The sequence below is a fragment of the Thermobia domestica genome, unplaced genomic scaffold (assembly GCF_964235325.1).
Source record: "Thermobia domestica unplaced genomic scaffold, izTheDome1.hap1.1 HAP1_SCAFFOLD_209, whole genome shotgun sequence".
NCBI classification, from domain to species: Eukaryota; Metazoa; Arthropoda; class Insecta; order Zygentoma; family Lepismatidae; genus Thermobia; species Thermobia domestica.
In genome coordinates this window covers 1-72,089 of record NW_027655934.1, presented here as the reverse complement: position 1 = coordinate 72,089, position 72,089 = coordinate 1, and the positions used below count along the sequence as shown (strand labels likewise).

Sequence of the window (72,089 nt, the reverse complement as noted above, 5' to 3'; positions counted from 1 at the left end):
CTGCGGGCGCCACGACACCACTGCCAACCCATACATCTGACGTGTTGCCAACTACGGGTGTTTCCATTTTTCTGATCACCATCTCTAGGTAATTCGAGCTATCTGTATCTATTTTCTCTCTCTTACCAAAACAAGTGATTCTTAACTTTCTAGTTTTCTTTTGTATTAATTTTCGTATTTTTTTCTGCAACACGAAGGATTGAACCAGTTGTATATATATAAACAGTTGTTAAAAATAGAATAACACCATTGGGGAGGGGGAAATCTCACCACACAAATTCGCCACTGTTTCACATGCTTCTTGTCATGTTGATGGTCGACCGTTCTTTTCTTATAAAAAGCAGTATCGTTTGCTGCCCATGCATGCACTTGCCAGAATACATAATTCCACACTGTAGGCACTTGTATTAGCAATCTGAAAAGAAACTGAAGAATAAATACACATACATATACGTACAAAGAAAAGGGGGAGGTGTCAGCCATCTAAAAAAAAATGAATAAAAATACACATACATACAAATGAAAAAAGAGGGACAAGACTTTCGGATCGTATTGTACATTTAACAAGTATTTATAAAAGTTCTTCCCCATTCTGTTTCTCTCATAAGTAGCATTTTGGGGATAACACTATATTCTTAGCATTAAGAGTTAGTGATAGGCAAACCGATTCACCTCTGAGATCGCCGCTCAGTAGTTCGCTCACTAAAATGAATCGATTCATTTGAACGACTCAGTGACTCACTTATATTTTTACAACGGGGAGGGGAAGGTTAAAAACTGAAATTGCATTATCACATTAAATGCATTACATAAAATGAATTTAAAAGGTATAACTCCAATTTTAGATTACAAGCATACTGCTATTAACAAATTTAACTTTAAAAAATCACAGGAAGTTACACTTTTAAACTAATGCAAATGACAATTAACAGATGTAACACACAAAAATGCAATTCAGATACAAAATACACATACAAATTAGACTAAATAAAATTACTATTAATAAGTATGAAAATGCATCACAAATGCAAAACAGCTATATGCCACCAGCGTCTCCTGACGCGGATGTTAGGGCGTTGGCAAGAAAGGAAAAATATATTAACCCTCACGACCATAGACGATACTAGAAGGGAACCCCCTTTTCCCAGGAGCAAAGATGGGCCAACCCACATTTTTTTACTGATCAAAAATATTGTGATAAATTTACCTCAATTTACGCATAATTATTTTAGTGGCATTCGCATTCAGCATTCGAGTATTTAATAGTGACTATACTTTGCCCACCCATCGATTTCCTAAATATAGTCTATACCTGGAAGTTCTCGCAATTTTCGAAAGTAAGGAACCACGATCGTCACTGCATAATGTCCTATTTACGCCAATCTATAAATAGCAATTTACTTGTAACAATTTAGTCTGGAAATTATACAGAGCAATCAAGGAGGATGTTATTACCTAAGGAATACATTTAATTATAATAATTATAGTATAAGTAAATACACCCTCAAAATATGAAACTGAAAATCAAAAACAAGCAATTATTTACTTACAATTACGTGAATTTCAGCTGAAGTCGTCTTTCTTTGCGTCGAAACCTCTGGATTACTGCTTTAGAAACAGTAATAGGGGCCCGAAACCGTAAGTCTTGAGGATGACCCACTAACGACAAAATAAATGAAAATTAGGAAAATAAAAAGGCAGAATGAAAAACCGTTCTGTAGCTTAACGTCCAGGCTTTTTTTTCTTTTTTGCATCAGCTGACACTTCGAACACAACTTGGATCGAGATAAAAAATGTTTCTTTTCACCGTACTACTTACACGTATTTTAGGAAGAAGTCGATTGCACCATTAACTTTTGAATTGAATGATATGTTTAGCAATAAAAAAAGTGCGTAGATCATACCCCTCTCCCCCCAAAAAATGTTTTCCGTATCGATATAAAATATCTGTACATCCACAAATAAACCTACAGACTTGGCAACGCTTGAGAGAAGCAGAAAACTCAGACGTTGCTTTCCTAACCAACGCCTTGGATCACACAAGCACGAGGTGAGGAAGACGAAGCGCATGCACAATAGGAGTCTTCTAAAGCAGTGAAAATTCAGCCAAAGCGTTGCTAACTACTTACTCGAAGAGTTGCCTCCTCAAAACATGACGGAGGTCGCACAGCACTTCTCTGTTCTTTTGCACTTCAACAGTTGATTCTGTCTCGTTGAAAATAAAAAATCCCAAGTTATGACGATCCGTTTAATTAAATTAAAACACTCTTTTCTTCATTTTTCGTTGGGCGTTAACACACGACTTGCACACCCAGAGAAGACGCTACTGTTATATGCAAATTGCAGCCTAAACGAATCAAAATACGGAATGCAAAATATTATAACTGTAGACTCAATGCTATAGCAATACAATTTTAGAATTAATACAAGTGTATAACTTTAAATTCAATGCCAAAAATACAATTTTATTACAACAGTGAGAAACTAAATTTTTCCTAAAAATGAAAATCTTTAAGTTTTACGTCCCACGCTTATGCCGGTTAGGCTAAAGGAGACGGTGATGATGATAGATGAGTGAAATGAAGAAAGTGGGAGGAAACGGGAGAACCCCGAGAAAACCCACGAGCACGGTTTTTGTCCACCACAAAGTTCACTTGGCGTAGGCTGGGATCGAACGCGAGACCCCAAGCACCAGAGGTGAACGCTCTACCACTGAGCCACCGCGCTCCCTTTTCCTAAAAATGTTGGTGACCACATCCCCCTTAGAATACACATTTTAATCAAAGTAACGAGTTCCCCCGTGACTAAGCGGTTAGCGTACGCGCCTTTGGTGTAGTGATGAGCGCAAGAGTCTTGGTCTTGCAGTTTTTGCAAGAGTCTTGCATGCAAGACCAAGACCAAGACCAGGAATCCAGATGCAAGACCAAGACCAAGACCAAGGGGTGCAAGACCAAGACCATACCTGCAAGACCAAGACCAAGACCAAGACTCTTGCGCAAGAGTCTTGCACAAGTATGGTACTACTTGATTTTTTATAGAATGTAAAAAGGAAGGGGAAAAATCATTACATCTTTCACGTGAACTTATTGGTTCCAGTAAAAATACCGCCGGAGTGAATGTGTTCCCAGTAGTTTATGCAATCCATGTGAGTCGATCTGCTCCTGTAACATATAGCTACAGTATGTCGTTTTTTGAATCGGTTGTTCACGAGACGACCGACAGCATAATTCTATGAATTGTTACAAGCTATAATAACTTCAGTGTATGATTTACTTTGGTCATCATTTGATCATTCACGACGGCCCATGATTGGACTTTGGACATACGAAGAATAGTTGTGTCCATAAGAAGTGGATAAGCAAAAATAAACTAGAGCATGTTATGGACGCGGTAGCTCAGTGGCAGAGCGTTCACCTCTGGTACATGGGGCCCTGGTTCGATCGCAGCTTGTGCTATGTGAGCTTCTTTGGTGAACAAACACCTTGTGCATGGGTTTTTCCGTTTCCTCGTACTTTCTTCATTCCACCATTTTTTATCATCACTGTTTCCCTTAGCCTCAGTATAATAAACGTGGGACGTTAAAGTAGATATTTCATTTCAAGACATATTCTATTAATGGTGTTCTTCTTCTAAAACTAAAGAAATGTAGTATTGAACATCGGCAATTCCGTATATCATAGGTGCCGACTACATGGGTATGGCCTTGGCTCTGAGGTTCAAGCATCCGTTGGAAATTTTTAATGTGTACTTATAAAATTAATATTGAAATAACATTTTCATGACATTGACAAAAAGTTAGCGCATGTGACCGCAAGTTTAATTTCATAGGTGGATGCTTATACGTTGAATAATTGTTTATCAATATAACTTATAGGTCCCTTAGGTATAAGGCATATCTAGGATTCAACGATATAACATTATACAACAATAAATAATCTATATTCACAACTGAGAGTGATTTCGTACTTATTTCAAATAACTTTAAGTTTGATGCCGTTATTATGTATTTCTAATGTAGGTCAAAACTATTTATATAAATTGAGTTTACACAAGACATAGACAGTTGAGTCGTTTTCAGTTTTCACTCAAATTATTCTAAAATATTGGGGCCGCGGTGGCTCAGTGGTAGAGCGTTCAGCTCTGGTGTTTGGGGTCCCGCGTTCGATCCCAGCCCCCGCCAAGTGAACTTTGTGGTGTACAAACACCGTGTGCGTGGGTTTCCTCGGGGTTCTCGCGTTTCCTCCCACTTTTTTCTTTCCACCATTTTCATTCATTTTTCATCATCACCGTCTCCTTTAGCCTAGCCGGCATAATCGTGGGACGTAAAACTCACAAATTTAATTTCATTTCGTATTCTAAAATATGAAGAGGTTTAATTATTATTATTTTAATTTTTTCTCTCTTTTTTGGTCAATATTGCAAAACATATCATCATCGTCATAATAATAGCTATTCTGCCATTATTTGCAGGTCACTTGCTGCAGCTGAGAAGCTTCGATGACTGTGGTCCTCAGCTAGTCTCTTCGTCTTAACGTAGCAATTTTCTGTCTTAATATCTTTCTTCAACTACAATCTCCTTCGTCCCCTCCCTCTAGCACGTCCCTCATAATACAATTCCCCCTCAGCCAATGTCCTCCTCTTAATTATATCTAAAATTCTTCTTTTTTCCCCTACTGCTACTATTTCTAAAACCTTCGCATTCGTTTTCCGTTCAACCCAGCTGATTCTCTCCTTTTTTCTCCATGCCCACATTTCGAAAGTCTAATTGTTTAATCGTTTTTGCGTAATGTCCTTGTTTCTGCCCCATACAGTACGTATTAGAATCAGTAAAACAAAATTTCAATATTTAATTGAGAGTTTGTTCAAGACAAAGATGAGCTAATCGTGGTTGGAAAGAAAAAAATCTGACGCCTTTAGAGTGTAAAAATAATTTTGCAATTTATGGTATTTCAGTAATCTGTGCCGTCTTGATTTTCTTTCATGCGTCTCACTGTCAGGGGTAGCCTCCCCAGTTTGAGAACCAGTGGAGTATTGGATCTGTTAAAACATATAAAAAATATTACGAAATGTTGTGATTTATCTGATATATGTAGTGAAGCGTGATCACCCATTGAAAAAAAAAGTAAAGGTCATCGTCTATGTTGTACAGTATCACCACACTTACACGAAGGTAAAATATATTACATTTAGAAACATACATTGTATTTCCCTCGCTATTGACGCAATGTAGGATTTATTATCCCTTATATCCAGAGCAAAATTTACTTATGGAATTCATAGATTTCTTTAAAGCAAAACTTGCAAGACTCTTGCAAGCAAGACCAAGACTGGGTGTGCAAGACCAAGACCAAGACCAAGACTAGGTGTGCAAGACCAAGACCAAGACCAAGACCGAGGATTCCAGTGCAAGACCAAGACCAAGACCGCATGTGCAAGACCAAGACCAAGACCAAGACCACCCGGGTCTTGGTCTTGGTCTTGCATTTGCTCATCACTACTTTGGTGTGGGAGATCCGGCGTTCGATTCCCGGTGGGAGCTCATGTGGTTCGGGTTCCACGTTTTCAGTAGGTCCACGTCTCATATAGCCCCGCTGCTGAAATAAAATGAAATATTTTAGTTTAATGGCAAACGATTAAGCCCTGTAGGCTAATGAAGACGATGATTAAAGGAACTGAATGATGATGGAAGAATTGGTGGAATGAGAAAGTGGGAGGAAACGGAGTACTTGAGAAAACCCACGGACATGATGTCCACCACGAACTTACTTGGCCGGGGAGCGAACCAGGGACCCAGCGCACCAGAGGCAAGCGATTTACCACTGAGCTACAGTGCCTCGCTACTTAAAAGAACACTAGCCTCAAAACCAAATCAAATCAGGCCCGTAGCCAGCCCAAAAATGTAGGGGGCTCGGTGGATGTTAGGGAGGGCGATCCAACATTATTATAGTTCAACACCATATTGTAGGTTATTTGCAAACCTACCATGAAAATTTTAGGGGAGACAATAAAAATTTAGAAGTGGCCCGGCCCCCACGCCCCCCGTAGATACGGACCTGAATCAAATGAAAGTAACATGATAAGGACTGAATTCGAAGTAGGTATTAATAACCAACTGTTTTCTCTTGGCGTGATAAGATTCTTGTCATTTTTATATAATAGACGTATTGTGTCAATAACATAACATTGCGGTTTAAGAACTGTTTTAAGTACAGAAAATCTTAACAGGGGCATCGGTCCTACCCATCCCAATCGTGTGTGCTTCCATAAAATTCAGTTATGTTGTAGGTACAACTTACGAGAAATACTTTTTGAATTTTGTACATCACAGTCTTAAGAATTTCCATATAGGTCTATATTATAAAAGTATCTTAAAATACCCTTAAGTAGACCTTCGTTATTTAAGCTGAAATTACCTTTTGCAACGGAAATAATGAACTAAGACAATCAGGATTAATTCTCCCTTATTATAAAATATATTTTAAATTTACTGTAATTATTATGAATTTATTTGAATTACATATGTTCATTTTAACATACCATTTCCCTTAAGAATTGTATAACGCATACTTTTGTTTAAAACTAACGGTTGCACAATATTGAAGTACGAACAAACGCAGAGTGACTAATCTCTACTGCTGGTGCGCTCTCGTTTTCATTAATTTCTAAACTGAATATTCGATTGTGCGATTGCAAGAGAGGATCCAGGGAACAGGAAAGAACCGGCTCTTTCGGGCTTTTACGTACTTGACCTACTCCCCCATTCTGCAGATGCGATTTTAATTGATAGTTAAAAGTTTACGCTTTATACAGTGGTGCCCATCCCCCTCATGTCCATAACGCACCCCTCCTTAATTGTCTATCCGTAGGTGTTCTTCCATGAAAAAAAAAATCTTTTCGATTAACTTTTACACCCCCTCAAACATATTTATATAGATTTTTAACTTCCCAAATATTTCAATGACGCAGTTTGCGTCATAGCCCCCCTTTGTTTTCACCCCTGCTTTATATGAAAAATATAAATGTGAGTCCAACTGCCACATCAAAGTGCTAAACATTTACATTGTTGGTACTGTTTTTAATTTATTCATGCCAGAGGTGCAAATACACTAAGGCAACGCACATTTGCCGAACTCGACTGAAGAGGCGCTCTAGTGAGAACCAGCGAAACAGCAACTGACTGAATCAACCAACAAGAGGGCGTTTCGCGAGTGAGCGACGTGCAAGATTCACGTTCTCCAAACATTGTCACTCCTAAAGAATCGTCCCTTCCAGAGAATAGTGGTTCAAAAAGAAAGAAAGAAAAAAAAAAAGAATTCGAAGGTCAACATATTTAAGATTCAATGCAACGAATACATTGTGAAAAAAAAATTGGTTAATCATTCTTAAAAAAAAAAGCACTTTAGTAGCATTTTATTGAGTCTCTGTCCCAAGAGGAGAAATTTCGACAATTTTATGAGTCTTTGTTCTCACGTCGATAATAACTCCGTTTTCAACTCTCTTTACGCACTGTGATTGGTATCCATGAGAGTATTTAATCGTTTGTCTTAACTACAGACAAAAAAAAAAAAAAAAAAAAAATAGTTTCTTCATGTTATATATAGTTTTCATTTCGTCACTTGACGCACTTGGTATAAGAATTCAAACTTTATTAAGATTTTAAAAAAAAATATCGAATCCAGTCCCAGACATTGGGAACATATTTCCATAATACTATACTTGCCGCGACCTTATCCTGATAGCCGAGATACGCAGCTTCAATTCAGGCGACTCCGCGCACATTACATAGTTCCTCCCGTTACACAAGTAAAACATTACTTAGGAGATCAATTCAAAGAGCTAATTGTGTTCAAGTATATCAAAATGTCAATACAGAAACAATACTTAAAATAAATGATACTACGTTTATTAGTAAAGGGTTATGAAAATGACGTCACGACTCAGAATCGGAAAGAGAGAAGGAAAGAAAGGAGTGAAAAGCCGGCAGCTAAGATGCGAGTCTCTTGCAAGTGTTGCAAGATTATAAACTTGAAAAATCTTATAACAAAAGCAGAGGACCAGTAAAATTACTTGATTGGTCAATGTTAGAAACCGTCCACAATGGATAGGAAATGGCTTAATATTTTTATATGATTATAAATTAAATAGAGTTACTACCCCGTAAGAAACTTCATTGCCTGCTGATAAATGAAACAAAAGAAATAACGGAACTCACATGTAACTTCTGCAATTTTTGTGCAGAGAGTAACACTGCTCTGCCAAATATCGTCTTCGCACGTGCGTTAGAGTGGGTACGTGGGTGTACTGAAACTGAAAACATGAAGAGTGTTAAGCGCGAAGTTGAAAATATGAATGAATCCGAATTATCATCTTCCCAGTATTATCGCAAACACGAGGAAGGGAAACCTCTTTAAAGTCAAGCAAAGTAAATTGTCAACAATTTGTACGCTCGACTAAGAGAAAAATATGCAGACAAAACTATTGAAGAAATTGTTAATATGATTGTTGCCGGTTCGCTGTGGTTTACTCAGTGCCAATGTAGAGTTGCTGTGCTTTTAGAAAAAAAAATCGTATTTTTAATATATTGTGTGGGAGGGTGATTGCTCGTATGTTTCTGTTTATGATTGACCTTTCCCAGGTAGATATATGAGAATAACTTCATTTCTTATCCTTTCTTACCTTAATCAATTGAAATGAATAAGCAAAATAGTTTTCATGCTCTCGGGTTTTAATTGTGAGGATTGCAAATACATGACGTGCGAATTTCCAATACATTTATTACTATTGTCGTGTCTTCATGAATTATTAAAACAAATAGACCAAGAAACATATTTTTCGTAAGCGTCAGGAAAAGGACGAGAAATCATCGCTCCGCGCATATCAGCTGAAACTCAGAACAGCGCCAGTTGAAACCCTGGCGATTGAGAGCAAAACCAAAACACACACACACACATACAAAGGCTTCCCTGTGAAAAGATTCGCGCTCCGACATGTATTAATGCGCTTGTGGTGCGGCTCTCAAGTCTCAATGGAGCTAGGTCTCTGGACCTATAGTAGTAATGGGGTGACTTGGCCTCACTTTTTGGCCCCTGGGTCCCTGCCTTAGGACCCATGGTCCCTGGCCCGGGGTCAATGACCTAGGGGTACCATGGCCCACCCCCTAAAATTTGGCAGGGGTACATAGGACCACCCCCAGGACCCATGGTCCCTGGCCCGTGTCAATGACCTAGGGGTACTTAGGACCACCCCTCTAGATTTTGGCAGGGGTACATAGGACCACCCCCCTTAAATTTTGGAAATTGCCAAATCTAAAAATTGGGTGTGGTAGCCTAGGACCACAGTATGTACCTCTATCAGTATTGGGTGTCTATGTCGTTCCCTTTCATGGGTAAAAAATTGCCAAAAATTCAAATTTCGGAGGTTTTTGACCTAATTTATCCCCTTGGATGAGGTATTATTACCCTATATGGTTATATGGGCGTATACAGGGATTCATTCCCTTTTATAAGACATGGGTATATTAATGCACCCCTTGAAATTTTTGGAAGGGGTACTTTGGCCCACCCCTTCAATTTTGGAAATTGCCCAATTTAAACATTGGGTATTATAGTACAGGACCCTAATATGTATTATGATAAATTTGGGTGGTCCACCTCGTTCCCTTCTAGGGGTACAAAATTGCCAAAATATAAACGTAAGCAATACGTAGTAACACGTGTTTGGTTTTTGGTCGATTTTATCCCCTTTGATGAGGTTATTATTCTATATGGTCATGTATAGGGGTCCATTACCTTTCATAAGATATGGGTATATTTGTGCACTCCTTTAAAAATTTGGGAGGGGTACTTTTGGCCCACCCCTTAAATTTTGGAAATTGCTCATTTTATATATTTGGTATTATAGTACGGGACCCTAACATGTATTATAATAAATTTGGGAGGTCCACTTCGTTCCCTTTTAGGGGTACAAAATTGCCAAATTTTAGTACAACCACGTGTTTGGTTTTTGGTTATTTTATTCCCTTGGATGAGGTCCTATTACCTTATATGGGTGTATACAGGTGTTTATTTCCTATTGTAAGACGTAGGTACATTTGTGCACCCCGGCAGGAGTGCCTTGGCCCACCCCTTAAATTTTTTGGAAATTGCCCAATTTAAACATTTGGTATAATAGTATAGAACCCTAATATAGATCACTATAAATTTTTCGGTGGTCTATCTCGTTCCCTTTTAGGGGTACAAAATTGCCAAAATATAAACGTAAGCATTACGTTGTACCACGTGTTTGGTTTTTGACCTAATTCATTTCCTTGGATGAGATCCTATTACCTTATATGGTTATATGACCATGTATAGGAGTCCATTCCCTATTATGAAACATAAGTACATATGTGCACCCCCGGGAATGGTACCTTGGCCCGCCCCTTAAGTTTTTAGAAATTGCCAAATTTAAACATTTGGTATCATAGTACTGGACCCTAATATATATTACTACAAAATTTGGGTGGTCCACCTCGTTCCCTTTTAGGGTGCATTTTGTTCCGCTTTAGGAGTGAACCTTGCAATCGTCCCGAGTTTGATTCTTGGAAATGTTGAATTTAACGTCCCCGCGAAAACGGTGAGAGATGATAGGACGAAACATGAACTTACTTGACTGAGGATTGAAGCAGTGACCTCATACAGTAGAGAGACAAGCACTGAGCCATCGTACACGTGTGTTGATTACTATGCAATGGTCCCGAGTTTGATTCTTGGTGCTAGTGTTAGAAAAATTTAACGTCCCACTTGAAACGATGATGAGAAATGAGAAAACATCATAAACTTACTTGCTTGCGGATTGAAGCAGAGATCTCACACATCAGAAATAAGAGCTGAGTCACCATACTCGATTGAGAAGTTGAGTTTGTTGATTACTATGTCATGGTCCCGAGTTCGATTTTTTGTGTTAGTTTTAAGAAATGTTGAGTTTAACGTCCCCTTGAAACGATGATGAAAAAATGATAGGAGGAAACATGAACTTACTTCGTTGTGGATTGAAGCGCTGAGCCGCCGTACTCCATTCAGTGCGAACAGTTTCGCGTATGAAAAGAAGACGAGCAGATTATGTTACATTACACATTTCAGTGCGAGCAGTTTATACTAGGTTTATGTTTCATATAGAAAGATAGAAGATCTGCGTTGTCATCTTTTTTACTTCGTGTGCAACTTTGACCTTGAAGAAAACCTTGTTGACTCAGTGCAAAGCATTGACGTATACACATAATCTTATTGTTTAGTTGGCTGTATTTAGAGATGAATCAGACATGTAAGGTTGCTGGTTCGAATCTAGTTGTGTTCGCTGTAACTCAGGGTTTGAGCGATACTTACCGAAATTTTTCCAGTGTTGCCAACACTATCAGAATGAATCGATTCATTTAGTCGGAGCAGTTTCGTGACGAAAACTGATTTTTGTTTTGCACACAAAAAATTTTCTGAAACAGAATTTTGTTTGTACATAAAAATTTTTTTCTGAAACAGAATTTTGTTTGTACATAAAAATTTTTCTGAAACAGTTTTTGTTTTGTACACACAAAAAAATTTCTGAAACAGAATTTTGTTTTCGTACACAAAAAATTTTTCTGAAAACATTTTTTTTTTCGTACACAAAAATTTTCTGAATCAGTTTTTTTTTCGTACACTAAAAATTTTTTGAAACAAAAATTTAGTTTGATTTTTTTTTTCGTAAAACATTGATTTATTTTATCGGTAAACTGATTCAGAAAAAAGAAATTGAAATCGCAGTACAGGAAAAAGAATTTGATTTTAGGATGTGAAATAAAAACACAGAATCATGTTTTTGTACATTTATTTTAGCATGTGAAATAGAATACAGAATTTCTTTTTTCTTCAAAGGAAGACGTGTCCGTGACGGGTACAAATTCTGTAAAGAGAAAATAAAACATATGAATATACATGGTAATATTTATTTTGTTTCCTGTGAAAGAAGAAAAACAGATTATTAACATCGAACTAACTGATCAAGAGAGAGTGAGGTGAGAAAAGAAACGCAAATGTGACGTACCTGAATTCCTTTTTTTTTCTCCACGGGTTTCTGCAAGGTGATGTCATCTGAGTTTTGTTTTTCCGCTGTGGCCTCGTTGAAGCATGTCCCGTGTTGATTCTTTGCCCCGTCTTTGGGAGGTGATGTTGGTGGGATTAGGGAAAAATATGGCTGTTATTCTGTTCTGGCTTTTTTATACCCATAGGGCAATGTCTCGTATGTGTCTGGTATTAATCGGCGTTTTTTATAGTTGAAACTGTACTTCTTTTCTTCAGGTTTTGTGACAAGATGATGATCGTGGGTTCTGTAAATTTTGTGCGGCGTGCTAATGGAGATTTTTTCATTCGATTGATTTATGATCATTTGCTCCAGACTGTTAAAATTTAGCTTTTGACTTGCAGTATAATTGAGTGTGAATCCACGAATTTTGCATACATAACTGGTTGATTTCGTGTCGGGGTTGTAGATTTCCAAGGCGTACTGTTTTGGGCCACCAGACACGAATTTTTTAATGTATGCTTTTGGTCCAATTGATTCCAGTTCATTTGACATTGAACCAAGAAATACTTCTGGTTCTATTGTGGGCTGTGATGGTCGCTGCGTGAATATTACGGAATCTGTATCGAAATATAGTACTCTTTCTTGCAGCAGTTCTAAATATTTGTAGAGTTCCAGACGAGCTTGACACGTTGTAAATGCTCCAAGGACAACATTAGCATTGTGATTTTGTACTGGAACATCATCTTCATACTGCCAATAAAGGTATAACATCGAATCGTTAACAGGTAAAATTTGGTTGACTTTTATATCTGGAGCAGTTAATTTCTGATACAGTTCTTTGGGGTCGTTAATGATGGTCGTTTGGCTGAAATTGTCTCTTATAGCGAGTCGTCCCCAGAAGGCATTCAAACAGAGTTTTGCAAGACTACGACGTGCTGAATTTGTCATTATATTTGCTGCATCTAAAGTTATGCCTTCCCGTTGTTGTACCACTTGAATATACTGCTGCTTTTCTTCTTCGGTGACGCAATTGGCAGGCCAACCAGAAGCTTCCAGCTTAGATTTCAAAAATGTGTTAATGTATTCGCTGAATAATCCGCCAGTCTTGGTTTCTGGATCATATACGGTGATGTCGTAATCCCAAATTTCGTAAATTTCAATGACTTGATACCCAAGTTCAATGGCTTTTTGAATTTCATAGGACACCCATGTTCCTGTTAGGCTTCGTTCACTGTCCGAATGTGTACATTCAGAATCTTGATTTAATGCTGTGGCACAGGCAGCACAAAGTGGAAACAACAACTTCTTATTTGAACGAAATGGCAGCACTGGATGAAACACATTTCTGCTAGGCAAGATCTTCAACTTGACCAATCCGTTGACAGTTTGAATGTCGGGCATTTCTGGATCTCCCTGTAGATATATTCGTGGATGCCCTATTGGATACCGTCCACATTTATTCACATAAGGATACAGGGAGACGATATCCAAGAATTTTATTTCTTCGCCTTCATTTTCATTTGCGACGTGGTACAATTTAATGGCATTAACACGGCCACCATAGAAGCTGTCTCTTGGATTTAATGGTGTCTTATTAGTATAAGGATGTGTGCTTAAAGAAGAGGCCAATGCTGGATTGGATTTTAACACTTGACGAAATTCACATTCCCACATTTCATGTACTTTATATCCCATGGATCGTAATAACTTCATTTTACGCTGTGTTCTCTCGTAGCGATAGTTCATTGTTTCTTCGGAGTTCTCATAAATGGGTTGATCACGGCCTGTAGGGACACATAGAGGACAGCCGTGGAATCTGCACCCTTCAAATTCATACACGTGTTTCTCTTTAGTGTCAGGATCTTTGTAGTAACCGTCCAGATGAAAACCAGCAACATAAACTTCTTTTCCTCTCGCAGCATGTTGAATTGAATGACCCTCTTTTTCCTCCATGTAGGCAAGCCACTGCAAAGCAATCCGTGACTGATTGTTTCTGTGACGGTATCCACGTGCAGGGAGAATGCTAATAGTATTAGGTTTTAAGAAATTTCGTCGAAATACTAAATTGCACGCACTCGCCAAAGTGATAGCCTCCAGGAAAGGATTGACGTGAGTTTCTTGTTCAAAAGTGGTCATGAAAGATATACAAGCCAATCGAAGTACGTTGACGTCCTGGATACAATAGTTCACCAATTCTTTTTGGAAAATAAACGTATCGTTCTGGTGTTCGTTATACCATGTCATGAATTTTTCTCGTTCATCCACTTTCATTTCATCTGCACCATAATAATGGATGTCCGGTAATTTTCCCACATACGTTTGATTTGCAGCAGTATTAAAAAAGTGTGGAAAATATCCTTTGGTCGCTGGTAAATGAAATGCCTTGGATAATTTACTTAAAGCCATTGGCATGAAATTTAAGGAGTCAATAAACGATAAGTGATTCACTTTCATGCTTAAAATTTTTGCTCCGTTCAAGATCAAAGTAGGTTTCAATTCATGTTCTTCCACTAAAGATTTAAGAATAAAATGACCATCATATCCCTTACAGTTATGTGCCAAAGATACAATAAGTTTGATGTTGGGTCGTGGTTGACGTAAATACGCAAGAAAGGCATTGATCGGATCATCTTGAAAAATATGTTCTCGCTGTCCACAAACTTCACACGGATGATGTATATCCTCATCTTGAACACAGTTGTAACATACTTGTTGGGCCACCAGTAAATTGGGCTTATGAATGAACGTGTCTTCATCGAAGAAAGTATCCTGTGTGGCTTCGATATCATAGAAGACAATCATAGCTTTCTTGGCATGTAACACTGATGGAACTCCAGGCTTTAATTGAGTCGTATCAGGCTTCATGTAGCATTGGTGGGTAGACGTAACGTGTTTATGGCACACATTACAAAAATAATCAGTACAATCATGTTTTCTTTCCCCTGTATGGACAAACGAATAAATGCGTAGACATTTGGCACACTGTTTCACCATCTTGCATATTGGTTGGCCTTTATGATATGGTACAGTTAGATGATTTGTATAGCATGTTTCACCATAAAATTCACGATTGCATTCTAGGCACTGCTTCTCCGTATTGGTCTTACTGCATGGCGGTTTCTGCAAACATTTCTCACACATGGCCGAACAGTTCTTGACGTGTCTATTTCTGTTATTATATTTTTTGTGGCATGCAGCACAATAATACACAGTTGAAAAAACAGACGTTAATGACGTGATGATGTCATAATGAGAATTGATGCACATTAAATTGATTGGAATTTTGTCTTCGCCACCAGGCCCTTCATACAGAATATCTTCTCCGGAAAAGCTAGTGTATACGGTAAGTTTATAATTTGTCAAGTAGCGTTGCAATTGTCGTAATTCTTCCACGGATCCCCCATGCTCTAAATTCACTGATGATCTGGACAAAAGTTCATGTACGGCTGGAATAACAACACACTTTCTCTGGTTGTGATATTGTCTGTACAGTTTCTTATTTGTATCCTTATATTTCTTTAGGCCAATAGCAATCACAATCGCATACGCTAAACATTTCTTGTCGGTGTTTTTTACACGTAAAATGCCTTTCTTGCACTTTAATAATTCGTCGTTTGATAAAAGACCTCGACGCACCAATCCAAATCCACGGGGCACATCCACATGATGAAAATGGACAATGAACGGTTCGTTCATGAGAAAACTATCGTTACTTTGAAGGATGCGATCAAAGGATGCCCATAAAGTCTCCAGTGTCAAATTACTTGCATGCCGGAAAGATAGATAAAATGGCTTGTTCTTCTCATCGTGGGATAAAATCGATAATCCAACCATCGATGATTCGTCGACGTTTTCCAATAAATAATCCACCATCTGTTGAAAGGAGGCCTGAACCCACTCCACAATATCGGTGCCACTGGTCGGAGCATTAATTTGAATTTCCAGCATTCGTCCTTCAAGATTAAAACGCCGATAATGTCTATTGATTTCTCGCAAGACAGTAAAGCCAGAAGTAGCCATATTCAAATAGGGAAAAAAGGTAAGGTAAGCAAAAAAAGGAATAGGCAAAGAAAAACAAATATCTAAAACGAAAAGAGAAAAAAAGCACGAATTAAAATTGAATTCAGAGATCACTACGTTATCAAAATGACTACACGATCAATCCTAAAAGAATGATCATATCTCAAATAGTTCTACTACTGAAACGTTTTATTGTCGTCAAACCCGGACCAACATCAACATGTAAATGACCTAAGTTTCTGTAGTGATAAAAAGAATGAATGAAATTGTTTTTCTAACTGTGCTGAAAGAATCATTGTAGTAAGCATTTTTTCCTCTGACACTGAACTTTAAAACGTATGACGAACATGAAACGAAAACAAAATCTCATGCGCTTGCTTTTCTCGAGCTAAGGCAAGAAAGACTCGAATTCGTTTCTCGGCGGGAGATCAGATCCCACATTAAACTGTAGGTCCACGTCTCACGTTGTAGGGAACAAATTCGTGCGTAGTTTCTTTGTTTACTTTCAGAAACTGAGCTAAGTGGTTAGCGTTACGCACCTCTGGCCCGGGTTCAACACCCAGTATGCGATCAGATTCAACATTAAGCTGTATTCCTAGCCCCACTACTGAAGGGACGCTAAAACCAAAATCAACAAATTTCTCGTGCTTACTTCTAATGTGTGGGATGTGGCCCGGGTTCAACACCCAGTATGCGCTCAGATTCAACATTAAGCTGTATTCCTAGCACCCCACTACTGAAGGGACGCTAAACCAAAATCAACAAATTTCTTGTGCTTACTTCTAATGTGTGGGATTCCTAATTCGATCCCCGGTCAAGTTATTCTTCCATTTGCTAAATATTTCGTGTTAAAATAAAACAATGATAACAATGTTATCCTCATGCAAAAAACACTCCATTGATGTTAAGAAAACGCAGTCGATACTTACCTCAAATTCAAGGAACGGAGTAAAGTCACGCTGTCACTAGAGGTACACCTACGTTCATTCAAGATCTTCGTGGAAGTAGGATTTGAAAATGAAATTAAGAAATTTATTTAGGTCTAAAACGTGTTCAACTATAAAGTGACATCACTATCAGCCAATCAGAAACGAGGAAAATGAATCAATGACATCACGGAGAACCAATGAAAACACAGCTTTCATCATGAGCCGAAACGTGATGTAAGAAGCAATCTGATTGGTTGTGACATTATTCACGTTTTTTCTCCTTACACATCAATCGTTACGACATCTAGTATCGCAATTTTGATAATGACATCATACCGTTGACTCGTTAGTTTCTTACGACATTCAAATTAACACATCTAAAATGTGATTCATTTTCCTTAAACTTGATTGAAAAAATGTAACACTCATCGATATGTTACGAAACTGTCTTTGACATAAATGTAAAGTTGAGCTTTAAAAGTCCGTCAGCTGAGAAAAAATGCTGATGTAGTAAAAGCAGATTCTGCAATTTCACAATAACAAGCTTCTATGCGTAACAACAAGCAGAAATGTGTAGTAATGTAACATAATCTGTTCATGTTCTTTTCATACGCAAAACTGCTCGCACTGTCGAAGTACGTTGACGTCCTGGATACAATAGTTCACCAATTCTTTTTGGAAAATAAACGTATCGTTCTGGTGTTCGTTATACCATGTCATGAATTTTTCTCGTTCATCCACTTTCATTTCATCTGCACCATAATAATGGATGTCCGGTAATTTTCCCACATACGTTTGATTTGCAGCAGTATTAAAAAAGTGTGGAAAATATCCTTTGGTCGCTGGTAAATGAAATGCCTTGGATAATTTACTTAAAGCCATTGGCATGAAATTTAAGGAGTCAATAAACGATAAGTGATTCACTTTCATGCTTAAAATTTTTGCTCCGTTCAAGATCAAAGTAGGTTTCAATTCATGTTCTTCCACTAAAGATTTAAGAATAAAATGACCATCATATCCCTTACAGTTATGTGCCAAAGATACAATAAGTTTGATGTTGGGTCGTGGTTGACGTAAATACGCAAGAAAGGCATTGATCGGATCATCTTGAAAAATATGTTCTCGCTGTCCACAAACTTCACACGGATGATGTATATCCTCATCTTGAACACAGTTGTAACATACTTGTTGGGCCACCAGTAAATTGGGCTTATGAATGAACGTGTCTTCATCGAAGAAAGTATCCTGTGTGGCTTCGATATCATAGAAGACAATCATAGCTTTCTTGGCATGTAACACTGATGGAACTCCAGGCTTTAATTGAGTCGTATCAGGCTTCATGTAGCATTGGTGGGTAGACGTAACGTGTTTATGGCACACATTACAAAAATAATCAGTACAATCATGTTTTCTTTCCCCTGTATGGACAAACGAATAAATGCGTAGACATTTGGCACACTGTTTCACCATCTTGCATATTGGTTGGCCTTTATGATATGGTACAGTTAGATGATTTGTATAGCATGTTTCACCATAAAATTCACGATTGCATTCTAGGCACTGCTTCTCCGTATTGGTCTTACTGCATGGCGGTTTCTGCAAACATTTCTCACACATGGCCGAACAGTTCTTGACGTGTCTATTTCTGTTATTATATTTTTTGTGGCATGCAGCACAATAATACACAGTTGAAAAAACAGACGTTAATGACGTGATGATGTCATAATGAGAATTGATGCACATTAAATTGATTGGAATTTTGTCTTCGCCACCAGGCCCTTCATACAGAATATCTTCTCCGGAAAAGCTAGTGTATACGGTAAGTTTATAATTTGTCAAGTAGCGTTGCAATTGTCGTAATTCTTCCACGGATCCCCCATGCTCTAAATTCACTGATGATCTGGACAAAAGTTCATGTACGGCTGGAATAACAACACACTTTCTCTGGTTGTGATATTGTCTGTACAGTTTCTTATTTGTATCCTTATATTTCTTTAGGCCAATAGCAATCACAATCGCATACGCTAAACATTTCTTGTCGGTGTTTTTTACACGTAAAATGCCTTTCTTTCACTTTAATAATTCGTCGTTTGATAAAAGACCTCGACGCACCAATCCAAATCCACGGGGCACATCCACATGATGAAAATGGACAATGAACGGTTCGTTCATGAGAAAACTATCGTTACTTTGAAGGATGCGATCAAAGGATGCCCATAAAGTCTCCAGTGTCAAATTACTTGCATGCCGGAAAGATAGATAAAATGGCTTGTTCTTCTCATCGTGGGATAAAATCGATAATCCAACCATCGATGATTCGTCGACGTTTTCCAATAAATAATCCACCATCTGTTGAAAGGAGGCCTGAACCCACTCCACAATATCGGTGCCACTGGTCGGAGCATTAATTTGAATTTCCAGCATTCGTCCTTCAAGATTAAAACGCCGATAATGTCTATTGATTTCTCGCAAGACAGTAAAGCCAGAAGTAGCCATATTCAAATAGGGAAAAAAGGTAAGGTAAGCAAAAAAGGAATAGGCAAAGAAAAACAAATATCTAAAACGAAAAGAGAAAAAAAAAGCACGAATTAAAATTGAATTCAGAGATCACTACATTATCAAAATGACTACACGATCAATCCTAAAAGAATGATCATATCTCAAATAGTTCTACTACTGAAACGTTTTATTGTCGTCATACTGGAAATCAAACCCGGACCAACATCAACATGTAAATGACCTAAGTTTCTGTAGTGATAAAAAGAATGAATGAAATTGTTTTTCTAACTGTGCTGAAAGAATCATTGTAGTAAGCATTTTTTCCTCTGACACTGAACTTTAAAACGTATGACGAACATGAAACGAAAACAAAATCTCATGCGCTTGCTTTTTTTTTTTTCGAGCTAAGACAAGAAAGACTCGAATTCGTTTCTCGGCGGGAGATCAGATCCCACATTAAACTGTAGGTCCACGTCTCACGTTGTAGGGAACAAAATCGTGCGTAGTTTCTTTGTTTACTTTCAGAAACTGAGCTAAGTGGTTAGCGTTACGTTCCTCTGGCACGGGTTCAACACCCAGTATGCGATCAGATTCAACATTAAGCTGTATTCCTAGCCCCACTACTGAAGGGACGCTAAAACCAAAATCAACAATTTTCTCGTGCTTACTTTTAATGTGTGGGATGTGGCCCGGGTTCAACACCCAGTATGCGCTCAAATTCAACATTAAGCTGTATTCCTAGCACCCCACTACTGAAGGGACGCTAAACCAAAATCAACAATTTTCTCGTGCTTACTTCTAATGTGTGGGATTCCTAATTCGATCCCCGGTCAAGTAAGTGAGGGTTATTCTTCCATTTGCTAAATATTTCGTGTTAAAATAAAACAATGATAACAATGTTATCCTCATGCAAAAGCACTCCATTGATGTTAAGAAAACGCAGTCGATACTTACCTCAAATTCAAGGAACGGAGTAAAGTCACGCTGTCACTAGAGGTACACCTACGTTCATTCAAGATCTTCGTGGAAGTAGGATTTGAAAATGAAATTAAGAAATTTATTTAGGTCTGAAACGGTTCAACTATAAAGTGACAACACTATCAGCCAATCAGAAACGAGGAAAATGAATCAATGACATCACGGAGAACCAATGAAAACACAGCTTTCATCATGAGCCGAAACGTGATGTAAGAAGCAATCTGATTGGTTGTGACATTATTCACGTTTTTTCTCCTTACACATCAATCGTTACGACATCTAGTATCGCAATTTTGATAATGACATCATACCGTTGACTCGTTAGTTTCTTACGACATTCAAATTACCACATCTAAAATGTGATTCATTTTTCTTAAACTTGATTGAAAAAATGTAACACTCATCGATATGTTACGAAACTGTTTTTGACATAAATGTAAAGTTGAGCTTTAAAAGTCCGTCAGCTGAGAAAAAAAATGCTGATGTAGTATAAGCAGATTCTGCAATTTCACAATAACAAGCTTCTATGCGTAACAACAAGCAGAAATGTGTAGTAATGTAACATAATCTGTTCATGTTCTTTTTTCATACGCAAAAATTGCTTGCACTGAAGTTGGCATGGTGCCTCAGCGTTTTTTTTTTCTGATGTGTGAGGTCTCTGCTTCAATCCGCAAGCAAGTAAGTTTATGATGTTTTCTCATTTCTCATCATCGTTTCAAGTGGGACGATAACATTTCCTGAAAACTAGCACCAAGAATCAAACTCGGGACCATTGCATAGTAATCAACACACGTGTACGATGGCTCAGTGCTTGTCTCTACTGTATGAGGTCACTGCTTCAATCCTCAGTCAAGTAAGTTCATGTTTCGTCCTATCATCTCTCACCGTTTTCGCGGGGACGTTAAATTCAACATTTCCAAGAATCAAACTCGGGACGATTGCAAGGTTCACTCCTAAAGCGGAACAAAATGCCCCCTAAAAGGGAACGAGGTGGACCACCCAAATTTTGTAGTAATATATATTAGGGTCCAGTACTATGATACCAAATGTTTAAATTTGGCAATTTTCTAAAACTTAAGGGGCGGGCCAAGGTACCATTCCCGGGGGTGCAGATATGTACTTATGTTTCATAATAGGGAATGGACTCCTATACATGGCCATATAACCATATAAGGTAATAGGATCTCATCCAAGGAAATGAATTAGGTCAAAAACCAAACACGTGGTACAACGTAATGCTTACGTTTATATTTTGGCAATTTTGTACCCCTAGAAGGGAACGAGGTAGACCACCGAAATTTATAGTAATACATACTAGGGTTCTATACTATTGTACCAAATGTTTAAATTGGGCAATTTCCAAAATTGAAGGGGTGGGCCAAGGCACTCCTGCCAAATTTAAAGGGGTGCACAAATGTACCTATGTCTTACAATAGGAAATAAACACCTGTATACAACCATATAAGGTAATAGGACCTCATCCAAGGGAATAAAATGAGCCAAAAAAACCAAACATGTGGTTGTACTAAAAATTTGGCAATTTTGTACCCCTAAAAGGGAACAAAGTGGACCACCCAAATTTATAGTAATACATACTAGGGTTCTATACTATTGTACCAAAATGTTTAAATTGGGCAATTTCCAAAATTGAAGGGGTGGGCCAAGGCACTCCTGCCATATTTAAAGGGGTGCACAAATGTACCTATGTCTTACAATAGGAAATAAACACCTGTATACAACCATATAAGGTAATAGGACCTCATCCAAGGGAATAAAATGAGCCAAAAAACCAAACATGTGGTTGTACTAAAAATTTGGCAATTTTGTACCCCTAAAAGGGAACAAAGTGGACCACCCAAATTTATAGTAATACATACTAGGGTTCTATACTATTGTACCAAAATGTTTAAATTGGGCAATTTCCAAAATTGAAGGGGTGGGCCAAGGCACCCCTGCCAAAAATTTAAAGGGGTGCACAAATGTACCCATGTCTTATGAAAGGTAATGAATCCCTGTATATGCACATATAACCATATAGGGTAATAATACCTCATCCAAGGGGATAAATTAGGTCAAAAACCTCCGAAATTTGAATTTTTGGCAATTTTTTACCCATGAAAGGGAACGACATAGACACCCAATACTGATAGAGGTACATACTGTGGTCCTAGGCTACCACACCCAATTTTTAGATTTGGCAATTTCCAAAATTTAAGGGGGGTGGTCCTATGTACCCCTGCCAAAATCTAGAGGGGTGGTCCTAAGTACCCCTAGGTCATTGACACAGGCCAGGGACCATGGGTCCTGGGGGTGGTCCTATGTACCCCTGCCAAATTTTAGGGGGTGGTCCTAGGTACCCCTAGGTCATTGACCCCGGGCCAGGGACCATGGGTCCTAAGGCAGGGACCCAGGGGCCAAAAAGTGAGGCCAAGTCACCCCATTACTACTCCTATCTATACTAAACGCAATGTTAACTTGAGAGCCGCACCACAAGCGCATTAATACATGTCGGCGCGCGAATCTTTTCACAGGGAAGCCTTTGTATGTGTGTGTGTGTGTTTTGGTTTTGCTCTCAATCGCCAGGGTTTCAACTGGCGCTGTTCTGAGTTTCAGCTGATATGCGCGGAGCGATGATTTCTCGTCCTTTTCCCGACGCTTACGAAAAATATGTTTCTTGGTCTATTTGTTTTAATAATTCATGAAGACACGACAATAGTAATAAATGTATTGGAAATTCGCACGTCATGTATTTGCAATCCTCACAATTAAAACCCGAGAGCATGAAAACTATTTTGCTTATTCATTTCAATTGATTAAGGTAAGAAAGGATAAGAAATGAAGTTATTCTCATATATCTACCTGGGAAAGGTCAATCATAAACAGAAACATACGAGCAGCCACCCTCCCACACAATATATTAAAAATACGTTTTTTTTTTTTCTAAAAGCACAGCAACTCTACATTGGCACTGAGTAAACCACAGCGAACCGGCAACAATCATATTAACAATTTCTTCAATAGTTTTGTCTGCATATTTTTCTCTTAGTCGAGCGTACAAATTGTTGACAATTTACTTTGCTTGACTTTAAAGAGGTTTCCCTTCCTCGTGTTTGCGATAATACTGGGAAGATGATAATTCGGATTCATTCATATTTTCAACTTCGCGCTTAACACTCTTCATGTTTTCAGTTTCAGTACACCCACGTACCCACTCTAACGCACGTGCGAAGACGATATTTGGCAGAGCAGTGTTACTCTCTGCACAAAAATTGCAGAAGTTACATGTGAGTTCCGTTATTTCTTTTGTTTCATTTATCAGCAGGCAATGAAGTTTCTTACGGGGTAGTAACTCTATTTAATTTATAATCATATAAAAATATTAAGCCATTTCCTATCCATTGTGGACGGTTTCTAACATTGACCAATCAAGTAATTTTACTGGTCCTCTGCTTTTGTTATAAGATTTTTCAAGTTTATAATCTTGCAACACTTGCAAGAGACTCGCATCTTAGCTGCCGGCTTTTCACTCCTTTCTTTCCTTCTCTCTTTCCGATTCTGAGTCGTGACGTCATTTTCATAACCCTTTACTAATAAACGTAGTATCATTTATTTTAAGTATTGTTTCTGTATTGACATTTTGATATACTTGAACTCAATTAGCTCTTTGAATTGATCTCCTAAGTAATGTTTTACTTGTGTAACGGGAGGAACTATGTAATGTGCGCGGAGTCGCCTGAATTGAAGCTGCGTATCTCGGCTATCAGGATAAGGTCGCGGCAAGTATAGGTACTGTATTCACATTCCTAAATTATTACCAAAATCAGTTCATCGATAATTTTTTTTTTTCTGGTCTAGATCATGTAGTCAAAAGATTCTAGTCACTGAATAGTTAGGTTTCCAATCGTAGGGGAAGGATTTGTTTTATAGTTTTCTGATAGAAGGATTCGTTGGTGGGGCGCACTATTTCGTAATTCACTGATTTCACTATTGATCTCGCAAAATAAGTTTGGATATGGATTAGGGTTATTTTTGCTTTTCTTACGACCTGCTACTTGTTCCATTTACATTCAAAATTTGACATAGTATTAAAAAAAATGAATAGTTACAAACATTACTAACAAATTAGTAAGGAGTCGTTTATTACAATTTACGCGGTAATACTTTATATCACAAATAGTTGGTCAATGTCGGGTGTCAAAAATCTATGGCAACCTAAGACAACCAGGGTAAATACCGAGCCCTTTACATACATACTCGTATATATATATATATATATATATATATATATATATATATATATATATATATATATATATATATATATATATATATATATTCATATTCCTCAATATAATCAATTTCACTCTAATATCAATCTCAGTATTTCGTCGACGTTTAAATTCTACATAACCTTTTTATATTCGATAAATATTCACATTTCATTGGCTCAAAGACAAAACAAAAACCCTGACTAACAAAATTCTTTTTCTTTTCATAAGGTTGCAGCATTGAAATGTATATGTATAAACCCGATAATTAATAATAATTCTCAATTTACTATGATCCGCGTATAAAGAAATAATTGGTGTTATTTAATAAGTTGACATAAGAGCACTAGCGGATCCAGAAGAATCATTTGGAGGGGGCGGTTTGCTTCCTGGAAGATGAACGTACCCTCAAAGTGACCAGAATTTCAATTTGGAAAAAGGGGACACATATGAATCCGGGACTGGAGGGGGGATGTAAACTTGATTCCCAGATTATATTTTGTGATCCGAATTTGTAAGTTTTTTTAAAAAATGAAATTATATTCTTTCTCTAGATTTAAATTAAATACTTCCGTTTCGGAGGCGTGGCGGTATCATGATTCACTTCACATTTAGTCACTGCGATTTATCAGATGCGCTGTATTGAACAGTACTTACACAAAAGAAAGTGTTATATTGACGATGGTATTTATCCTGTCATCTGTTATCTGCCACGAAGCCTGTCCCATTTCTCCTCTGTGTATATAAATATAGCTTCCCTTTGTTTCACTAAAGTGATCGCAAGAAAACATGAAGCTTGACATAAATCTATCAATTTCATTATCCAATAGAATGCGAGGGTATGTTCCGATCGTCGATCCGTATCCATGACATTTTTTTCCAGTGCCTCTCTGAGAGAAACATTATCTTTGATCTCTGGCGCTATGCGAAGAACATCTCCTGAGGGCAAGATGTTGAATTTCCGTTACGTTTCGTTTTTCACCATGATTTCAGTTTGTCAACATTGTTGACATTTTCTTAAGTGCGTGTTAAGATTGCGACTACATAAATCGTACCAAAATCTTCTGATGTATCAAAGGTGAAGAAAACATTTCTATGATTGGTATAGAACCCAGGATTCACGAGAAGTTGGGGAGTCACTGACTAATAAACTCTGACACAAATGGAATTGTTCATTTCTCAAGAATAGCTCCCAACTGTACTCAATTGATGCATTTAAAGAAGAATGTGTAAGGAATTCAATTTCTGGTACATCCAGGAATTTTTCACTTAAACAGGAGAGAGCAAGAAGACAAATATACGACATTATTACAAAAGTATAAACCTGTGTACATAGGGTATTTTGATTTGTTGGTTGAGTTTAACGTTCCACGGTAATGACATGACGGCTGAAGAAGACGTGCACTTACTGATTATAGTGGAATTCGAACCACCTTTTTCGTTAAAATGTACTCTCACCGGGAATCGAACCCGGGACCATGAGCACCGTATAGGGTATTTTGTCCAAATACCCCTCTTTTGCAGTAGTATAATTGGGTACGTAAAGAAAAAAACGCATTAGACCAGATTAGTGTGTTGGGAAACAGATTTTTTGAAAAAAAAAATAAATAAAACAGACATACACTAAACGGTGTTATTCGAATCATATACTATTTCAGTGGGAAAATGTGTTGGGAAACAGATTTTTTGAAAAAAAATGGATAAGATAATCTGTACTTAAGTGAATTTTAAGAAAACGAACTATTAAAATGTTTTGTTAAAATAACTTGGCCTAAGGGACAAAATTAACAAATAAACAAGATCTCTTAATTGTTTAAAGCGTAATAAAGTTGGGAATAGTGATGGGCAGTGGGAATATTCCCGGTGGGAAGGAATTTAAAAATGGGAATATTCCCGGGTTTTTTCCCTGGCCTATAAATTCCCGGGAAGGAATTTATTTCCATTTCTTTACTTTATCTTCCAAATTATAAGAACAATATGACTAATTAGGCCTACTTTATTTTAATATATTATGATTTAATTCTAGGTTTTAAAGAATTTGGAGGTTAAAAAATTTAAAATTCTTTGACTGTGCTTTATATAACTAATAATATATTTTTTGTTCCATTTTCATTTGTACTAAAAAGTAAGGTAATTGTTTAGAATTGGGGGGGCCAAAACTAGCAAAAATTAGGACGATTTACGGAAGAAATGAGTTGATAGTGATGTTCAAGTATTCAAGAAAGTATCGAGCACATGTTTTAGGGCAGTAGGGAATTTATACAAAACGGAAAGGTAAGTGGAAGTGATTTATGTGAGAAAGGAAAGTGAATTGTTGGTAACGAAGATAGAAAAGAACGTGCCATGCGGGGCTCTAACCCACCTTCATTCGCTAACGCTCGCTCTGCAACGCTGTCTGAATTTAATGTTGGTAACGTAATGAAACGTATGAAACCATAAAACAAACACATCGGAATAGAATATCGCAAAAAAGTAGGTGCAAATCTGGCCCCCAATGCTAAAGAACAGGCAAAATTAGCAAAGTACTAATTTACAAATGATGAAAAGGAACCATTTTGTAAAGTAATTTAGAATTATGTAGAAATAGAGATGAAGTACTATTAATAAACCGTGATCAACCAGTAGTAATAGACGTCGGTCTGTCTCCTCACTCTGACTCCAACTTCTGAAAAAGTACTCGAACTTCTTTTACACGTGAATTGACGTATGGAATTTCGAGAAGTAGGTAGAATGAAAGGTCGTGTATGGCAATGTTACGTGCTAAATTATAAAGATAAGTAAGTATCTTGCAAATTTTGTGAACATAGATATGTATGCGCAAATGTTGATAAATTGGTGATACATGTATCTTCTAGCATTTACCCAATCTAATTAGTTTATAACATTTTTGTAAATTTATTGTGTTTATAATATCAGCAATAGAGTCAAGTTGAGCAAATCCATTTACATATAAATTTAAACTGTTACTATATAATTTACTATATAATATTTTCACACATATTTAATTGATAGAACATATTATATATAAACATACATTTATTCGTACTTTCTAAATATATTAAAGTGTTAATAAAGTAACATGGTACCGTTCAGAATATACATTTTAAAAAATCCTCTGTGGACAACAGTAATAATATGCTGTGATATAAAAATTAATTCAACTTTGAAATCATAATATAGTAATAGAATGCAATTTTCTTTCTGATTTAACATAAATTCCCGGATAAATTCCCATTTTGGGAATCTTCCCGGGAATATTCCCAGGGAATATTCCCGAAAAATATCTTCCCGGGAATTTACCCATCACTAGTTGGGAATATAAGGAGGATCCAGTCTGGCTAAGGGGAACGGAGGCAGCCATAACAAGAGGGGAAGTTATTCAGCCATGTGGGTGAGAGGACTCCACACACTCATATAAAATCATTTCCTATTTGTAAAACCTAGCTAAAAAAGACTCTGAGCAAAAAAAAAAAAAAAAAAGTTAGGTCTCCTTGCAAAATTAGTTTTGTGACCAAAATTTATATTTTTATGAATGTTTTTTTTACTTTTTGTATATTTTAATCATTCATTCTGTGTAAATAAAATTTAGAGACTAAATATTATCTTTGCTAAATTAAGTTCTTTTACTAACTTCCATAAAAAAATTAGAACAAATCCCCAATAATTATATGACAGCGTAAAATACTGTCTACCAAATACTCAAAAATTTTGTATTAACATTTTTATTAATCATGGCTCCCCTGGCGACATGCTAATGCTCAGATTCCTTTTCGGCTAGAGTTTACATCTTTTTATACCAGATTCTATTTTTTTTAAATTTTTTCTCTATTTCTTGGTTACGGCTGATGTTGTGCTTCAATAAAATGCTGTGAGTGTGAATTATGCTTTTACAAGTTCATATTTTTATTAAACATAATACACAGATTTTTTGAAAAAAAAAATGAATAAAACATACATACACTAAACGGTGTTATTCGAATCATATACTATTTCAGTGGGAGAATGTGTTGGGAAACATATTTTTTGAAAAAAAAAAATGGATAAGATAATCTGCACTTAAGTGAATTTTAAGAAAACGAACTATTAAAATGTTTTGTTAAAATAACTTGGCCTAAGGGACAAAATTAACAAATAAACAAGATCTCTTAATTGTTTAAAGCGTAATAAAGTTGGGAATATAAGGAGGATCCAGGCTGGCTAAGGGGAACGGAGGCAGCCATAACAAGAGGGGAAGTTATTCAGCCATGTGGGTGAGAGGACTCCACACACTCATATAAAATCATTTCCTATTTGTAAAACTGCTGAAACGCGTGTCAAATTACTTTAAATGAGAAATCCAAATCCAAATTTTAATTTCAAGTTTCCAGTTTAAGCGGTTTGGCCTGTGCGAAGATCAGGACGACTTCTGTTATATATGATTACAATACCAGCTTGTAGCTTGTATTATTTCCCAAGAAAAGATGAAATGCCGTTAAAAGTCACAATTAATGTTTCCGTGTTGAACCTCAAAAGTCATAGTTCTTTGTTGATGTAGCATCTAGCGAGAGTACCTTTGATCTTTGATACACGACGGTCTGTGGTTTGATACCCGGTGAGTGAACATCGAACGCACTACAGCGGTTCAGATCCAACTTTAAACTCTAGTTCTCGTTCTGTAAAGCATCACTTTTGACGAACGACGTAAATACATATCAATCAATCAACCAACCGAAAAGTCTCATCTCAGATTCAGAAAGCTTTACAGTAAGGAGTGCAGAATATTCTATATTTCTCTTTATTCAAGGTAAAGGTAATTGAAGTTTCAGGATTTGAATTCCATCCCCACATCTTTTTTTTTCTAGGACACAATTTTAAAATATATATTTTTAGTTCACAGAATGAGCCGTCTTTCCTTCTTCCTACAGCTGTTCGTTCAACGTATGAATCATTCTCTCTCGTTTGCTGCTTATGGTAACCGTCCCAAGGAACTAGGGACAGAAGTACCATTAAGTACCACACATTTTGACTAGACTCTACTAGGCTTGTTACACAGATTGGATCAGCCGGGAAAAGACAATATTTGTATTTCCGAACGATACATGCTGGAAGTAGAAGACCTTTGGGGGGGCGGTCGCCCCCTCCGCCCCCCACGTGGATCCGCCAGTGCATAAGAGGTGGAAATACAACAAATAGAGCAGGCACGTAACTTTCAAAATATGTAAGTACATATATAGATGTATATATAGAGAAAGAAAAAAAATCAATGTTATTCGAAACTAGTGGGCCCAAACTACTAATACATACACCATATAACCAATCAATAGAAAGAAAAACCAGAAATCAGTAATCAGCGGGTATAAGTTGTACGATCAATGAATAACAATTAAGTTTCTGGGAATCTGAAAGCATAGTGTACATTCTCGTCAGCCCCTTCCCATGGCGGGTTGAATATCGCGAAAATGGTCCTGAGTTGTGCTGAAACACCTCCACGAATTGTATCCCTCGATGTCTCAGTTAGTACATACGATCGAAATAAGTGATATGAATATTGTATGTTTTCATGAGTTTCAAAACCGGGGGGAGGTTGAAATTAAAAAAAAAATCTCGAAGTAAGAAGGAAGAAAGAGACAAGAGAGAGAAAGCGGTGCCAACGAAAGGAGAAAGATTAAAGTACTACTCACTACACAGAAGAGTGATCGAATTAGATATATAACAACTCATAGCCAAAAATATTTACATATGCCGAAAGAGGGTGGTTTACTTATATACGTAAACTAGGAGGGGGTCCTGCTGCCAAGGATGCAAGTCTGTGTCCATCAGATCCCAATCCCACAAGAGTTTGCTTGTAAGATTGAAATCCGAGCCCCGTATCCGGCCCAGACCAGCAGCATGAAAGGAGAGGGGGAAGGGACCAGGTAACTGCGTCCCCAATTTTGAAATCTCTAAGAAAAAAATATTCGACCCCTCAGAAGAACTAAGAAGGTTCAAGGACAGTAAAGAAACTAGAGTAAAAGTAATAGCTAAGATGTCCCTAATTAGTGATTCGCCAAAATAAAAAAAAATAAAAATAAATTGAATTTTGGATCGGTGATTTCAATGACCAAACATCACCGATGGCTGCCCTGCGCAGACATGCCAAAGTCTGGGACGTCGTTAATTTCCCTCATCTAATTAAACTAAGAAAAGAAATGAAAATACTTAAGGGGACTAGGGGTCGACATCCGGGTACGCGATTGACATAAATATTAATTTAGTAGTGGTTGATTTAATCGGATAGTCCGATCTAAGTTATATGAGCACTGCATAATAAATAGGGTCAGCAACGAAAAAAAAAATCTCGGAGAGTCAATGAATGTTAAAGGTACAAATGACCGAACCTGTACTTTTCGATGATCACAGAATATAGCAGTTAGTTTTCTTAATTATCATTTCCGTCAACCTTTAGAAGTAATTCCCACATGACGCTACCCTATCTGTTGAAAGGCTTAAGATACGGGGCTGTTATTATGAGGTACTTAAATGCGAAGTAACACACAATTCCCAACTACAATTTACTATCCAAGTAGCAAACTTGGTTGGATGAATGTACTGGTGTAGGAGTCAAAACGCGAGAGATTTTTAGTAAACATATTCATATTCTCACTATATAACATACACTAGGCCTATCCATTTAAATATAGGTGTCATATCATCTCAGTCATATTTTATATCATATTATTAATATATCATTACATTCATTCATTATTTACTCATGTTCGCGCGAAGTAATATTTTACAGACACCCTATTTCATACATTTTACACGCAGGCCATACACATATTTACATTACACACTAATAAATATATAATTATCACAATCTATCACGCTCAAACTACTACACGATAACATTCATCGAACCACGGACTCTTTGTTTCGAAGCACCCAAATCGTATTTACTTCGCAGTTAAAAAAAATCATACGTGTATTTACTGAAAGTTAATTTGTCAACGATTAATTTATTTCTGATTTGCTGATAAAACTAAAGCAACAATGGAAATTTTCTACAGCCACGGGAAAAGAGAATTTAAAACTACATTTTGAAACAAATAGTAGCAGCATATGGACTTTACCTCTATTAAGAAAATAGGCATTCTTTATTTCAGTGGATATTTCGGGTTCTAAATGACATAGCAAGCTGTAATTTTCAAAATACGAAGATCTCATGCTATTTCATATAAATGCATACTCATTCGAACCGAAAACCATGTCCACGGGATGTAATTTGAGAATAAATGGCCAAAATTAAACAACTTAGATCACTAAGCCATGCGACGTCGTAATGTCAACAAACAATTGATTACCGAAAACGGACACGGTGGCGCTGTAGTGGAGGCATAATTTACCGTGTACTGAAATATATACTTGTACTTATTAATCAGAAATCTAATATTTACTCTCGTTTATTTATGTATAGTTAGAAAAATGGTACTAAATTGACGCATATTTATACACTGTCCTAACCGAAAATTCACACACTCACACAAAACTACTAACTACATACAACACTGTTAGTACTATACATAAAGACGACTAACTAAACCAAACATGCACCATTTAATTACATACATATTGGGGAAAAGTACTCCTTTTTGGTATATAGTTGGCTCTATTAATCTTTACGGGGGCAAAATGAGAATAGTTAACCCTAGGTACAATTGACCTGACCAATTGTTTACATAATGATTGCTAAAGATTGATGCCCTGGGGGCACCTTAACGAGGTTTATTGAGGGACCCTTCCCCTGAGAGGGGAAAAGGCCCTAATACAAACAATAACTAACCCATTCCCCCGCTAGAAATGGTTCAATTTGGAAAGGAAAATAGGGGCCCCTTTTTATTAGCTTAAGCTGCCATTCCGAAAGTTAACATTGCAACTATGAAACCTACTGTGTACATGCACTTACTGACTAATGAAAAAAAAATCACATTTACTATACACACTATAATATATGTACGAAACCAGGTCGTATTGTCCCTAATCCCTAACTGAGTTTTAACAGATCAAAAATCACTTTCCTATATTGTCTACTCTTTGGCTTGGATAACGAGCAATATGGCGTCTGTAAAGCTAGTTCCTATTTCTCCTTTATTTTTTACAGTTCACTTCACGAAAAATGTAAGTTTGTCAGCTCCTAAATCATCATACGGCGTTTATCAATGAAATTAACTGGATATTACCTTGAGATAGTTAGAATTTCCGTCCTTTTACCGCAGATATGTAGAAGAAGAAATCACGGGCTGCTCCTAGTAATGTGTCTTCGATTATTATGATAATATTGCGCCGAAAACGACAGGGATTGGAAAATTCCACCAATGAGGCAGAGTCCTCCAGCCGCGGAAATTACAAAGCAAATAGAAATTTGGCAAATCCAGATGTAACCGGATCTGAAAGTGACTATGGACTAGTGAGAGGGGGTGAGGGAAAATTTAGGTACCTGGCCAAAATCTACATTGGTCTGAAATTAAGAAAATTTATATCCGATGGCGGAACTATATTTCGGTATGACGTCAGAATGGTAAACCTTGTAACTATTCAACTTGTATATGCGAAAATGGGATTTACAATTAATCAAAATATAAATAAATACATTATTCAGTTAAAATATGATTACTAACGAAACCTTTCGATTCATTACATTTAATTTGAAGTAAGGAGAATAAATAAATTGTGTAATTAAACCGAAATCGAATAAAAAAAATTACTAGGTACAGGGTGCGTAAAAAAAAGTTGCCATTACTTTCAACTGTAATGGTACATTACATATTTATTGATTTATGTTGCAGATTATTGAAATAATCAACAGAACTTGAGTCGAAGCCCTCGTAACTTACAAATCGTTTGTTTCTTTGTACCTATACGAGCAAAATTGTGTGATTATTCCTTTCGGCCCCAGGTCATTTTTGGCATTTTCCTACATTTCCAGTTAGTGACTTATTGCTCAAGAACTATTCATTAGATTGATATGGTTAAGACATTGTTTTTTAGAAAATAGAAGTGGCTATTTTTTGGTGTAAGTTGCATTGCATTGTTGCCAACGGGTGGGAAATTATTGAGGGAAATGTAGGGGTGAAAATTTACAAAAAATTCCCTAACCGAATTTCAATTTTTGTTTGTATCTAGCACCACTGCTGCTATATGGGTTCAAGTCACCTAAACAAATCTTTGGTGTGTTGACAAGGTACAGTGAAATCCTGAAGTCGCTGGCTTCCATTCAAAGAGGGAAAGAAAACATTCTGTCATACACATGAAATTTTGACACTTTTTACGCCTCAGAAGCAGAAATTAAATATGCCGAGGCTACAGCTTCTCTAATTATCCTATTGAAGCTTTTTATGGTGCGTTCTGTAGGGCAAAGAGGAAGCTTCCAGGTAGTGATACGCTTGTTTCAATATAGCCAGTAAGAGGGTAATAATAGAGGGGAAAAGGGAATTTTTCCGAATTTTTCACCTAATAGCGGGAATTAATTGTTTTGGCTGGAAACGCTGCCATCAGACAGACGAAAACTATCTGAAAATAAGCCGTAGTACTCCAAGAATATATCCTACAAGTATCATGGCGATATATAACAAAGCAAGCATGAAATTAAAAAAAAATCTCATTCTACCTCAGAAATTCACCGTTTCCTTACCATTTCCAGAAAATGGTTTATTATAAACCTCAACTGTACTTCCCCTAATTATTCTAGTGAAACTTTTTGTGGTGCGCTGTGTAGGATGATGCTGTTAGACACTGGTACGTTTGTTCGAATGTAGCCAACAAGGAGGAAATAATGGAAACAAAAAAGGGATTTTTTTTTTCAAAATTTGCCCCTAAAATCTGGAATTAAAATTTTCTGTAGCTGGCAACACTACTATCAGATACACACAAACTATCTTAAAATAAGCTTTGGTATCCCTCTAATATATCCTACAAGTATTGTGACGATATCTAATAAAGTAAGCATGTCAATAAAAAATATCTCATTCTACCTTTTAAAAAATCACAGTTATCTTTCCAATTAGAGAAGAAGGTCTACTGTAAGCCTCAAGTGTACTTCCCCTAATTATCCTATTGAAACTTTCTATAGTGCGTTGTGTAGAGCAAAGACGAGACTTCCAGATACTGGTACGTTTGTTCCGATATAGCCAACAAGAGGTAAATAATAAAGACAAAACATATAATTTTTCCAAAATTTCCCCCTAAAATCTGAAATTAAAATTTTCTGTAGCTGGCAACACTGCTACCAGACAGACGCAAACTATCTTAAATTAAACATTGGTACACAACTAATATATCCTACAAGTATTATGGCGATATTTAAGGAGTAAAGTTTCTACTTACCAACAATATATTACGGTAAACAGAAAAGTAGGGAAAACTAGAAAAATCAAGGGTTAGAACCTAAATACGAATTTTACGTGCGCCCCCTAATTACCCCATTGTAACGATCTGTACTTGCGTTTGTTAAGTAAGGACAAATGTTCGATTGGCGCAAGTTGACTTGCACTCGGACGTATAGGTACGGATTTATAAACAAAAATTTCTAATTTTTTGCCCAAATATAGAAGAGTTTTAATTTCCCTAATTGGCAACACTGCGCGCAGGCCCGTCCAATTGATGTCAACAGTTAGGTATCTATCCGAGGTATATACCTGGCAAGTCTTAAGGATGTCTTTCTACAACGAAGGAAGCTAGAGGGAAAAAAGAAGTAAAGAAAATTCGAAATTAGAAAATTCTCGAATTTTTGACTGGGGTGAAATTTGAGAAGGAAATTCGACACCAGAAGAAAAAGAAATTAATATGATAAACTATAGTCCAGCCATATTTTGCAAGAATAATATCCCGATATCTTAATTAGTGTCCACACAGGAGCGGATTAAACAAGTGACACACCCATGTGTGCCACTTTGGCCACCTGGGCCACCGAGTATACATTTGATTACATTTTTACTACTAACTCGTGTTGTTGTTGTAGTTATAGTCTCGACTAATAATAACATCGTTGTAAACAATAACTTTATAAGGAAAATTATCTCTCCTTTTTACATCTTAGTTCCAACACTGTTGGTGAGAAATGCAGGGTGTTTCAAAATAAATTTTGGGGTTTTAAGTCTTCGTAGTACTTATTACATTTTACGTACAATTATAAGCAATGCATCAAGTAAAAGAGCACCTCAAACAGTCTTTGCTATAAGTGTTCAATATGAGATTCATTCGTCACACGGCACACATCTAGTCGATAGGCGAGAAAGGCCCATAAACTTTCCGCCATATGGCACAAAACACATTCAATTTTGGGGAGTCGCGTTTCAACTGTACCATCTCCTGAGGATTTGCTGACGGCCAGATGCAAACATTATGAGAGTTCACTAACTCTTAGGTGAAAGGTCGATTTATCACTGAAGACGACACGATCCAGAAAATCTTCATTGTTGTGCAGGAATATTTCACTTGCGAAATTGGCACGTAAATCGTAGTCTGTAGGCTTTAGACCTGTAGCAACTGCAAACGATAAAGACGTAGTTGCAAGCTTCTCCTTAATATTCTTCACACAGACGGTTGCACTGTACAGATTCAGTCTTTATTAAAACACAAAAAGCTTTCTGCTCTCTAGTCTTCATCTTTGCTACTTGCTCTTTCTAACGGCAGACAGAAGAAACAATGCATGTACATGCGTGCGTACAAAACTGTTTAAGTTGCTCTTTCATTTGATATAATATTTATAATTGTAAGTTGATTGTAATAGATACTACAAAGTTTCAAAACCCTAATATTAATTTTGAAACACCCTGCATTACTTCCAATTGAGTCATCCTATATTTATATCTTTTATATACATATCATCAGGGCCGGTCCTAGTCAATTTGTCGCCTCGTGCAATGGCATAGTTTGCCTCCTCCCCCTTTCTCCAGAAAGAACAAATCTTAAAGGTCATGATTTTAAGTATGCTACTCCAGCATGAACAACAAAGGTGAGGGTAAGTGCAGTCGGACTCAGAAAGGCTTAAATACTTACTAAAAATGCAATCCCGTTGTGTCTGTTTCTTTTTCCTTTAAATATTCATCTATTATATGTTAGTGAAAGATAAAGCAAACACACCTGCAGAGGAAAAATGGTAATCCTTTTTATAGAATTCACTATCGAGCTTCAATCTCAATGTATCAGTTTGAAATTCCAGTGCAACTAGCTCTTTTATCTTTATTTCTTGATTTTTCTTCTACACCTTCTAACATTAAAAAAAAAAACCTGTTTCTATCTTCAATGATAAGGAACTTGTTTCTGACAAAAACAAGAGTAGTTTCATATCAAAACTGTGATAGCTTACTAAATGGAACAGATATTCACTACTATTCGAGAATTGAATTCTTGCATTTGACAACAATCAAGCAATTTGTGCTCGGATTTATTCGACCATTTGCTTTAGCATTGTCCATGTGGCCTTAAACTAATGCAACCTAAACATAATTTATGAATGTAGTGTTCAAATAGAAGGTCAGCTTAGTAAGTGTAACTACCATCATCATGAAGTCTGTTTCCAACAAGAAATATTTAATTTAAATAATATACTTATGACAGATTTTGCCGGACCATCCAAGCTTGCCGCTCCACGCAAATGCACGTGTTGCATATATGGTAGAGCCGGCTCTGCATATCATATATATCTAGTCTACAAATTAATAAATATATGACATTTAGAAAAATACTATTAGGCAAATTAGTATTAGTTTTTACCTTTAGACAAGTTATTGGATACTGTTCGTGACATTATTTTTGTACTTATTAAAGGCCTGCTTTCACGAAAAAACAAAATTTCATTTCTACTTTTATTTCTTAGTTGATATTGATGAAAACTGCTGAAACCCGAATTGTTAATAGGTGTGGTATTCATGTAAATTGTAAAATATTTGTAGCGTATCAGTATCTAGCGTATAATTTATGTTGCATTTTACGGTAATTACACCTACATAAAAATATTTCATACTTAAATAGACGTAAGATGCATTACAAATGACTATTTAAAAAAAACGAAATTTAGAAAAAAACGAGAGGCAATGTTTTTTTTTCTAAAAAAAAGTAAATTTCTGAAAAAATACGAGCCGTTTTTTTTTTCTATTTACAACACTAACTGGGCTACTGTGGCTTAGTGGTAGAACTTTCACCTCTGGTGCATGGGATCTTTAGTTTGATCCCAGCTCTCGTCAAGTGAGCTTTGTGGGGAACAAACATCGTGTGCGTAGACTTTATCCGCGTTCTATAGTTTCCTCCCACTTCCTTTATTCTACCATTATCATCATCCATTCCATTATAACCGTCTCCCTTAGCCTCAGTGCATAATCATTGGATATTAAACTAAATTAAATAAATAAAATTCAAATTAAAAATGTGAGAAATACTGGCTGCTCAGAGCATTATTTCAACAATAGAAAGGAACAATAGAAATACGTTTAAATTATAAAATTTTGAATTTACTTTATTTGTTGTAATTCTTTAAAAATCTATTACTATGAATACACTGCTTTTTATGTTAAGAATATAAGGTTATCGACAAGCTATGGACGCAAGGTGAGTTGATAGTAATTTCTCTCATTCTTTCTTTCATTTTTATTCATATATTTTGATTAATTCATTTGCAAAATTTACGGTAAAGTATGGAGAATTTGGATTCTTGGAGGAAAAAATACGTATGCGGGATTTTCAATAGGTAATATTTATTTATAAATAATAGTGGGTATGTAGCCTAAGTATCTACGACGAGGTTTGAATTTAATCTTATTATAAAACAATAGGCCAATGGAAGAATGAAAATTTACATATGTTGACCTAAACTATTTGATGAAAATTTATATGCATGCAAGCATGTTATATATTAATAGTGATGATTAGTGTTTCCAGATTCACAACTCTAATGCTTTAAAATTATTTAGTAAATCATTCGTTTGTATATAATGTGTATAGCAAAATTTGGTGGTAATTCTCATTGGAAACTGGATATGATTGTCCTTCTCTACCATAAATTAAATTAAATCTTTAAGTTTTACGTCCTACGATTATGCTGGCTAAGCTAAAGGAGACGGTCCTTATCTAACAGTTGGAAAGATGAGCATAATGCAGCTATGGTGGGGATTAGGTGTAAGATCTAGTAATCATTGAAAAATTACATATTCTTTTTTCAGTACAAACATGACTGAACTTTACTTTTCCATAATATCTTTCCCAATGTGGAATTAAAACCCAAAAATTTATATTACTCTCTGGCAGATTTACCTGTATTTAATATACGCTCCAATTCGCCTCTACGGGCACCGAGAAGTAGGATTCGTTTTCGAGTGTTTTGCGACAGATTGCATTGATGCAACTTTCGGTTAGCTCAGTAACTTTGTCTTCGTTATGTCAAGGTTAAGATTGAATTACTTTTCGCGACAGATGGTGTAACCTTGGGTTTAGCTATGTAGCATGTCTTTGTTCTGTCAAATTTGATGTAAATTTATATTACTTATCGTCTCTGCGACAGATGACATTGATTACAAAGTGGATCAACTTTTCACGATAGATGTTGTTAATGCAGCTGTGGTTTATCTGTATAGCCTAGGCGTCTTATGCTATTCGAGGAATTTTCTTTGAAAATTAAATTGAGTATGCATCAAGTTGTGCAATTTACAATTCTGAGGTTTTTTTTTTTTTTTTTTTTGTTTAAGATTAAGCGGGTATAGGGCCAGACATAGTTTTATTGAATATGAGCTTGGCTATTGTCTCAGACGATTGTTGATCTATTTCATAGAATGCTTATATTGTTTGGGATTTAGGGAGTGCCCCTCAGTAGGTGAGAAGAATACTAGCTACAGTTGGTTGTAGCTGGAGCAGACTTTTTTAAAGTTGACTATAATAATGTAAACGTATTTACGTAATTCATTGTGAGGAGAAGCAAATATCCACAATGTAAACCTTCTGCCGAAGTCCTCATAGCGTTTTCTCTAAGTTACGATTAAAACTTGACGATTGGTGAATTTATGAGCGTGGCTACTATAATTTGCTACAGCCAGTTAGTCAAACATGATTTAAAATTTAAAAAGAAAGAAATAGTTAAAGAATCATTTAAGACACCACTTTAATTGGCTTTCTAGCTTTAATTGTAAAAATATCAATGAATTCCCATATTTCTAACATGGTTATGCTCCAACGTGGATCAATAGAGTTTGAGGAAGTTGAGAGAAAATAAGTTGAAACTCGCGAGAAACATTGAAAACTATATTTAAAGAAGTATAATTTATACAAGGAAATATATTTTAGTTATATTTAAGGAATAGCACAGCGAGAGGACGATCAACACAGCATTCAGTTAGTAGAGCATGGCCCATTGAACAGGAAACATACCATATGCCCAAGTGTCAATATGCCTCGTCAGCATAGGAGGGCAATGTATGTTTCTTTCACCAAAGTCCACGTATATTATAGAATCATTTTGTAGATATTAAGAAAATTATACCTATAGTTCTCCTAGGAACATAACCAATTTTTATCAGCAGTAAACTGTCCAATTACCTGCTTTCTACTGTCACAAGGAGGAACAAATAAGACTGATCTATTATGCCTTTGAATAGTCTTGTGTTAAAAACAAACTACAAAAAAATCAAAGTAGGAATAAAATACAACTCATTCAACGAAATAATTTCTTCTCGTACTATTATTATTATTATTATTATTATTATTATTTCTTGTTGATGTTTTTTTGTGGAACTTAGAATCAATCTCATATAAAGCACTTACTAGACCAGGGATCTCCAAACTAGGGCCCACGGGTCAACACCGACCTGCGAGCACCATCAATTCGGGGTGTCACAGTTCATTTTTGATTGAATTGTAAAATTTACTAAGTAAATCATACAAAATAATTATCAGATTTTTTATTCGATCAATTAAGAAACACATTAACTGACATACATAATAAAATTCAACATTTAAACTGAAATTAAAGATATGAAATTTATTCTAAAACTTACAATAAGTAAGAAACATACATAGGTAATTCATATAATTAAATTAAACATTATAATTATGATCAATGAGAATTATGTAATTTTCCGTTGGCAATTGTCCATTTGTGGATGAAATTTACTAGTGGAAATTATCAACAGTAACTTCAAATGCTCATCAGTTAACTTGAATCTGTAAATATTTTTCTTTTTGTAATTTCATTTTGGATATTTTTTTTTCACACAGATAAGCAGTTCCGAAAGTTGAAAGAATGCTTGGAGCAAATTTGTGCAACTGATCAACCTGTGTGAGTGGGAAACTCTTAGAAAATTTCACTAAGGAGGAATTTAAATATTTTTCTTTAAAACTATCGCTACACTGCAAATCAATCATTTCCAATATATTGAAATTCTGGGGCAAGAGCCTCTATGTCGGCGTTAAAAGGATTTTGAAAAAATCTTAATATCGTTTGTAGTTGTATCAAAATTTGAAAAACGAGACTCAAAAATTTATTTTTAAAGCACCCAAAGCTTCTATTGCAAAATCTACCGGAAATGAAGTCTCAGTTTGCAGACTGAATGTTTGTCATGTATTAAAATGTGTGAAACTTTTTCTTTTAAATTGGGATTGAAACAAAACCATTTTGTCGAAGGGACTTAGTGTCAGAGCATAAATCAGGCATAACCTAGTCTTCTTCTAGTCATTTTAAATTAAAGTCATTCATATATTCAGTTAAATCTGCATAAACTGCTTTCATAATCAGTCATTGTTGAGTAACTCATCAAGAGGACGATTCTTCTGTTTCAAGAAAATTTTTATTATTGTTCGACGTTCAATAAAAAAATCACGTTAGAACTTTTCCTCAGCTAAGTCAACGTACTGCAGTATATTATGGTACATGACAATCGATCCTTATGAAACACACGGTGAAATTTCCATTGTATTTGCATAACACTTCATAGTATACGCACATTGTATATACTTTTTCTTAAGGTACACTAGCACCGTCAGCACCAAATACACAAATTTACGAACTTACGACTACTTTCGCAAAGTTTAGTTAACCAAAAGACCCGTTTGTTGAAATGTGAATTAACTGTCATAAATCTGTAATACATGTGTAATAATGTGTAATTTAAAAGTTCTCAATTATAATTTGGGCACCCTGTGTTATTCGGAGTTTTTAAACAAATAAATAAATTACTTTAAACTGCAAGCCAATTATTATTTATTTCATTTTATTTCCAGACTATGTTCCCGTGATGTCACTGTGTGACCCTACATATTTAAGGGATGTTATTCCTTCAACTGGCGAAAGAATCTGTCTTGATCCGAGTGGGTCACGTGTGCTGTGTAGGCAGCTTTGGTAAGCTCCTTATCAAGTAGAATAAAATAAGTGTGTTTCTTCTATTGACCTTTATTTACAGGTTATCAGTGAGAGATGTCATTAGAGAAAAATATTAAAGGCATCACGTTCACATTAGTATGTCGAAAACACGAATACAAAATTTCAATTAACATAATTGTCCATTGCCTCTTTTCAGCATTGAGTCTATATGAGACAATTTGATGGGATTCGAATCAGTGTAGAGCTTTCGGTTAGCGAACGCGCTTTCGGTCCGAGAAATTCCATCATAGACTGCCTGTCCGTGAAACTCAATTGACTCCAAATTTTACCAAATCATACATGAAGATCTAGGCATGTATTAGCGAAATTCCTGTCGAGGATTCTCACATAGTTCCAGAAGAACGCTCATGGTACCATCAGCAGGGGATTGAAGAAAACAGCCGTCAATGATCCGAAAATTCTCGGCAGTATCGTTATACAAAATGAATGATGGGTTTACGGGTACAGAAAACCGAGCTAATGTCATCCCATTGAAATCATCCTAAAAAGCCAGAGAAGGCCAATCCTGCTGAAAATGTTACTGTGTTGTATTTTATTGGAATGTTCGGGCATGTACATCGTAAATTTGTTCTATGTGGCCAAACTGTTAATAAGGAGATCTACGCAACTGTATTACGACGATTACGCGATCCCGTTCGACGTAAACGTCCGGACAAATGGGCATTTGGATAGCAGCATTTGCTCTATGACAGCAGTCTGTCACACTTAAGGAATGGTGTTTAGCTTCTTGCAGAAAGACAACATCACCGTCGAACACCATTGCTCCTAATCATATGATCTAACTCCATGTGACTTTTTCCTGTTCCCTACTGTTGATGATTGTGTTCGAAAAATCCATGGGTTCGATCCCCGTTGATGTCAATTCAAGGAATTCTCGTTATATATATATAAACACATTATTGATATGGTCTCAAGCTCTCTTGAGCGCTTTTGTAACTTGTTTTTTTTTTTAATTAATTTTCTCTGTAAAATAAACTCAGGTACATTATACAGACTTCTTAGCCGACTTTCGCTACTTTTGTCTTTTACAGCAATTCCTTATTCTCTCCTGTCATTGCACCCCTTTGCCTGTATTTTGCTTCCCCATGTGTCAGCTTGTGGAAATATAATGGATTGCTGATGGAGTAGAATTAAAACTTTCTAGTTGTTTTTAATGAGGACGAAAAAAAATCACATACTTTTCCGTAATTTTGGTCACCGTCAAGAGTTTCATTCCGCCTTTTAGCTACATCAAGATTCCACGATGTGGTACGATGGCATCAAAGAAGGTTTCAAGAAGACGTACGTATCTGAGGTTCACAACCTTCATGGACACCCGAGATGACGGCTATCTTCGTCATAATTGTAGATATTACACTAAGTACCAGTTTCCATATTTGCAATTGGAAGAGACCGAAGGTGAGGCCCGAAAAACGAACCGAGAACAAAACTATCAACCAGAGAAAGGGATTGGAGAACCACATTTTGATGGATTCACATCAGCTGATCGACCAGCGAGATAATGGATCTTCACCTGCAAAGCAAGATGATGTGCCAAACCGAGACTTGGGAACTCTTACGCCAAACACTTTAAAAGCTCATACCAAAAGTAATTCACAGCTCTATACCTTAACTTTAGTCTGCAGTGCCTTTCAAAAACTAATGTTTTATTTAAAATTCTATAACATCAAATGAGAACCCCTAGTAGATAATGTGTTACTATTGGCATACGGCTGTCAAGCCTGTTAAATCTTTAAGTAAATAGTGTTTTATGACATACTCATTTTATGTATAATAGCTTTAGCTATAACTCTATAATATACCATTTAGGTTACGTTTCATAACCCTGAATTGCATTTAAAAGGAAACTATTTGACACTATTGAGAGCATTTAGGATAATACAAAGTAACTCCGGCGCATTTCACAGTTTTAATAGACCATTTGCTGAAAGAACATACAATTAATATGCAATTAGAGACATTGGTTCCAAAACTAGCTATATTGACAAGATCATTGCAAAAAAAAAAAAAAGTGATCATTATATCCAAAGTATTGTCTTTTGCATAGCCGGAGCTAGGAATTGTCTGCTGGGAGGGCAGTGGGAAGCAGACTTTTTGGTCGGTCTCGGAGGTCTTGGTAGGTGGCCATCTTATAGGTGGCATTTTTATTTTTTCTCAAAAAGTTCGGGGACAATTCCCCCCATGACCCCCATAACTCCGCCCATGGTCTTTTGGTACATCAAGGCTCATGTCCTTCGGTACAATCATTGACCTAATCATAAACAAAATCAAATTCTAGTAATGAAGAGCATCTAAATGTAGAAACAGTGGATGGACGTTATAAATGTACTGGAGTATTTGCTTGTCACCTTCATTTATATGTAGCAGGGTAAGTAGTTTCAAATATTGAACCTAAACATTACCTTTATACATGGAAAACATAAATGACCTTCCCGCTAGTTTGTTTTATTCGTGTACAAAATTATTTCATGAGATGCAAATCACTCTTGGAAAAATGACTTCACTGGAAGAAGAAAAAGTTGCCAAAGAAATTCAGGAGGGCTGCAGGTGCGGTGTTCCTGGCATATGCTATCCCCCTGGAATAAACAATCACCCCTACACATATTTTCGTTTGACTGTAATCTGGGAATTTTAGTAATGTTTTCATTATATTATTTTATAGTTTCCTTCCCTCGGTGTTTTACACTCCAATAACTTCATCAAACACATTTTGGAAAACAAAAGCGAAAAGATCTATTACAATTTCACGTCACAAATGACAACATTATCTAATCGAATTCTCTGCTCAGATTTCAATTGCACTAAAGGGTCATTCTGCTACTGTAGAGTTTCAACAAGTTGTTATGAAAATTATAGCTTTTGCTATAGTTCTATAGATATTTTGTTTACATGACACATACAAGCAGATCTATCTGTATAGAGTAGAAAGTAGCTAGGAAACGAATACGTACATTGATGGAAGGAACAATTATTTTGTTTTTGCACGATTACTTTTTCTACTTCTTCCGTAATGTGTGCTGGGTCAATTATAACTCTGGGTGGCGTAATTAGAAGAAACTTTTCCCGAACAAACAAAAGTTTTAAACTTTTTTTTTTTAAAAAAATATGAAACTAAAGTTATATTTGTTTACAATTAATTACTGTATTTGAATTATTCAGAGTTTATTTCTGCCACCTCCAAGTTCGTCCCTCATTTCACTAATCACCATTCCTCGTTTAAGGAAACATTCCGAGAACAGAAGTTGTGTCCACAGAGTATAAGCGGCTCATTTAACATCTGCGTGCACCCAGGAGGAATAGCATAGTTGATTAACAAAAAATAAAAAAATATAAAAAACGAAAACGAGCCCCCAAAGTATCTTTCTCTAAGCAATGTACTCAGATTGGTCTAGATGCATAGGGTTTAAACAGAACTCCAAAATACTCCAAAAAATGTTCTAATAACCTTTATGGGAAAATAAAACGGAAAATGCCCAAGGACTAACCTATAGTAAATCTTTACTCATACTAAGAGGGAAAAAATGTCTCTGATCATTTTATCTGGAAGTAATGAATTCAGCCCTTTATAGGAGAGAACCATTTATCGCGCATATCCCCCAAAATTGGCAGAAGAATACTAAAGAATCGCGATTTTAACGAAAACATCAGATTAGTCTAATCCTCCCCCACCTATGATTCTCCTGCTCTTATATAGTAGTCACAGCCAGACGCTTGGTTTAAAATATTTTAAAATTAACGACTTTTTTTTTTTAAAGCAAGATTAGCGTTCGTAACTGACTCTCCCATAAGTGAGCTGTTAAAAAAATATGTTTCGTAAAGAAGGAAAACTCCTGTTACTTAACAATTAAGATAAACAAAATTATATTAAAGATAAGAATTAATATACTGTAGATTATATACAGAGCCGTAGCTAGAGATTTCTGCGCCCGGGGCGAGATTAGAATTTGGCGCCCCCTACACTCATCTCACCGTTTTTTTTTTTTTTTTTTTTTTAAGGAGCAACATTTGTTGTTATGCTGCGCTAAAATAATGTCTTTCGCCGCAAATAGAAAAATCAATATTATAAAAAATCCTTAAAAATAAAACATAAATACAAAATACTTTACCGTATGAACAGTATATATTTCTTAGGCAGTAGAAAAATATAAGTAAAATCATTAATGTAATACAGTGTTGTTATTCACATAACACTACTTCAAATACACGATGAAATCAACAAACAATAAAAATTTAAACTGAAATGGTTTTAAAAAATGAACACAGTGAACAATTATTTTAGAACGAAAAGGTTTCTCGTGTGAGAACAAAGCTACAGGTTAACTTTTCTTGCCTTCCGAGCAGCAAAATCATTTATAACGTCGTCGAACACAAGTGACTGAACACGAAGCTTTTCAACAGATAAAATAGCGAGGTTAGTAAGTTTTTCTTGACACAAGGAAGAGCGCAAGTAATTCTTTATAAGCTTTAGCTTGCTAAAACTCCTTTCACAAGATGCAATAGAGCAAGGCAATGTTAAAAGTATTTTCAATGCAGTGACAAAATTAGGGTATAACTCGAGACATGATATTTTATGAATGAACGTAAGAGCAGCAAGAGGGGACAATTCTGACAAACTCTCCAAGTGAAAGTTTTTCAAAAATGCTTGCGCATGGTATTTAAAGAACAACAGTTCTTGAAGCAACTCAGCTCCATTAATATGCATAGGGTACAATAAGGCCAGATCAGAGACACCTTTCCTCAATGTTTCTTCTGACATAACTGCCATATTACTTGGAATAATTACTGAAAAATCCTCCAAAACTCCGTTCATGCGCTGGAATCGATCAGCTATTTGTGATGTAATTGAATCCAACGCACAAAACAAGATCTTTCTCATTTTGTCTTCTATATTGATGAGTACAGATTCATCCTCTGTAACTTCGTCAAAAAACTTGGCTCTCTTTCTCGGACGAGGCTCTTCAATTGTGATCATCATATCATTGCAGATCTCCTTGCTTTTCTCAATAGCCTTGGTCACAATTCTTTCCCGGTTGGTAGCAAAGAAGCTCCTCAGTCCCTGTAAATGACTGACAGTTATATCTACAGTAACTGTCTTTTCTTGCAGTCGTAGGTTAATGTTGTTGATAGCATCAAGGATATCATTCCAGCAGAATAAAAACACAAGAAAATCAAACTTCTTAAGACTGTATAGGAGGCACTTGGCACCATTTACAGTTTCGGGGGTTTCTTTTGAAAAGTCCGAAAGTTCTTCCAAAGCAGCACAGACATCCGGAAATTGGGTGCTTAGAGCATGTACTGCATTTTGCTTCGAAGACCACCGGGTTGCTGAATGTCCCTTCACAGTAATATGAACATGATTTTTTAAAATATCCCAGCGATTCGTTGACTTACTAAAAAAATTGTAAACATTTTGAATTACCCCAAATCCATTGACGATTTCTATTTCCACTGGTGCAGCGTGAACACCAACTAAATTTAATGAGTGCGATGCACAAGGAACATAACGAGCGGCAGGAAACTGCTGAGATATGCGAGCTTGAACACCCGAGTACTTTCCCGACATAGTACTGGCATTGTCAAAGCACTGACCACGGCAATTTGACATGGGAAGGCCATCATTCTGAACAGCACGTAAAATGTCTTCAGTTAAGGTAGCTCCAGTTTTGTTGTTCGTAGTAATGAAGCCTACGAAACTTTCTTCAATTTTGCACTCTCCATCAGAAGATATTGTAATATAACGATAAATCTGGGACATCTGCTCTTTATGACTTACATCTGGAGTCGAGTCATACAAAATGGCAAAATATTTTGCTTTTTTAATGTCCTCAATTATTGCCTGACGTACACAATTTCCAGCTAAGTAGACAAGTTCATTCTGAATTTGTGGAGATAAATATGTCACAGCAAGAGCTGATGGGGAGTGCATAATTTTTGAAACGTGAGATTTTAATACATCATCATACTTCGCTAACAACATGAACAGATCCAATAGATTTCCATGTTGTCCTGTGTTTCGATCAGCTTTCTTCCACAAAACATCATCGCTGCCTCGTAAAGCAAGATTTCTTGATGCCAGAAACAAAATGCAGTCTAATATTGCTCGCAGTATATGTCTCCATTTGCCAGTTTCACTCACAATTCGCTGTTGTAGTTCGTTGTCAATAGCAGTCCTATTTTTCAAACGAGAGAATAGCTGCCTCCACTCGTCGAAAGCATTTTTATGGAACGGTGAAATTTCGTGATCCGGAATTCTCGGATTAAGTTTACGCCAGTGGGAAAATCCTTCAGCACGGCAAAACTGTGACGAATCAGGTTTTGCGAATAAGAAACAAGGAAGACAATACACACTTTTTTGCTTGGAGAATATGCTAACCATGTTCTTTCAACTTCAACATTATTTGGAAGTGTACGAGTAAACCACCTTTTTGAAAAATACCGCCCATCATCGTGTTCTGTTTCTCTGGTGTAGTCCGCATCCTTGTTCTGGAACTCTACACTATTCTCTGTTATGTAACACCTAACTGAGTCTTGCTGTCTTTGCTGAAAAGGCACCAACCCTATATCACATGAAGCGACAACTTGTGGAAACACTGTTTCCTCTTGTATTTCTTGTATTTTCTCAAGCAATGAAGGATCTGTTGGACCACTTTCTTGTGCAGTGTCTGATGGCTTATAGGAAGCACTGCTTCTTCTTTCTCCAACACTTGATTCGTGAACGAGAAGAGAACATCCGGGTTGAAAAGCATCGCATTCTGTGTTCCCAGCAGATGTGCTCTGAAAGCAAAATAACATTATTTAACAAGTTGAAATAGCTTTAAAATATCATTTTAAACTTATGATGCTGAAGTAATTAGTAAAATTTATATTACTTTCTGTACAGAGCAATGGCGTGTGATGACAAATTTCTAGGGGGAGGAATGTAATGACACTATTTAATAAATCTACACAGGGAACAAATTATAACTACGGTTCTTCAACATTATCAGAGCGGGGCGATTTTATTTCCAGTAGCTAGCCACTCCTGGATGAAACAAATTCAACGCGATCAAAACTATATTATTACGACCACTCACTCCATTGAAATGATGAAAAAAAAAAAAAGTGTGACTTTCGACGCTTCGTGCTGCCTTGTCAGATGCCATCTTGGTAAAAAAAAAAAAAAAAAAAAAGACGGTCATTTTGCGAAAATACGTTTTCCGACTATCCTCCGTCCGGGGATTGGACGATTTTACAGCATGGATAGAAATGCCATAAAATGCTATATATATGTAAACTGTCATGAAATGGTTATAATATATATAGGTAACTGTTTCAAGTGGAGGCTCTGCTCTCCTAAAGCCCCGTCTATATTTTGTGCTTTGTCACGACTTAGATCTCATCTAGTTCTTTAATTTAAAATTAATTTCTTCGAAATCGGTTGAGAAATGGGTGAGTTCTAGTGGAACAAACAAAAACTTTTTGACTGCTAAGAGACCTTCGCTCTGCTCCACTCTGAAAATATTAAGTTTTATGCAGAAAATATGAAAGTGGTAATAAAGCTATTACTATACTATACATACTATACTAGCTTAAAACCTAAGGTAGAATATGTCATGATCCTGAAGTGTACGGTTTCAAAAATATTTGCATGTTAATTAATTATCATAATTTCAGAGAATTATTTAAATTTCTTAGAAGATACAGACACTAATGATAATTGTTTAATGAACATGAAGATTTAATGCATATCGTTGGAACAAGTTTTCAGTTTTTACAAAATACTCATATGCTAACTGTTTTCAATCGAAATAATTAATTATGTTGATGAATTGAGTTATTTAATGTCTTTGCACACCGACTGGATGATTTGTGACAATGTGAATGAGTGGATGAATATGAAAGGCATGAAGAGACACACAAACATCAGTGCCTTACCAAGGATTCGAATCTACGAACCCTGCTATCGTAGCTCGTACTCTCACCGTCGAAATAATTAAATCAAATAATTAATGTTAATGATAATTTTAATTATCGATTTCGTAAAAAGTAAAAACATTCTCGCTACATACATATCACATTTTCATGTTTACCTAAAAATATTTTGTGTGTGCCTATATTCGGGGAAAATTTGGATTATTCGTTGAAATTATGATATTTATATGCAAAACCTATTAAATAATTTTGAAACTTTACACTGCAGGAAGTGTATCTTGTTACGGTCATGAACCTATTCAATAGTAATGTAGTAATAATATTTCTTTGACCCTGACAATTTAGTAAACAAGAAGTGCCTTTATTATAAATATTCATTATTACAATTGAAAAGTAATATTGGTTGTTATTTTGTTTCTAACACATGATGCAACATGCTTTTACGTTTCTACCTCCTGGCCTCGACTGGACTGAGGTAGCGATTGATGAGTGGCTTGGTCTTTATATAATATAGCTTACTGATAATTCAAAGCATATATAAATTATGATACGAATATATCTATTACCACTTTGATCAACATTTGTGACACGATGTTGCAAAAAATTGTATTATTAATGTTGTTGCTTCTCAAAGTATTGACTAGGCTACATACAGGTCATATATTTGAATATTTATATCGAACAAGCAATAAATAAATAAATAAACAAGCCACGAAAATACGTGTCTGAATTTATGTCTACAATGTAGGTTGCAGCTAGGGTAGCTAAATGGTCACAATCGTTTGGTTGATAATCAGAAACTCTGTTGGAGCTAATTGAAAGCCTTAGATTCCTGTTAGTCTCGTTGCATGAAGTGGGTCTTAAATAATCTGAAGTTTATTCTACCCGCACCTAACTGATGCAGCTGATCTGATATTCTTTTAAAAGAATGTAACATTCAAATCTTGTTTTATCATCAAAAGTCATGGCAAGTAATGTAACTCATAGATCTAAAAATATAGAATATGAAACTTTATAGAAATATATTACTTACTTCTTCCTGTTGTGTTCTTTGAGTTTCTGGCGAATCTGAACGTGAATCGGAAGAATCTTTGTTGTCATCAGTGGATATCTTCTTCATAAACGTCTTCAAAAGCTTTGCACTTCTCATGTCTTCGTTGGCCTGCATCTTCTTTCTTTTTCTGTTTTGAGCACCAGAAAGTTTTTTAGGAGGCATGATTAAGTATATACTATAACAGTCTAAGTATTAATTAAAAATTCAAAAAATAACTTTGAAAACAAAGACAGACTAAAAATACAACGATAGAAAGCTCGGTTTCGTAAACACACCTACACAAAAGGTGACTTAACAATACTCCTTTCTTGCAAACTGTGTGTCTGCTCTGTTGTAGCTAAATTTAAAAATAAAATAGCACGGACTCTTTGTGCAGGAGCGGGAAGCAAACAATTCTGTTTGTATTAATCATAGCGCTCTCTTCGAATTTCATGTTTATCCTAAGGTTCTGGATAGATATAGCAACAAACGAAAACACACACACTATTGAAAAAGATTAAAGAAATTCGAATAGCGTTATAACTGGACAAAACTGCCATGAACAGTTTTCTCTTGCCTTGAGGCATGCTAAACAGAAACAATGAGAAAGCGCACATTGCACTTTTCTTGGACAGACTTGCAACAGCCAAAACCGATCATTATACATTCTTTTACAAATAAGAGCAGTTTTCAAGACGCTTATTTCGTACTTTTCGTTAAACTTGGCAAAATAACCTTTGGTTGGTATACAGGTCAACTTTGAGAACAGTTATGGAAATTTACAACTATTTACGTTTCACACTATCGATAAGAAATGAAATTTCAATACATCAGAAGCTCTGTGCTTTTAAAATGTTCGAAATGAGTAACATCATTAATTTCCAACAAAAATTGTAAACTTTTGAAATTATATTCTGTATGTGACCACACAAATAGCATTTTTAATTTCGATTCTTTTACATTAAAAAAAATATTTTGTGAAATGTAACACTAGATCGCACCTTGTATATCACATCATCATTAACAAATATTATATAATAACTTCCTTTAAGTAATAAGTAAAAGCTTGTGACTCTTATGGAAATACGTTGTTTGGGTTGCGAGCGAAGCGAGCAAGATTTTTTTTTTTTTTTTTTTTACCAAATCCATTTCTTTCTAAACCAACAACAACATTGATTTATTAGGGCGCCAACACTTTCACGAGGCGCCCGCTGTTTACTATCATCTAAAATTTTTCCTTTCTTCTTGTTCGTTCGGCGCCCCCTTGCTCTCAGCGCCCGGGGCGACCGCCCCGCTGCCCCCCCTAGCTACGGCTCTGATTATATATACTGTAATAATTAATTTACCCGGCCGGAATTTCTTTCTAAATCTATATTAACTAAGAATACATAAGATATACAAGAATAATAAACAAAATAGTAATTACTAATATTAATAACAGCTCCCTAAGAGGGGACTGTATTTCTGATTATCATAGTTGAAAGCGATTTTTTTCCCCGGAAAATACAGTATTTAAGAACAGATAAGACTTTGATGTGTTGGCCGATTAGTGCGTTCTGTCTTCCTGTCAGAGATAGACAGAACAATTAAGATAAACAAAATTATATTAAAGATAAGAATTAATATACTGTAGATTATATACAGAGCCGTAGCTAGAGATTTCTGCGCCCGGGGCGAGATTAGAATTTGGCGCCCCCTACACTCATCTCACCGTTTTTTTTTTTTTTTTTTTTTTAAGGAGCAACATTTGTTGTTATGCTGCGCTAAAATAATGTCTTTCGCCGCAAATAGAAAAATCAATATTATAAAAAATCCTTAAAAATAAAACATAAATACAAAATACTTTACCGTATGAACAGTATATATTTCTTAGGCAGTAGAAAAATATAAGTAAAATCATTAATGTAATACAGTGTTGTTATTCACATAACACTACTTCAAATACACGATGAAATCAACAAACAATAAAAATTTAAACTGAAATGGTTTTAAAAAATGAACACAGTGAACAATTATTTTAGAACGAAAAGGTTTCTCGTGTGAGAACAAAGCTACAGGTTAACTTTTCTTGCCTTCCGAGCAGCAAAATCATTTATAACGTCGTCGAACACAAGTGACTGAACACGAAGCTTTTCAACAGATAAAATAGCGAGGTTAGTAAGTTTTTCTTGACACAAGGAAGAGCGCAAGTAATTCTTTATAAGCTTTAGCTTGCTAAAACTCCTTTCACAAGATGCAATAGAGCAAGGCAATGTTAAAAGTATTTTCAATGCAGTGACAAAATTAGGGTATAACTCGAGACATGATATTTTATGAATGAACGTAAGAGCAGCAAGAGGGGACAATTCTGACAAACTCTCCAAGTGAAAGTTTTTCAAAAATGCTTGCGCATGGTATTTAAAGAACAACAGTTCTTGAAGCAACTCAGCTCCATTAATATGCATAGGGTACAATAAGGCCAGATCAGAGACACCTTTCCTCAATGTTTCTTCTGACATAACTGCCATATTACTTGGAATAATTACTGAAAAATCCTCCAAAACTCCGTTCATGCGCTGGAATCGATCAGCTATTTGTGATGTAATTGAATCCAACGCACAAAACAAGATCTTTCTCATTTTGTCTTCTATATTGATGAGTACAGATTCATCCTCTGTAACTTCGTCAAAAAACTTGGCTCTCTTTCTCGGACGAGGCTCTTCAATTGTGATCATCATATCATTGCAGATCTCCTTGCTTTTCTCAATAGCCTTGGTCACAATTCTTTCCCGGTTGGTAGCAAAGAAGCTCCTCAGTCCCTGTAAATGACTGACAGTTATATCTACAGTAACTGTCTTTTCTTGCAGTCGTAGGTTAATGTTGTTGATAGCATCAAGGATATCATTCCAGCAGAATAAAAACACAAGAAAATCAAACTTCTTAAGACTGTATAGGAGGCACTTGGCACCATTTACAGTTTCGGGGGTTTCTTTTGAAAAGTCCGAAAGTTCTTCCAAAGCAGCACAGACATCCGGAAATTGGGTGCTTAGAGCATGTACTGCATTTTGCTTCGAAGACCACCGGGTTGCTGAATGTCCCTTCACAGTAATATGAACATGATTTTTTAAAATATCCCAGCGATTCGTTGACTTACTAAAAAAATTGTAAACATTTTGAATTACCCCAAATCCATTGACGATTTCTATTTCCACTGGTGCAGCGTGAACACCAACTAAATTTAATGAGTGCGATGCACAAGGAACATAACGAGCGGCAGGAAACTGCTGAGATATGCGAGCTTGAACACCCGAGTACTTTCCCGACATAGTACTGGCATTGTCAAAGCACTGACCACGGCAATTTGACATGGGAAGGCCATCATTCTGAACAGCACGTAAAATGTCTTCAGTTAAGGTAGCTCCAGTTTTGTTGTTCGTAGTAATGAAGCCTACGAAACTTTCTTCAATTTTGCACTCTCCATCAGAAGATATTGTAATATAACGATAAATCTGGGACATCTGCTCTTTATGACTTACATCTGGAGTCGAGTCATACAAAATGGCAAAATATTTTGCTTTTTTAATGTCCTCAATTATTGCCTGACGTACACAATTTCCAGCTAAGTAGACAAGTTCATTCTGAATTTGTGGAGATAAATATGTCACAGCAAGAGCTGATGGGGAGTGCATAATTTTTGAAACGTGAGATTTTAATACATCATCATACTTCGCTAACAACATGAACAGATCCAATAGATTTCCATGTTGTCCTGTGTTTCGATCAGCTTTCTTCCACAAAACATCATCGCTGCCTCGTAAAGCAAGATTTCTTGATGCCAGAAACAAAATGCAGTCTAATATTGCTCGCAGTATATGTCTCCATTTGCCAGTTTCACTCACAATTCGCTGTTGTAGTTCGTTGTCAATAGCAGTCCTATTTTTCAAACGAGAGAATAGCTGCCTCCACTCGTCGAAAGCATTTTTATGGAACGGTGAAATTTCGTGATCCGGAATTCTCGGATTAAGTTTACGCCAGTGGGAAAATCCTTCAGCACGGCAAAACTGTGACGAATCAGGTTTTGCGAATAAGAAACAAGGAAGACAATACACACTTTTTTGCTTGGAGAATATGCTAACCATGTTCTTTCAACTTCAACATTATTTGGAAGTGTACGAGTAAACCACCTTTTTGAAAAATACCGCCCATCATCGTGTTCTGTTTCTCTGGTGTAGTCCGCATCCTTGTTCTGGAACTCTACACTATTCTCTGTTATGTAACACCTAACTGAGTCTTGCTGTCTTTGCTGAAAAGGCACCAACCCTATATCACATGAAGCGACAACTTGTGGAAACACTGTTTCCTCTTGTATTTCTTGTATTTTCTCAAGCAATGAAGGATCTGTTGGACCACTTTCTTGTGCAGTGTCTGATGGCTTATAGGAAGCACTGCTTCTTCTTTCTCCAACACTTGATTCGTGAACGAGAAGAGAACATCCGGGTTGAAAAGCATCGCATTCTGTGTTCCCAGCAGATGTGCTCTGAAAGCAAAATAACATTATTTAACAAGTTGAAATAGCTTTAAAATATCATTTTAAACTTATGATGCTGAAGTAATTAGTAAAATTTATATTACTTTCTGTACAGAGCAATGGCGTGTGATGACAAATTTCTAGGGGGAGGAATGTAATGACACTATTTAATAAATCTACACAGGGAACAAATTATAACTACGGTTCTTCAACATTATCAGAGCGGGGCGATTTTATTTCCAGTAGCTAGCCACTCCTGGATGAAACAAATTCAACGCGATCAAAACTATATTATTACGACCACTCACTCCATTGAAATGATGAAAAAAAAAAAAAAAAAGTGTGACTTTCGACGCTTCGTGCTGCCTTGTCAGATGCCATCTTGGTAAAAAAAAAAAAAAAAAAAAAAGACGGTCATTTTGCGAAAATACGTTTTCCGACTATCCTCCGTCCGGGGATTGGACGATTTTACAGCATGGATAGAAATGCCATAAAATGCTATATATATGTAAACTGTCATGAAATGGTTATAATATATATAGGTAACTGTTTCAAGTGGAGGCTCTGCTCTCCTAAAGCCCCGTCTATATTTTGTGCTTTGTCACGACTTAGATCTCATCTAGTTCTTTAATTTAAAATTAATTTCTTCGAAATCGGTTGAGAAATGGGTGAGTTCTAGTGGAACAAACAAAAACTTTTTGACTGCTAAGAGACCTTCGCTCTGCTCCACTCTGAAAATATTAAGTTTTATGCAGAAAATATGAAAGTGGTAATAAAGCTATTACTATACTATACATACTATACTAGCTTAAAACCTAAGGTAGAATATGTCATGATCCTGAAGTGTACGGTTTCAAAAATATTTGCATGTTAATTAATTATCATAATTTCAGAGAATTATTTAAATTTCTTAGAAGATACAGACACTAATGATAATTGTTTAATGAACATGAAGATTTAATGCATATCGTTGGAACAAGTTTTCAGTTTTTACAAAATACTCATATGCTAACTGTTTTCAATCGAAATAATTAATTATGTTGATGAATTGAGTTATTTAATGTCTTTGCACACCGACTGGATGATTTGTGACAATGTGAATGAGTGGATGAATATGAAAGGCATGAAGAGACACACAAACATCAGTGCCTTACCAAGGATTCGAATCTACGAACCCTGCTATCGTAGCTCGTACTCTCACCGTCGAAATAATTAAATCAAATAATTAATGTTAATGATAATTTTAATTATCGATTTCGTAAAAAGTAAAAACATTCTCGCTACATACATATCACATTTTCATGTTTACCTAAAAATATTTTGTGTGTGCCTATATTCGGGGAAAATTTGGATTATTCGTTGAAATTATGATATTTATATGCAAAACCTATTAAATAATTTTGAAACTTTACACTGCAGGAAGTGTATCTTGTTACGGTCATGAACCTATTCAATAGTAATGTAGTAATAATATTTCTTTGACCCTGACAATTTAGTAAACAAGAAGTGCCTTTATTATAAATATTCATTATTACAATTGAAAAGTAATATTGGTTGTTATTTTGTTTCTAACACATGATGCAACATGCTTTTACGTTTCTACCTCCTGGCCTCGACTGGACTGAGGTAGCGATTGATGAGTGGCTTGGTCTTTATATAATATAGCTTACTGATAATTCAAAGCATATATAAATTATGATACGAATATATCTATTACCACTTTGATCAACATTTGTGACACGATGTTGCAAAAAATTGTATTATTAATGTTGTTGCTTCTCAAAGTATTGACTAGGCTACATACAGGTCATATATTTGAATATTTATATCGAACAAGCAATAAATAAATAAATAAACAAGCCACGAAAATACGTGTCTGAATTTATGTCTACAATGTAGGTTGCAGCTAGGGTAGCTAAATGGTCACAATCGTTTGGTTGATAATCAGAAACTCTGTTGGAGCTAATTGAAAGCCTTAGATTCCTGTTAGTCTCGTTGCATGAAGTGGGTCTTAAATAATCTGAAGTTTATTCTACCCGCACCTAACTGATGCAGCTGATCTGATATTCTTTTAAAAGAATGTAACATTCAAATCTTGTTTTATCATCAAAAGTCATGGCAAGTAATGTAACTCATAGATCTAAAAATATAGAATATGAAACTTTATAGAAATATATTACTTACTTCTTCCTGTTGTGTTCTTTGAGTTTCTGGCGAATCTGAACGTGAATCGGAAGAATCTTTGTTGTCATCAGTGGATATCTTCTTCATAAACGTCTTCAAAAGCTTTGCACTTCTCATGTCTTCGTTGGCCTGCATCTTCTTTCTTTTTCTGTTTTGAGCACCAGAAAGTTTTTTAGGAGGCATGATTAAGTATATACTATAACAGTCTAAGTATTAATTAAATTTCAAAAAATAACTTTGAAAACAAAGACAGACTAAAAATACAACGATAGAAAGCTCGGTTTCGTAAACACACCTACACAAAAGGTGACTTAACAATACTCCTTTCTTGCAAACTGTGTGTCTGCTCTGTTGTAGCTAAATTTAAAAATAAAATAGCACGGACTCTTTGTGCAGGAGCGGGAAGCAAACAATTCTGTTTGTATTAATCATAGCGCTCTCTTCGAATTTCATGTTTATCCTAAGGTTCTGGATAGATATAGCAACAAACGAAAACACACACACTATTGAAAAAGATTAAAGAAATTCGAATAGCGTTATAACTGGACAAAACTGCCATGAACAGTTTTCTCTTGCCTTGAGGCATGCTAAACAGAAACAATGAGAAAGCGCACATTGCACTTTTCTTGGACAGACTTGCAACAGCCAAAACCGATCATTATACATTCTTTTACAAATAAGAGCAGTTTTCAAGACGCTTATTTCGTACTTTTCGTTAAACTTGGCAAAATAACCTTTGGTTGGTATACAGGTCAACTTTGAGAACAGTTATGGAAATTTACAACTATTTACGTTTCACACTATCGATAAGAAATGAAATTTCAATACATCAGAAGCTCTGTGCTTTTAAAATGTTCGAAATGAGTAACATCATTAATTTCCAACAAAAATTGTAAACTTTTGAAATTATATTCTGTATGTGACCACACAAATAGCATTTTTAATTTCGATTCTTTTACATTAAAAAAAAATATTTTGTGAAATGTAACACTAGATCGCACCTTGTATATCACATCATCATTAACAAATATTATATAATAACTTCCTTTAAGTAATAAGTAAAAGCTTGTGACTCTTATGGAAATACGTTGTTTGGGTTGCGAGCGAAGCGAGCAAGATTTTTTTTTTTTTTTTTTTTTACCAAATCCATTTCTTTCTAAACCAACAACAACATTGATTTATTAGGGCGCCAACACTTTCACGAGGCGCCCGCTGTTTACTATCATCTAAAATTTTTCCTTTCTTCTTGTTCGTTCGGCGCCCCCTTGCTCTCAGCGCCCGGGGCGACCGCCCCGCTGCCCCCCCTAGCTACGGCTCTGATTATATATACTGTAATAATTAATTTACCCGGCCGGAATTTCTTTCTAAATCTATATTAACTAAGAATACATAAGATATACAAGAATAATAAACAAAATAGTAATTACTAATATTAATAACAGCTCCCTAAGAGGGGACTGTATTTCTGATTATCATAGTTGAAAGCGATTTTTTTCCCCGGAAAATACAGTATTTAAGAACAGATAAGACTTTGATGTGTTGGCCGATTAGTGCGTTCTGTCTTCCTGTCAGAGAGTTTGCACAATATTAACTACTAAATGTAATTATTTGCTGTTGTTTGTTTTCATTAGATTCTTAGCCTGAAATTACGAATATACGAAATAATAATTTATTCAGATATTAATAAATTTTAAGCACTTGAATTTATGAAAGCTTGCTCGAACATTAGCAACAAGATTGATGGTACACTATCCCCACCCACCCATTGATCCGACCACCCCATTTAATCAAAGCTACGTAACCTAAAATCAGTTCTGCATACCCCTAGTGATCTGAAAATTTGAAAATAAATAGATTTAACTCGCCAAATATTGAGAACTATTAAACACATTTATAATGAGAAACAAACAGAAACAATAGGAATCTATTCTTAATTCAAATCATACATAATATATAGTATACATGTAAAAATTAACAATTGCTTGCTTATTTATGTGTTATGTATTATTTTATTAACTGCAAACTAAGGTTACCAAATACAAACTATCATCAGAAGGGCCAAAGAACTAATGCAGATTATAATTGAAAGCGTTGAAAGAAAACCAAGAGAAAAAGATAAATTTATTTTTTCACGAACAAATCTTTTTCAAACCAGGATAGTAAATTACTGAATGTGTTAAAAGATTTGTAGTTCAATGTATGGACAATTCACTCTATTCACTATGATTATAATCTATTTACTAACATAGACTGAAATTTTGAGAAATTCAGACATTATAAGTACAAAGAGTAGTTTTCTGCAGGCCAGATAAAGTTATTAAACAATAATGCCCTAAATAACTATATATGTAGATTATTCTCTTTTTTTTTTTGTCACTTCTCAACCTCTTTCGTACTCTCAATACCTCTTTCGGTTAAATTATTCTTTTTAATATTAACTAATTTTATTTGTTTGAATTTTACATTTCTCATCTATAACCTTAGGAACAAAGATGATGGTGAGAAATTATGATTATGATAATGAAATCAAGATTAACATTTTATAAAACTGAGCCCATGACATCTTACCCTTTTACCACAGAACACGTAAGTATGTACCTAGTACAAAGTATTCAGTAACATTAGTTAACATATGGACTTATATGCTAAACTATATATTTTAGGAAAAAAAGAAAAGAAAAGAAAAAGAGTGAGTGTCAGTTAGGGGTAAGGTTCGTCATTTCTGTAATATTACGAAGTTTACCATATTTTGTTACTACATCAACCACCACTGAATTTTGTATATTATGGTTGATTATTATTACTGATGAATAATCTTACTTATGTTTATATACTAATTGGACATTGCCTATTGCTTGTAAGGTTTAACGGCAATAGAATATTTTATTATATTCTCTTCTATATCTAAATTCAGTACTGAATTTATGTATTATTCAAAGAATACTTATGTTTGACTGAAATGGCTCACAGAATTTACTCTGTATGATACGTTTATTCAGTGGAAATAGTACATCGAAAAGTTCTACGATGGAATGAACTGAAAGAGGAAGATAGATTACTCAGGATGAGAAAGAAGATTGTATACTGCGCGCTGAATTTGATAAGACCATAAACAAACAGAAGAAAGGAGGTATTGATATCGTTCCAACAAAACTTATCAAGGACACAGGTTGTCAAATACATAATGATCTGTTTCGCCAGGTGCAAAAGGATCTATGCCATAGAACAACTTCTGGAAGGCTTTAAAAAGTGTCTTACTGTATATTTCGCAAAACAGCATCTGGCGTCAAATGTGAACGATATAGAACTATGAGTTCAGTAACGTGACGAAAATACTAACGGCCAAAGTTCTATGGACAACTGAAAGAAAGCTGTAATATATCATTCAGATGATCAATTTGAATTCAGAAGAGGAAGGGGAAACGCGAAGGAGTATTGGGTTTGCATTTAATCTTGAAGAACAGGATACGAAAGATAAATATACGTATATTGCCTTTGTCGATGTGGAAAAGTCACTTGGTAGAGTTGATTGGAAAATAATGTTTAGAATGCTGAAAAGGTTGAGCGTAAATTATAAAAATAGGCGGGTAATATAACGGTTATATATAGATGAAACCACTTTGATAAGATGTGGCGAATATATTGAGGAAGATGCTATCAAGCAAGGTGTAAGGCATCCTGCGAGGTTCCCGGTAAGGTGTGGGCAAGGTTCTTTATCACCTATTCTATTTAATGGATATATTCAATAGAATGAACGAATTACGAGAGAAAATAAGTAAAAAATAAAATAAAATAAAATAAAGGAGTGAGAATACATAGTGAAAAGTGGATTTCTTTGGAAGTGCCGGTGATATGGCTGTGTTAGCACAAGATAAACAAGAGTAGGAACTCATGCTTAATATGATTAGTTGAAGTACTCAAAAAATATAATATGAAGATCAATTGCTCTAAGACAGCTAAGACAAAGATAATGGTAGCAAGCAAGAACAAAACAAAGTTAAGATGTTTTATTAAGAAGTTGGTGAATGTGTCAACTTTCACGTGCCTTGGTTGTAACATAACACCAGATGTATAAGGTAAAAGTTGTTAGTAAAATAAATCAAGCTAAAGCCACCTTTAAGAGTAAACAGAATATATTTACTTTCTGTAATATTGATACGAGAATTCACAAGAGCTTGCTAACTACCTTTATTTTTAAATGGTAGCGAGACCTGGATGCTCGGCCAAATAGATAAGAAACGCATAACAGCCTTTAAAATGTGGTGCTACACAGTGTTCGAAGTGGAAAAAGAACAGAAGCGGTATGTTTTATTATGATTTTGGCTCAACATACCGGCTATTTAAATACTGTCTTGATCACTGAAAAACCAGAGACGGTATGTCCTCATTACTGAAAAACCAGAGGCGGTATGGCATACCACCGCATACCGTCTCACTTCGACCACTGGTGCTACAGACTTGTTTTGAAAAATCCAAGAGTGGACAAAGTAACAAATCAGAAAATATTGAAAAGGATTAGATACGAGAAAAGAGGAATATCTGATGTGAAGACATCTTACGTCATGATGACTAGTTAAAAGGTTGCTAGAAGGATTTAGAGAGGGAGAGAATTCTAGGGTAAGACCTAGATTATAGTACATACACCAGATAATTGAAGACACCGGTTGCAAAAGCTACGAAACACAAACAAAAGGCACACTGACAGGGGCTTGCAAATGACCGTGTATTATGGACTGGTTCACACCAATCATATGACTAAATACAAAAGAAGGAGATTCTAGGTTTAATATACTACCCAAGATATTTTCCATGGGACGAGTTGTGCTGCAGAAAGAAAATGAAATAAAAATTTTTAGTTGATACATGCACGTGAATAAGTTTGGGGGGAAAGTTAGGAAGTGGAAAAAAAATAGGAGAATCTGAGGGAATAATATCATTAATTTGAACACACATGGCCCGAGATTAAAGTACGATACTTTAAGCCAGAAGAGAATTTTATACCACCGAGATGCTATTCTCACAATTATGTAGAAGAAAACTAGAACTAAAAATATAAAGCAAAATTATTTAAGGACTAAAACTATAAAACCCATAATGTTCCTTTTGTTTCCTTATACTAATCCAATTTAAAGTATGAGATCATAGTTTATGATCAATCCAAAAATTCCAAACGAGATTAGTTCTTCGCATTATTTTTGTTATAAATCATATTTACTACTCAACCAAATATGGACACGACGGCAATATATCTGTTTCAAAGATGGTGCAAAAAAATGTAAGTACTCCACTGCTGACAGACGTCATGACACAACACACACATATGCATATATACATATGGGCCGCCCAATTGCACATATGTATATATGCATATGCACATTGCACCGCCCGATTGTCATGGATTCCTTGCCAAGAAGTGATCAAGGTGCCAGAAGAGACGATAGTCGATACGAGAATCGTCAGTAGAACAGAAAAATATGGTTGACTAGAAAGGGTTTCATATTGCAACTTATAGAGAGTCTGCACGGTCCTTCAAGAGTAATATGGAAGTTCATTTTCGTGAAACAAAAAGATATCATATCTGTCACTCATTGTTGGATGGTTGTGGACAAATTTTCGGTGATTTGATGGAGTTCTCCACTATGATGCTCAGCAGTGACAATTTCACCTCGATGGAGAAAAACATGATGCGGGTGAAGAGGTGAGTTTGGACGTTATCACTATCCAACTAATCCTGACCGTCTGTGGTTGTCGCAGCAGAACCGTTTTTCATCCAATTGACACTCTGATGTAGGAAATCTTCCCGGTTATTAAGTACACTCAGAGAACTGCACACTATCAGATGAGGATCCTTGTCGCCCAGTGTCGACTCATGTGACACCCGTTCCAACTGTTCCTCCTTATCGATTACAGGAAGCCACCGAACGACAGTGGTAGAGTCTACGTCCAACTCGTCTGCAATGGCACGAACACTTTTTCCAGGGTCCGCTTCCACGATATTGCTGAGGGGCTCATCAGAAATCCCTTTTGTTGATTGCTGTAGTTCTCATTTATCACTCCCTAGTTACAGGCAAGAAAATGCACTGTTGATGTTTTTCGCGACTAGATAGTAGAATGTCTCAGTTTAAGCCCATAAAGGATAACTACTTATAATTGTGTGTTAAAAGTCATAGTTTATACTCGTAAAGAGTAAGCACTCACAGCTGTGTGCTCTCCATGATGCATTTTCAAACAACCCTGTTGAACAATACACTTCATCTTGACTGACTGGGCACCTCAGTTTGGTTCGTGAACATCTACTGAGTTTGTGACGTCGTACGCGTGATTTCGGCTTATCCATTGGCTGCATTATAGAAAGTGGTTTCCCCTGCAAACATAAGAGCACACATTCCGATCGTACAACCGAAAATATATTGTATTTCATTTATTCTCTCTTTTTTTTTCAAATGTTTTCTATCTTTCTTGGAAAGTGGTTAAATTCTTTCTAAACCCTATACTATGTAGAACCAGTGATTTTAATAATATCGCTAAGCTTCCTCTTGGCTATACGCATCTTCGATGCTCAAGTCCCGGGTTCGATTCCCGGCTGGAGATCATGTGGTTCGGGTCACACACTCTAGGTTCATGTCTCATATAGCTTCGATGCTGAGAGGGACGCTAAATCTAAACCCAACCAATTAATAACATAGCTAAATGAATAATAACCACTACTATTTTGTCTTTCTATTATTTCAACCCAGGAAGTATTATGGCCGATTAGACGGATTTCAGTTGGTTGCTGTGTGGTCAGCCCTTCACATCACTTCGTTGTTGTCTCGTTCTGTATAGACTGGAGTTCCTTTCCTTTTAATCCAATGGTCCCGATTGTTTCACGATGGTGAGACAACAAAAGAATGCTATGCATTCGTCAGGAATCGAGGCTCGATACCATATTTCATGAAAGACATTGCAAGAAGGCCCTGTGGTTCGATGGGAACATAACAAATTAGTAAACCGTTAATAGAAATAAACATAAAGCGCTGAGATCCTCGAGAATATGAGTAACATTTTAAAAATATACATAAAAATTACACCCTTTGTAATCGAAACCAAGATTTCACGTTTAATGAGAGACTGGGAGTAAAAGAAATGCCTATAATTAAACAAAGATAAAGAGAAAGCTTACTTTCTTGAGAGGGAAGAGATACATCTTGCTCTTCTTTATGTTGAATTACAATGTAGTTCGCAAGATTAAGGTGACTCAACCATCGTTTCTCTCTCTCTCTCTTTCTCTCTCTCTCTCTCTCTCTCTCTCTCTCTCTGAAGACATCTAAAAGCTGAAAAGAATGAAGAATATTAAAGTTTTGTTCACTTTATTCAATGATATTTAAGAAGTTATATGTTTTTTGTAAGAGTTTTCTTACCTTGTTTACTATAGTAAAACCTGGCTTCAACGGACCCTTTATTAGACGGAAAACTGTCTTAAACGGAAATATTTCACGGTCTCATGAATTTTGGACTAAAAAAACGCCTAAAAGTCCCTTCATTAAGTGAAAACTTTGTTATTGGACAACGGAAGGCAAAATAAACCTTTAACGGAAAATTCTGAGTTCCGAACTGCAGCGTTTAGAAAATATTTAGACATCCTGTGAGGGGCAAACATATACATTATACTATCTCCAATAAATTCTTTGTTCCTTTGTTAATTCTTTCTGGACAATCTTCCTTAGGGAGAAACGTCTCTGATTTACTAAAGTGTAGTATCTGAGGCTAAAGTGTGTGCGGAAAATGGAGCAGCCAAGCAGCAATATATACAAAAATCCCTACTTGACTATTGGAAAAAATTAGGTTGAGTTGATTTTAGTTTAGCGTCCCGTTCAGCAGCGAGGCTATATGAGACGTGGACCTACTGATTAACGTGGAATCCGAACCACATGAGCTCCCGCCGGGAATCGAACCCGAGTCTCCCACGCCAAAGGCGCGTACGCTAACCGCTTAGCCACAAGGGAGCTCTGGAAAAAATAAGGGTAACGTGTGCATAGCATATACAGTATTATGTTTATTTGAAGATTTTGTGTATTAAGTTGTAGAAGAAAGAAGTACTGTAATTGAACAACGTTACGTACAGCAATATATTTTCCCAGTATGTCCGTTATAAGCATATATTTTTAAGGAAAATTCTACCTCCATTAAGCCGAAATCTTACTTTAACGGAAATTTTTACGAGCCCCGCTTGATTCCACTAAAAACAGGTTTCACTGTGTTAGATTTAAGTTGGAATTCAACATTCTCACTATCAACAATTTAGAAATCAACGGATTATCCCTTTCATATCATTTTTTCATTGCAGTTGTTTTTACTTGCTCTTTTTTTATCTTGTCAGTCAAAATCATGGATCATACAATTCAATAAAATGAATAACTAATATACATAACTAATAAAAGTAAACCATAAATAATTAAAAGACCATATCCAAGAAACAATGTGTGTAGTTAGTTCAAAGCATTGAGTTCACTCCTCCTTCCACTCCAGTACAGAAACGGTTCCTTTTTTCATCCAAACAACTTGAATACAGTGACACCTGTCAAATTGGGTTTTTACAGAGCAAGAAAACTGTACGCAACGCGAATCAATCTCTCACTTACGTAGCAGAGTGAAGGTCTTGTAGTAAGGCAAAATGCCGATAAGAAGATACGTCATGGCTCTGACCCATGGAAACTTTAGAACAGTGTCAAAATAATGTCTTTGTCATGAGACAGGCCAATGTTAGTGATTTAATTAAACGTTATGCATAGCATTCTTCTCTACAACTCTTATTACCAAAGAAATTGCATCCAAAGAGGACATCAGTGGAACTTACAAGATCTGTACTAAGGAAGATCTGAGATATGGCTGCCTATGAGAACCCACTACCTCAGCATGTTACGGTGAAACGGTTACATGTGGCCCAATCACAGTGAGTCGTGCAATCCATCACAAATTGAGACTGTAAACTGTCCGCAAGGGCAGCTGCATGCGTTAACATTATGGAGCAAAAGAGCAAGGGCAGAAGGATGTACGAGCACCACCTATTTAGTACCGCTGGAAGTTTGTTGTGACAATGCAGGAAGCTTAAATTTACCTAAAGGTCAAGGGTTTGTGGAAAAGTCGGCTATCACCTACAGAGCTGTTCGTCAAAAAGGTCTATGTAACTTGGTACATCAATTCAAAGTTTCTCGAAAGGTTTTATGACTTTTGCTTTCTCCTGCTATAGAGGAAAGGTCGAAAAACAAGTCAAAATTAATGCTGCTTATTCACAACATGTTCTATCCCCAATTTATACAAATGAAATACGACATTGTATGGCTACGACATGCATTGTATGGAACTGCACCAGGACTATGGCCACCGGCAAGGGAAGGGTAAACGCTAAGTAAAAGCAACACTGCTATCACCATCTGCTTTCCTATTCATCTCATCTAAGTATTGCCCAAGTTCAGCAATGACTATACAGAAATCGATACATCAGAGAGATTAGGGAGTTGGGCTGTGCTACTGGACAGTCCTAAGGAAGCTTTTAATGGTGAAAGCAAGGTGTGTGTAAAATTGACTAACATTTTTTAACCCGTGTCTTCTGAATTATTTCTTTTGATTGCCTAACAATTACCACCAAATAAGATGAATTCACATCTTTCGGGTAAGTGAAAGCGATTTAACTAACTTTTGACTTCGGGACAGTCATTTCGGAGGAATTTGTGAGAGTCTGGAACTGCGATAAATTTGAACTTGCTCAGCGAGTTTCCTGAAGCACAATTGAAACGATTATATGTATATAATTTTTGACTCTTCAACAAGTTTGTTCCTTGTTCTGAAAATAAAGAGAAAGATGTTACAGTAACTTAATGTTTAAATCTATCATTATACTTACTAGCATCCATAGCATTTAAAGCAGGCGTAGACAGCAGTTCTAACGTAGAAGCTGGTTGCAAAATCCACAACTGTAACATCCATCAGTAACAGCGACATTTCATTGCAGGTACTGGATATTTCAGTTCTTTGAACATGTAACGTTAGAATCTTCTGCTAATTGCATGTAATATTGAGTATGATAATCTCAAATGCACTATAAAGAGTTAATAGCAAAGTCTTGAAGAGGTTAAAGAGTGTTGAACAGTCAATCATAAGCGCTGAAACATTACAGAATCTTCCCTAAAATAATCACGGGAGGTTGTTCGATGTCTCGACAATCATTTACTAAGCATTGAGAAGCAACTTTGTATTCTAGATTCTTCTTTGGATGAACACTGTCAGTTAAAATTTGAATTTCTTTGTTTATTCACAATTTAAACCTGAATAATTTTTGAATGCCGGCACAATACACTTACACCAAGACAACATTTTGTACAAAATATTTTATGACTAGTTGCATGTGAACAGTATACACGAAAACTCAAAAATTATTCAGGTTTAAATTGTGAATAAACAAAGAAATTCAAATTTTAACTGACAGTGTTCATCCAAAGAAGAATCTAGAATACAAAGTTGCTTCTCAATGCTTAGTAAATGATTGTCGAGACATCGAACAACCTCCCGTGATTATTTTAGGGAAGATTCTGTAATGTTTCAGCGCTTATGATTGACTGTTCAACACTCTTTAACCTCTTCAAGACTTTGCTATTAACTCTTTATAGTGCATTTGAGATTATCATACTCAATATTACATGCAATTAGCAGAAGATTCTAACGTTACATGTTCAAAGAACTGAAATATCCAGTACCTGCAATGAAATGTCGCTGTTACTGATGGATGTTACAGTTGTGGATTTTGCAACCAGCTTCTACGTTAGAACTGCTGTCTACGCCTGCTTTAAATGCTATGGATGCTAGTAAGTATAATGATAGATTTAAACATTAAGTTACTGTAACATCTTTCTCTTTATTTTCAGAACAAGGAACAAACTTGTTGAAGAGTCAAAAATTATATACATATAATCGTTTCAATTGTGCTTCAGGAAACTCGCTGAGCAAGTTCAAATTTATCGCAGTTCCAGACTCTCACAAATTCCTCCGAAATGACTGTCCCGAAGTCAAAAGTTAGTTAAATCGCTTTCACTTACCCGAAAGATGTGAATTCATCTTATTTGGTGGTAATTGTTAGGCAATCAAAAGAAATAATTCAGAAGACACGAGTTAAAAAATGTTAGTCAATTTTACACACACCTTGCTTTCACCATTAAAAGCTTCCTTAGGACTGTCCAGTAGCACAGCCCAACTCCCTAATCTCTCTGATGTATCGATTTCTGTATAGTCATTGCTGAACTTGGGCAATACTTAGATGAGATGAATAGGAAAGCAGATGGTGATAGCAGTGTTGCTTTTACTTAGCGTTTACCCTTCCCTTGCCGGTGGCCATAGTCCTGGTGCAGTTCCATACAATGCATGTCGTAGCCATACAATGTCGTATTTCATTTGTATAAATTGGGGATAGAACATGTTGTGAATAAGCAGCATTAATTTTGACTTGTTTTTCGACCTTTCCTCTATAGCAGGAGAAAGCAAAAGTCATAAAACCTTTCGAGAAACTTTGAATTGATGTACCAAGTTACATAGACCTTTTTGACGAACAGCTCTGTAGGTGATAGCCGACTTTTCCACAAACCCTTGACCTTTAGGTAAATTTAAGCTTCCTGCATTGTCACAACAAACTTCCAGCGGTACTAAATAGGTGGTGCTCGTACATCCTTCTGCCCTTGCTCTTTTGCTCCATAATGTTAACGCATGCAGCTGCCCTTGCGGACAGTTTACAGTCTCAATTTGTGATGGATTGCACGACTCACTGTGATTGGGCCACATGTAACCGTTTCACCGTAACATGCTGAGGTAGTGGGTTCTCATAGGCAGCCATATCTCAGATCTTCCTTAGTACAGATCTTGTAAGTTCCACTGATGTCCTCTTTGGATGCAATTTCTTTGGTAATAAGAGTTGTAGAGAAGAATGCTATGCATAACGTTTAATTAAATCACTAACATTGGCCTGTCTCATGACAAAGACATTATTTTGACACTGTTCTAAAGTTTCCATGGGTCAGAGCCATGACGTATCTTCTTATCGGCATTTTGCCTTACTACAAGACCTTCACTCTGCTACGTAAGTGAGAGATTGATTCGCGTTGCGTACAGTTTTCTTGCTCTGTAAAAACCCAATTTGACAGGTGTCACTGTATTCAAGTTGTTTGGATGAAAAAAGGAACCGTTTCTGTACTGGAGTGGAAGGAGGAGTGAACTCAATGCTTTGAACTAACTACACACATTGTTTCTTGGATATGGTCTTTTAATTATTTATGGTTTACTTTTATTAGTTATGTATATTAGTTATTCATTTTATTGAATTGTATGATCCATGATTTTGACTGACAAGATAAAAAAAGAGCAAGTAAAAACAACTGCAATGAAAAAATGATATGAAAGGGATAATCCGTTGATTTCTAAATTGTTGATAGTGAGAATGTTGAATTCCAACTTAAATCTAACACAGTGAAACCTGTTTTTAGTGGAATCAAGCGGGGCTCGTAAAAATTTCCGTTAAAGTAAGATTTCGGCTTAATGGAGGTAGAATTTTCCTTAAAAATATATGCTTATAACGGACATACTGGGAAAATATATTGCTGTACGTAACGTTGTTCAATTACAGTACTTCTTTCTTCTACAACTTAATACACAAAATCTTCAAATAAACATAATACTGTATATGCTATGCACACGTTACCCTTATTTTTTCCAGAGCTCCCTTGTGGCTAAGCGGTTAGCGTACGCGCCTTTGGCGTGGGAGACTCGGGTTCGATTCCCGGCGGGAGCTCATGTGGTTCGGATTCCACGTTAATCAGTAGGTCCACGTCTCATATAGCCTCGCTGCTGAACGGGACGCTAAACTAAAATCAACTCAACCTAATTTTTTCCAATAGTCAAGTAGGGATTTTTGTATATATTGCTGCTTGGCTGCTCCATTTTCCGCACACACTTTAGCCTCAGATACTACACTTTAGTAAATCAGAGACGTTTCTCCCTAAGGAAGATTGTCCAGAAAGAATTAACAAAGGAACAAAGAATTTATTGGAGATAGTATAATGTATATGTTTGCCCCTCACAGGATGTCTAAATATTTTCTAAACGCTGCAGTTCGGAACTCAGAATTTTCCGTTAAAGGTTTATTTTGCCTTCCGTTGTCCAATAACAAAGTTTTCACTTAATGAAGGGACTTTTAGGCGTTTTTTTAGTCCAAAATTCATGAGACCGTGAAATATTTCCGTTTAAGACAGTTTTCCGTCTAATAAAGGGTCCGTTGAAGCCAGGTTTTACTATAGTAAACAAGGTAAGAAAACTCTTACAAAAAACATATAACTTCTTAAATATCATTGAATAAAGTGAACAAAACTTTAATATTCTTCATTCTTTTCAGCTTTTAGATGTCTTCAGAGAGAGAGAGAGAGAGAGAGAGAGAGAGAGAGAAAGAGAGAGAGAGAGAAACGATGGTTGAGTCACCTTAATCTTGCGAACTACATTGTAATTCAACATAAAGAAGAGCAAGATGTATCTCTTCCCTCTCAAGAAAGTAAGCTTTCTCTTTATCTTTGTTTAATTATAGGCATTTCTTTTACTCCCAGTCTCTCATTAAACGTGAAATCTTGGTTTCGATTACAAAGGGTGTAATTTTTATGTATATTTTTAAAATGTTACTCATATTCTCGAGGATCTCAGCGCTTTATGTTTATTTCTATTAACGGTTTACTAATTTGTTATGTTCCCATCGAACCACAGGGCCTTCTTGCAATGTCTTTCATGAAATATGGTATCGAGCCTCGATTCCTGACGAATGCATAGCATTCTTTTGTTGTCTCACCATCGTGAAACAATCGGGACCATTGGATTAAAAGGAAAGGAACTCCAGTCTATACAGAACGAGACAACAACGAAGTGATGTGAAGGGCTGACCACACAGCAACCAACTGAAATCCGTCTAATCGGCCATAATACTTCCTGGGTTGAAATAATAGAAAGACAAAATAGTAGTGGTTATTATTCATTTAGCTATGTTATTAATTGGTTGGTTTAGATTTAGCGTCCCTCTCAGCATCGAAGCTATATGAGACATGAACCTAGAGTGTGTGACCCGAACCACATGATCTCCAGCCGGGAATCGAACCCGGGACTTGAGCATCGAAGATGCGTATAGCCAAGAGGAAGCTTAGCGATATTATTAAAATCACTGGTTCTACATAGTATAGGGTTTAGAAAGAATTTAACCACTTTCCAAGAAAGATAGAAAACATTTGAAAAAAAAAGAGAGAATAAATGAAATACAATATATTTTCGGTTGTACGATCGGAATGTGTGC

General features: G+C 36.1%; 5 protein-coding genes across 5 annotated transcripts; all 5 read right to left on the bottom strand.

Moving 5' to 3' along the window:
* Window positions 1-331: 331 nt before the first annotated feature.
* On the bottom strand, window positions 332-17,587 carry LOC145676554 (uncharacterized). The gene is made up of 3 exons (XM_081747387.1): window positions 16,986-17,587; window positions 14,586-16,118; window positions 332-426 (listed from the first exon to the last, which is right to left on the bottom strand). The coding sequence occupies exons 2-3, from the start codon at window positions 16,054-16,056 to the stop codon at window positions 332-334; spliced, it is 1,566 nt and encodes a 521-aa protein (XP_081603513.1). The 5' UTR covers window positions 16,057-16,118; window positions 16,986-17,587.
* Window positions 17,588-46,416: 28,829 nt separating this feature from the next.
* On the bottom strand, window positions 46,417-48,033 carry LOC145676548 (zinc finger MYM-type protein 1-like). The gene has a single exon (XM_081747380.1). It carries the CDS (start codon window positions 48,031-48,033, stop codon window positions 46,417-46,419), a length of 1,617 nt encoding a protein of 538 aa, XP_081603506.1.
* Window positions 48,034-48,212: 179 nt separating this feature from the next.
* LOC145676553 (uncharacterized) lies at window positions 48,213-51,327 on the bottom strand. The gene is made up of 2 exons (XM_081747386.1): window positions 51,052-51,327; window positions 48,213-48,881 (listed from the first exon to the last, which is right to left on the bottom strand). Exons 1-2 carry the CDS (start codon window positions 51,232-51,234, stop codon window positions 48,285-48,287), a joined length of 780 nt encoding a protein of 259 aa, XP_081603512.1. The 5' UTR covers window positions 51,235-51,327; the 3' UTR covers window positions 48,213-48,284.
* A 1,775-nt stretch (window positions 51,328-53,102) lies between these two features.
* On the bottom strand, window positions 53,103-54,719 carry LOC145676547 (zinc finger MYM-type protein 1-like). The gene has a single exon (XM_081747379.1). It carries the CDS (start codon window positions 54,717-54,719, stop codon window positions 53,103-53,105), a length of 1,617 nt encoding a protein of 538 aa, XP_081603505.1.
* A 179-nt stretch (window positions 54,720-54,898) lies between these two features.
* LOC145676555 (uncharacterized) lies at window positions 54,899-57,871 on the bottom strand. Its single transcript, XM_081747388.1, has 2 exons — window positions 57,743-57,871; window positions 54,899-55,567 (listed from the first exon to the last, which is right to left on the bottom strand). The coding sequence occupies exons 1-2, from the start codon at window positions 57,857-57,859 to the stop codon at window positions 54,971-54,973; spliced, it is 714 nt and encodes a 237-aa protein (XP_081603514.1). The 5' UTR covers window positions 57,860-57,871; the 3' UTR covers window positions 54,899-54,970.
* Window positions 57,872-72,089: the final 14,218 nt, after the last annotated feature.

What these genes read in the sequence shown, in the direction of transcription:
- LOC145676554 (XM_081747387.1), bottom strand. Translation starts at nt 16,056, where the DNA reads ATGGCTACTTCTGGCTTTACTGTCTTGCGAGAAATCAATAGACATTAT. An exon ending in TGTATCTTTGGCACATAACT is followed by an intron (nt 427 to 14,585) that starts GTAAGGGATATG and finishes TTTATTCTTCAG; the next exon opens with TTTCTTTTCAGATTGCTAAT.
- LOC145676547 (XM_081747379.1), bottom strand. Translation starts at nt 54,719, where the DNA reads ATGCACTCCCCATCAGCTCTTGCTGTGACATATTTATCTCCACAAATT.
- LOC145676548 (XM_081747380.1), bottom strand. Translation starts at nt 48,033, where the DNA reads ATGCACTCCCCATCAGCTCTTGCTGTGACATATTTATCTCCACAAATT.
- LOC145676553 (XM_081747386.1), bottom strand. Translation starts at nt 51,234, where the DNA reads ATGCCTCCTAAAAAACTTTCTGGTGCTCAAAACAGAAAAAGAAAGAAG. An exon ending in AAAGAACACAACAGGAAGAA is followed by an intron (nt 48,882 to 51,051) that starts GTAAGTAATATA and finishes TTTTGCTTTCAG; the next exon opens with AGCACATCTGCTGGGAACAC.
- LOC145676555 (XM_081747388.1), bottom strand. Translation starts at nt 57,859, where the DNA reads ATGAGAAGTGCAAAGCTTTTGAAGACGTTTATGAAGAAGATATCCACT. An exon ending in AAAGAACACAACAGGAAGAA is followed by an intron (nt 55,568 to 57,742) that starts GTAAGTAATATA and finishes TTTTGCTTTCAG; the next exon opens with AGCACATCTGCTGGGAACAC.